This window comes from Cavia porcellus, unplaced genomic scaffold, assembly GCF_034190915.1.
Source record: "Cavia porcellus strain 051 isolate PalLab524CR breed Dunkin Hartley unplaced genomic scaffold, mCavPor4.1 scaffold_1, whole genome shotgun sequence".
Lineage (NCBI taxonomy): Eukaryota > Metazoa > Chordata > Mammalia > Rodentia > Caviidae > Cavia > Cavia porcellus.
Window position 1 is genome coordinate 39,161,821 of NW_026947484.1, and position 72,089 is coordinate 39,233,909.

Here is a 72,089-nt window from a genome sequence, read left to right on the forward strand (position 1 = left end):
GGAACAGATAAAAATCAGTGCAGAAGCTAGAACTCACGCCACTGGAAGCCCCAATTTGAATTTCCTGCTGCTGCTGCTGCTGCTGCGTCCAAATCTGCAGGGCAGGGAGAGAGACACGCAAAAGCTCTGAGAATGGGAATCTGCGAATGGAGTTGAGAGCAGATTTAGCAGATTTAGCAGATTAGCAGGGAGACTTACATCAACTGGTGGTGAGTGAGTGGAACGGGGACCCTTTCATAGAGTAGGAGGCTCCAGCAAAGGACATACTGGGACCGGGCAGACTTGCCAGAACAGGGTGCTGCAGTGACATTAGTCGCATATTCCTCTCTCAAGTGGGATTGGTGGGGAGTGCCTACCCTGTGTGATGCTGCTGACTAAGACCCAGTAGGCTAGCCCAATCCAGGTCCCAGCGCCTAGAGGTGCACCCTAGTGGTGAAGCCTTCGGTAGGTTGACCTGGAGGGGCGGGCCCAGCAGAGGCTGCCCAGGTCTGTGTCTCCCTAGTACACTGCAGTGGGTGAGAACACCTAGCTGGCACAATTCAAACAAACTATAACTGACAAAGAGAAAAAAATTGCACCTCCTACATTTGATTGTATGGAAGGAACAAAAAGTATGGGAAGAGGAAGCAATAAGAAAAGGTCCTCAGTCCCCAATCCTGAGAACACTGATCCAGGAAAGGGAAATGCAAAGGAAGATAGAAAACATGCAATATCAGACATGGCACCAATAGACAAAAAGCAATATCTCCAGAGCCTCAGACGAGTATAAAAATGAAGTATTTAACAAATAAAGCAAGATATAAGTAGAATAGTTAGAGAAATGCTAAGCACCACCCAATAAAAAACAGATGGTGGAATGGAAGAATAGAAAAAAAAGGGGAGAATTGTTTGATGGAGAAAATAGAGAAAACATACAATACATGAAGCAGGTTCAAAGAGATTACCAGGAAACTAAAAACTCTATTGAAAGCTGGCATAACAGTTTGAAAGAAACTAAGGATAGATTATCTGAATTGGAGGGCAGATTTGTAATATGAGAGCATGAAATGAAAAACTTCTTAAAAATAACAAGAAAACAAACAGCAATAATACAAAGGCTAGAAGATGATAAGATTGAAATATCCTATAACTTAAGAATTAAGAAAATAAAAGAAGAAGTAGGGACACAAACAAATGGACTACAAAAGCTATTCACAGAAATAATCCAAGAGAATTTCCCTAATTTAGCAAAAGGTAAAAATACTCAGATGTATGAGGCATACAGGTCCCCAGCCACTTACAACCCAAACAGAGCTATACCTAGGCATATAATAATCAAAATTCCAGAAATCCGATATAAGAACAGAATAGTAAAAGCCGTCAGAGACAAGAAACAGATCACTTACAAGGGAACACCCACCAGAATTACAGCAGACTTCTTGGAACAAACCATCAAATCATGAAGAGCGTGGGGGGAAATAATTCAGCTTTGAAAGATAATAACCTCCATCCAAGATTGATATATCCTGCACAACTGTCTCTAGAAATTGATGGAAAAACAAGGTGCTTCTGGGATAAAGAGGAACTAGGGGAATTTGCAATCACCAGTTCAACTCTACAGAGAATACTGCAGGATATTCTAAAAAAAGGAAAATACCAAGACTTCAGAAACAGTGGCAGAGAGGCCACAATGAATGGAGCAGAAAGCAAAATGAAGAAGACAAACTGACAACAAACAACAGAAAAAGAGCTCAACAGAAATGAGGCAGAGAAGACTGGATGGTAGGAACAGATATTTTGGAGAAAACAAGACATCACAATAGCTAGTGTTGATTTAGTATCATCTTGCTTTGAAGTTCCATCAGGCTTTTATTCTTCTGTCTCCATCGGTCTTAACAGGTTGTCTCTTATTGGATTTTATTATACGTGATAATATAAGCAAAAACTTTTATAGCCAAGGAGATTATACAGAAACTATTGTTCATTTTCTAATAGTTGGTCCTAAATACCCTGTAATACTGTCATTCTCTTGAATGGTTTTACATTGTTTTGATATGTTTGATGCTACAGTATACGAAGTTATACTCAAATATTTCAAGGAAAGAGACACTATGGTAACTACTTTTATTTCAGGATATCTTGTGGTGAAACACTATTTTGCTTAAATGGTTATGTTTTGACCTGCGCTGTTTTGTTGTTATGCCCTCTTTTATCTTAGTTTCCTTTTTTTAAATTATTTACTTTTTTATTTTTATCATGTTAAGGGAAAATTTTTTTTTTAAAAATAGCAGGATATATTATAGTAACCCACTTTGATTTCCTATTAACTTGATTTGAAACTCTATATAGCCCTCACCGTCTTGCTTTAACTGATTTTCCTCTATTCTGCTTTGCTTGATAGTACCAAATTCAAAAGTATAGGCAAAACTGTAAAGACAATAAGATTCATTATGACGCCCATTCCAGGTGACTATTATCTTCTTTTAAAGTCCTGTAATGTCTCCATTGTTTTGGTTTTATTTTTTACTGTTATGTTAAATTTTATTATAACTGATGATACAGGCAATTCTTTTAAGAAAGCAAGAGGCAGTATGGTATTCATTGTTGATCACCTAGTATTTTGTTTTTATATCATCTATTATGTCCATACTTTTGATTTGACTGACTCTGTTCTGTTATGTCACATTTGGTTTTACTCTTAAAAAAATAATAAGAACTGTAGGAGTAATAAAACCCAAAATGTGTAATTGTCATTGTACAAAAGAAAGGAGAGAAAGTGCTCTAAAGAAAATAACTGCATATATATTTAAGTGTATAGATAGATAACCATATTAGTGAGTTTTGTTGGATCATTGAACAAAACTGTTTCCAGTCTCACTGTTTTAAAGTCCACTTTATATGCTTTAATTTTGTAATTTGAACAACTATTTCTAAGATAACAATATGTAATCTATTAACTGGTGATTTCCTACTGTTTATTTTTTCTGAAATTCTGTATAACTTGTACCTTTTTTCTGTTTTTTTTTCTTTTCTCCTTAAATAAAAAAATGCAAAAAAAAGCAGCATAAATGCAAAAAAAAGCAGTAATAACGGCACACCATTTAATCCTAAAGCTAAACTCATCTAAGATAAGATTTTGAGGTTCCATATGTCTTATATTAAGCAGAAATATTCCCCCTTCTCAAAGTTTCCCACATCTTAATTCCTAGTATTCGTTAATGTTGCATTACATTACATAGACAAATATTATGTCTTAGTGACTTTTTACTCATCACTGAGACAAAATACCCAATGCCTAACATAAAAGAAGGAAAGGTTTATTTATTACAATTTTGGAGGGTTCAGTCCATACTCAGATGGCTCCTAGGCAGCGTGTCACAGCAGGGCAGCCATTCATGGCCACTGAAAACAACAGGCAGGAACTTTCTTCCCGCCATTACATGGTATGCTGGCTCCAGCCCTAGGCAGGTGAAACATTCACACCATCAATCTGAGCACTAGACAATGAACCAATCACAAATGCTAGATTTAGTCAAGTACATAATTCATGAGGCTTCGGGGCCTCTGACATTAACTATGACACCACAGTTGCAGAAGGAATTGAAGATCACTAATAAACTAAATTTAAAATAAGGAAACTATGCTGAATTATCAAGGCAGAGAAAATTCAATAACAGGTATTGAAAGTAAAAGAGGAAACATAGGTAAGCTTATAGAAAAAGAAATAAACTCACAGTTGTTGTTTTTGAAATAGCATAGGAGGAGAAAGGCTATGAGAAAAGGAATGCAAGAAACCCCTGAACAGTAGAATAAGGACAAAGACACTATTCCAGCCTCCTGAAAAAACACAAGCCAGCACCTTGATTTTACACCTCCGAAAACTATGTTGGGTCTCTGACCTACAGAACTGCAACATTATAGATTTTTGTTGTTATTGTTTTCAAATACTATACTTTTTGTAATTTCTTGTAGCAAAAATAAAAAAGTAATACATATCTGTATAAGAAAAGTAAAAAAAAAAGTATGGCAACCCATATTCAGCCTTTAGTGTAAATTTAAACTGATTCATAAAAATAAGAAAAATAATACAATCTAATTAAAGGAACTATGGAGAAAACTTACATATGTTTAAAAATCAGCCATACATAACTTCATATATAAAGTGTTCATGCTAACATTTAAGTAGGGCTATCAACTTAACTATTTAAATTCAACTGTATACATATCCAAGCCAAAAAAAAAAAAAGTCCATGAAAACTGAAAGCCCTTTTGCATATATAGCCTAAAAACTGATGTTCTACAACGAATAAGAGAGAAAGCCTGACTCGACACAACCGGCTCAATCTCCTGCCCTACCCCACTCTTTCTGTAAGCCATCCTTAAGGAGCCACTTTAGTGCTCAGCCTTCAGTAGGGAGCTGAGCCTCATCCTGCAAGCAAAATACAGTGAGGGATTTTGTTCTAAAAGGCGGTGATGTGCACAAAACTACAGAGCATCTTGTGTTCCCGTAAGACATCAAATTCTCAGCAAGTAAGTCTTTTAAGTTTGAGACAAAAGTCTCAAATGGAAAAGTGAAATACTCTGCACTTCTTCCCTGTATGTGTTTTGTTTCTTTTCCTTCTCTTTAGCTTCCTGTGAAAAACACAATCGTGACTGCAGACAAACTCCACTGACATGGGGATGCTGCCAGCAGGCTGAAGATAATCAGCTCTGCCTGGAGCCCAGCTTGTGGACCACTGAGGGAGAGAGATTCCATGCAGAAGCCTGCACAGTGCCTTCAGCTCACATTCAATAGAGCATGGAGTCAGAAGTGGGAGAAATGTTGCTACATTCATTCTGAGTATATTCAGTCACAAATTGATACTTAGAAAAAAAAAGAAAAGGAAAACCTCACGATAGGAGGAAAGATGGCTGTCATATGTACATGAGGGAGCCTTTGCACTGCATTAGACATTCCACTCTAAATTCATTTTACATGAAAAATGCTTTAGCATACACCTTGTAGAATTCTACTTTGTTTCACTTTTATCAGACTTGATGCCTGATGGTCACATTTTCAAGAGCAGTGAAGAGCCACTCAGTTGTCAAGTGGCTCACTCTGCTCATCCACTCTGGCGAGACACGCTGGAATGGTTTGCTTAACACTAGAGTAAAAGACTCCAAAGGAGTGTTTTGCTTTTCAAGGAGGAAAAAGAAGCTTTTCCTTTTATAAGAAAACTATAAGAAAAAAAAATACTTTAAGTATATAAGTACTTCAAGTGAGAACAAAATACTTCATATAAAAACAAAAATACTTTATTCTTAGAAGACAACAAGAAATAATGGCTCCATGTTGGATTTTCCATTCCATACCATTTACGAGTCCATCCACATAGGGCCCTGAAGGCCAATTCCAATTACATGCAGAAAACGTCTAACCTTGCAAACTCTGTTAACTCAGCAGCCTTCCTAAGTGGCCCCAGAGGTTCACCAATCTATGCATCTTCATATCAAAGCTTATATCAACACAGCAGTTATTACTCTGTACCATGGGGGGCAATTTCTTGTTATTTGAAAATTCTCTTTCAGGTGACTAGGGAACCAACACCATGTTGACACATGCATATAGAATGCATATAACAGAAATGGCTCAACCTGAGCCTGCAGTTTAGAGGTACATTATTAAACAAGGAAGGTTTAGCCTTCATGATCCACTGAAACTAAATGTGTATTAGGCATCTTTTTTTTTACTAGTGTACTTAGACAAACATAAAATCTTTAAACTTCTGAAAAATACCACAAATAACTAGTTATGAGCAAAACTCACTGTCAATGAACTATAAAAATTAATCATTACATAAGATAAAATATATTACTCCACAGTAAATAATTATCTAAAGATACAACCAAAGGTCCAAACAGTTCTTTATGTTTATTTTTAGTATATTTGCTTTCATTATTCTGTGTTAGTAAGGAAAGCTATTAGATTTCAGTTTTTAATTCAAAGTAAATTTCAGTCAAAATTTACATCGGTTCCAAATAAAAAATATGTAAAATTAAAATGATACACTCATCATTATAAAAAAAAAAACAGGCATGTAGACAGATAAGGAAAATAATCAGTGAAATTCTCTTTTTTCTGTTTTTAGATAAGTTGTTTTATGAAGTAATGATAGAAAGTATCTAATGCTTGTTTTATAATTATGAATATGAGAAATATATAAACAAATAAACAGCTACAATATTACCTTCCCAGCTTTGCGATCAGAGTACCAAATGTTTCTGGACTGATGATACATGAGTTTTGGCTTCCAAAATACTTTTATCTTCTTTCTATGGAAAATTAAAAAAAACTGACTCAGTACATTAAATTTCTGATAACGTATGTGCACAATGAGTTTGTTTTTCATTTTATTTTTGTGTTAGGAACATGTCATGGATTGGAGGTTGCCTTAGTGCTTACACTAAGTTACCACATACAGCAAAAAAGTAGCTTGCCCAGACAGAAGATTCCAGAACCACTGTAGCAGGAGGAAGCACAGCACTCATCATAAAGTCCTCATTATTTTGGAATTCTTGTTGGCCTTTGTGATGTGCCTATAATCTCAGCACTCCGGGAGGTTGAGGCTAGAGGATCACAAATTCAATAGCAGCCTGAATAACTCAGTGATTTGTAGAGATCTTGCCTCAAAACAAAACAAAACAGAACAAAACAAACAAAACAAAACAAAAAAAGAGCCAGGGATGTAGCTCTGTGTGAAGATCCTGTGTTCTATCCCAGTAATACAGAAAATAAATAAGTGCAGACATGGGGAGAGAGGCCAGACTCTTTAAGGACTCGAAGATTTCTGCTCACCTACTGTAGATGGAAGAAGTAATCAATCCAGTTATGCTAGTGCTAGAGCTTTATACTCATTAGTTCTAAGTACTACCTTATTTTATTCCAAGACAAAGGTAAAAACAAGTCTTATTTTTTATATTCTTATGGCTGTCCTGGACTACTGTATCTTGCCAAGTGTATTTCCAGCATGGATATTGGTTTTGTTTTATTTTACTTTTGCTTTAACTTTTCTTGATTCATCACATGGAGACATTTTTGATGAGAGTCTTTTAGTTAAAATGTATTCACTTTTTGGTTTTTTTACTAGTTTGAGATAAATAAGTATCCCTTCTTTAATCATAAGAGTGATATATTTAGAGTATTTAAAAACTATGAAAAGATCTTCCAATCAGCTCACACAGCTATGGAGTTTAAGGAGTTTCCTGAAAGAACAAATATGCGAAAATGTTAACGGAAAACAACATGTGAGGAAAACACAGCTTGGATAAGCAGAAAAGATATAAAACATATCATCAGAGCACATCTTATCACAGTTTGACTTTGTTTTGATTCTCCTTGGCCTACATTACATACAACTAACCAGAGAAAGATTTGATCAGGTAGCAGGAGGATTGGGGGCTTCCTGGGAACCCTAGATCGGGTGTGAAAGGGTGATAGTTCTGTGGGACTCACATGTGTCATAGAAAACTGAAATGAGTCTAGATATTGGTATGTAATAGACCAACTTAAAAAAACTCACTTTAAATGATTTTAACATCTTTCTAAAACATTAAAAATGACGTATTATTGAAAGGTTCTATGAGCCACATGGAGACAAACTATGTTAGTTTTCCATTGCTGTAACAAAAGGTTGACATAATGCACTTATAAAGAGGAAAGCTTTATTTTGTTTCAGTTTTGGAGGTATCCTACTGATCTCTTGCCCCCTGTGAAGTTTTGAATCTAAGGTGACACAGCAGATCATGGTGAGCGGTGAGTACTATAACAAAGCTATTCACTGAGCAGTAGGTAGGAAAAGAAAGAGTGAAAGATAAAAAGGTGTGAAGTCCAAATTGCCCTCAGTAATCAGAACACTGACTTCATTCCATCTCTTTAAATTTCCACTATTTCTCAGTAGTGCCACACTGGACACTTAGGCTTTAATACACAAGATTTTGCCAACTTTCCAGATCCAAACTGTAACATCAGTACTCAATAGATTTAAATACTCTAAAAAGGCTCTTCATATTTTAATAGATGCTTCCTACTTCCCCATTATTTTCTAATAGTTTACATACATCCATCACAATTTTCTTCAAAGTTGAATCACTTATCCTACCTACTGAAATAAATAAAAATATACTTTCTCTTATATCTATGAGGTTTAATGACATTTAGTTAGGAAAACATTTGCTCATATTAAATAGATACATGTGACTATATATTTATGTTTGGAAATATAGATGATCCTCATTTAATGACCTACTTCTTTAACAACTCTTTGGGCTTATCCCTGCTGCTCCAAGTTATCATCTCAAATTTTTTGTACAATTCACTACACCTTGATACAACCTCAGTGTCTTGTGTACAGTGTGCCTTCCTTTCACTATACTGTAACTTTTACAGTATGTACTGCACCATACAGTACTATTGTTTTTTGTTCTGTAATATATTACGTGACTGCATGTAAGCGTTATGAAAATAAAAGCAAAGTCATTAAGCTGGAGTTTCCTTTGACCACTTTTTTGTTCTAAATATTGTATGTAATGTGTATAATTTCTCATTTAGTGACTAACTCAATTAACAACTTAGTCATTGGAACAAAATTCAGTCATTAAATAAGGAGTGACTGTAGCCTATTGAATTTTCAGCACATTAACTAAGCACATTGTGAAATAAACACAGTATTCATGAAAATACAAATATCTTCAAAACATATTATTTCTATAACGTCTGATACTGGAGAAAAATAAGCTACCTGATATTTTTTTGTATACACAAGCAAATAACCTCATATGAGGTTGCTTTTATTCTTACCTCCATATCCAAAAGAGCACATAGTGTGCCTGTTTTGATGCATACAGAAGTTATCTGGAGCACAGTTTCATGATCCCATACCCACTGATCACATATGATGCAGGGAAAATGGCTATGTCACAGGGCTAGCAAGCTTTACCTTGTTCTCTTTTCATTGGGCTCACTCCTAAGGACTCTTTGCTTCCAACTGTTCCTCAGGTGATAAAACCAGTAAATTGGAGGTAAATAAATTCTCAGATATAAACAGATCCTTAGAAGTGACATTGCCTTTGAAACTTTTTGACATATGGAAATGTCCTATCACATGGATACCACTTAGACTAATCAGTTGAGGCACATACTTTCTTCAGGGTTATATATAAACTTCCACACCACAGAAAACATTTGAACAATTAATTATCACTGTTATTCTTGGCTTAGCTATTGCTTTATGCATTTAATTTTTGTCTTACACTCCTGAATAGTAAGCTCTGTTACTGCATACTTGTAAGTCTTTCTATCCTCCAAGGTATTTACTGCAGAGGGAGACAGACAAGTGGTTCTATTAATACCAGTTTCACTGTTAAAGATACTTGGGATTTCTAATGATTTCTATAGAATCAAACATTTTTGTGATTTTATGATATCTTTTTTAGCATTATTTAGCCATTGATATTTTGCAATGACTTGAAGAAACTCCTTCATTAATGAGTCAAAACTACATACTCAAAGCATAGCTTCCAGCAAGCTGTATATACTCTGTGATCAATGTAGTTTTACAGAATTTATAGAACCTGCTAAGCTGCCAGAAAAGAAAATGTGAGCAAATGCAGGAGATGCTTTACTGATTTGATAAATATCATATCTGGATTGCATAAGTATTGCAATCCTGATTATTGATGAGCAGGCTTTATTTTTATACTATATTATTTCTATATTACACAATATCTGAAATTTTCTGAAAAATGTCAGCCCTGTTTTTTCTGACATGTGAAAGGTCAAATATCTCCTGAACTCAGCTGATGTGATGATTTGCTGGTGGTTACTTTATTTTATTATAAAGTTTATTGAAAATATGTGTTCTTAAGAAAAAAACAAATCAATTTCTTTTAAATATTTTGTTGATTTGGTGTTTAATGGAGAGATTCTTCATTTAATGACTTATCTATTTAATGACTATTCAGACTTATGATCTGCTGGTTGGGCTTATGACCCATCTTTTTTTGTACAGTGCTGAATATCTTGTTTATAAAGCTTCCAAGTCTTTTTTGTACAGTATACTTATTTATTAGTACTCTAATTTTTGCTGAATGTACAGTACAATACTATAGTTTTATGTTCTGTTATACATTATCATAGTGCAAGTAAGGATTATGCAAATAAATGCAAAGTCATCAAGTTGCAGTTTCCTTTGACCAGTTTACTTATTATGAATATTAGAATGCACGTACTACAATATAATTCCTTATTTAATGACCAATTCATTTAGCAACATAGGTGCAAGACCCAAATTTGACTATTAAACAGTGACTGTATAAACATTTACATATTCTAATGTTGGATATAAAATATTATATTGGATACACAGAGACACTCTAAATTCATATCTGCATTACTTAAGTAGCAAATCTGTATTTAATAAATATTTAAAATCAAATATATTTGAAGAGAAAAATACTTTGAAAAATGATAGCTGACTTGTTCAGAAAAAGGCTTGGGCATTTTGTGCTCAAAAAGAGGAAATAAAGACAGAATAAGAAAAGATGGTTGAGTAATGGCCAAGTATTTGTTTTTTCCAAAATGAGTTAAATGCTTATTCTTTGAAGGAAGCTTGAAATATAATATTATGACTTTCATCCAACAAACTAAGCAGAGATTTCTATCATTTTTATAGATCTCTGACCAAGGCCATACAGAACTTCTTTACATTAATAGTATAAATAAACAAGTATTTCTTGTCTTGGTTAGCATCTACCATTGCTCATTCTTTAATAATAAGAGCTATGGTAGATATAAAACAACCAACTCATGTTGACAAACTGTAGACTGTTTCAAATGAGACTCTAAAGAATTGTGCAGGTTTCTCTTTGATTAATGTTGTCACAAAAATAGTTAGCATTTCCATAGGATACTCGCGTGCCTAAGAAGAATGTAAAAATTGAATAAGTAAATTTACATCTTCAATTATCAAAGAAAGAAGAAAATATTTCAGCTGCAGCCATAGAAGGGAACAAAGAACTTTCTATGAAAAATCAATATATGTATTTTTATATTCAGTCCCAGTTTGTTTTTCAAAATGAATGTAGATCAAAAGAATTTTGATCTACTAAAGTTTGACAAATGAATCAAGAGAATTATATTAAACTCCAATAAGACTTTATTTTGAGATATGTAAGAGCAGTGTATTGGAGGAAGTTGGAGTGAGTAGGTAAGGACTGAAGGAAATAAGAATAGCATTCCTTATGATATCCCTGCATGTATTACTACTTTAGATCTATCCATTGACCCACTGAAGGGCAGGGAAAATGACTGACAATGAATTTGTCCCTAGGAATGAAAACATAGGGCATGTTTCAACGTTTTCACTATTTACTCAGTTGGAATTTACCCACAAGGAACACAAGACTGCTTTTCTACAGGATACACAGCTTCTGTCCTTAAAAAGCGATGCCGATATATGCCTAAACTCAAAAGGTACCTCCTGCCCACTCCTATAGGTAGAGAAAAGGGAGTTTTATGTAAATTAGACTAAAGTGTTAACTCAAATGTTGCAGTGCGCCTTGACTTTTCTCACATTGTGGGCAAAGTTGTTAAAATGCATGATTATTTTATCTGCATCCTTGGTAGAATAGGACATTTTCAAAATGGTTATTATCTGATTTTAAAGTTATCATTGGAAAGATTTTTATTTATGGACATTATTTTTCACATTTTGGATGTCCATAGTATCAAAAACAGCCAGGAATCTTGACTATTAGATCCAAAGACATTTGTGAAACCCTAAAGATTCTGCATAATTGAGCCCAATTCAACCAGTAGAAGCACCAGAAAACTAAAGCATGATTTAAAAATGTGATTGAAATTTGTGCCATAAGAAGCTTGGCATGGTCAGATGCCCTAAAGACAGTGTATGAATGGAAAGTAGGAACTCATATGGTGAAGTATTAATTAATGAATCCCACTGAACTTTCTATTGCTCCTGTAGAGTGATCATAGAGTATTGTAAAGCATAGAGTGATCATAGAGTATTGTAGAATAACAAAGCCATCATAGGTATGAAAAACTTTGGAAGTTAACAGAAGAATAGTATGCTAATAGGCAGCAGGCTGCATAATAATTCAAAAGTATTGATGGGGGCTGTGCTAAGTACTGCTCAACATTAACCTTGTGCGAGTACGAGTACAAGATGCTTTCCCTAGTATTCAAAGATGCTTATGTATTGATCACACAAATTCTTCCTATAAAAGATATGCCTCCCCACAGCAGCCATGTCTTTCAACTTAACTGATATTTACTGACAAATGGAGCAGATTCTGAGCCTGTGAAACCATTCTTTATTTCTCTTTTAGTATTTTTGATTTTAGAATTTCCCTCTGGTACCATTATAAAGTTTGAATTTTTGCCTGTATTGTTGAAAGCACAAAGAATTTAAATTATAAACCTGGAGTTCAGTACTAGGGAAATCATTGTCCTATATCTTTATCTGTCATATAGTTTCTTAAAATTTTCCAACTAGTTACAAATAGGTGTGATTATCGAATGCTATTTTTTGATCCCCTTTCTACCCCAACATGTGCTATATGGGTGCAAACTTTAAGAAATATATAAGAAAGAACAAATCTTGCATTAAAGAGAATATTTTGCTCTTAGAGTACACTACTTAACCTGAAGCTTTTTCTTTTATGTATGGAGAACGCTTTGAATCTTCTCTTTCAGATTCCTGTTTCCAGCCATGAGTTTGATTTATACTTAACAATATACAGTCCTTATAATTTGGCTTTTATGTGTTGACCAAGTCAAAGGTATGAAATGCCTTAGGCTTATTAATATTTTATCTCACAGGCCATTGCAGTGCATTGACACAGATCCCCAGGTGAATATCTATTTTTATGAGTCATCAACAGTTTTTAATGCGTAAGTTGAATGCACCAACATATTAAAAAAATGGCCATAGGCCTCAGCAATCACAGGAGACCTGTAAGGCTTTAATAAAGGCACAATCATGAAGCGTACATGAATGCGCCTGAGGATAGCTCAAACAAATCTGATGACCTCAGCAAATGCCAGCCCCAAGAGGCTTGGCAAGTTAATGGTTACTAGCAGATTTTAGCTAAAGAGTAGCACTTAGCAGTCTCAAAAAGCTTCTGTAACCAGACTATTGTTGTTTAATTATCAGTTATACAGCTTTCTGTCTCTTAATTCAACTACAGAAGAAATACTAGCTACCATTAAGTTTTCATAAACATAAGCTAAAAGCAGTTGCTGCTTTTTAAATTTTAAGACATTTTAGTTCTAAAGATATAACAGAATAGTTAAGAAGTCTTGGTTGTTAATGATTTATCCCATGCCACTTTAGGTATCTCCAGGTGGGTTGTCTGCAACATCGATTTGACTTTAAGCCATGGAGCAATTTTTGAGCATGTACCTTAACTATAAGCTCAAGATTTAAATAAAACTTAAATAAATGAACAGGAAATCTTAAACCATGCAAGTATTTTAAAGGAATAGAGACATTTCATATAGCCTAAAGGAAAATTCAAAGTGATTTCTGAAATTAATGCTGTAACAGACAGCAAATAAGAGAAATATAGAGAGGAGCCAGGAAGTTTAACACATTGGCTACAGACATGAATTCAATGTAATTAGGAATCCTTATCTCAAGAAATTAAAAACAGATAAGATTCAGCATCAACAATTTTTATCACAGATCCCCTGAAGTCCAAATCTAGAATGTTATGTTACTGATACAGGTCAGTAAGCAAAGAAACAATAAATAATTATTTGCACATTCTTCTAATATATATGTTATATATATATATATATATATATATATATTAGTTATAAATACATATAACATAGACTAATTATGAGAGTATATAAATATTACTAGTTAGAATTCATGGGTGTGTGTCCATGTAAAGATAAAAGGCAAAATAAGAGCTTAAATTACTACTCAAGGAAGTCTTCCTGAAATGTATGAAATAACAATCAAAGGAAATGAAATGTGAGAGGTCTACCACACTGCTGCCAAAAAATAAGAAGTAGCAGAAGAAATGCAGCTTTGAAAAAGAATGTGAAAGCATTTTATATATTGCTGTGATATAATGAAGGCAGAAAAAACAAAGTATGCCAGAATATTTATAGTAGAAAAATACATAATTTTCTATGCCTAATAAATATCTTTGGGATACTATATGAGAAATATATGACAAGACAGGGAAAGAGGATGCTTGAAGAAAAATAAAGAGGATGACTCTTCCTCTTTTATTTGGATAGGAATAATTTTACTTACATATGAACAGAGTTTATTCAAAATCATACACTATGAAAACTATATGCCTATTCTATGAAGGAGCAAATTTTTAAACAGAAAACCAACATGCAAAAATCAGATTGTTTGAATATACTACTAATAAGCTTTGCTCAAAATTAATTAAGAAAATATTTCTATTTATAATATATCAAAAGTAATTAAATACGTATGAAGAAATTTTACCAAAAAGTGAAGGACGTTGGGCTGGTGATTTAACTCAGCAACATAAACGCCTGCCTGGCAAACATGAGATCATGAGTTCGATCCCTGGTACACCCACTGCCCCAAAAAAAGAGAAAGAACGAAAGAAAAATCTGTACACTGTGTTTTCCCGGCTGCCACCTGCCTACCCCCAAACTCGTTCCCTGCCATTACCTCCCGCCAGACCACTCTCCCCTCCCCCTATGCCTGATTCTTTCAGCAGTCCTGGTCCCAATGGGTCACAGTTACTTCCGGCTATGTGATCATCTCCCTCTCTGCCTTCCAGGACCCATAACTCTGCCAGCAGCTCTAATCCCTCTGTGTCGCAGTTATCTCCCACTGTGTGATCGACTTCCCCTCCATCTCCCAGGACCCATAACTCTCCCAGTGGCTCTAATCCCTCAGTTAGTGCTTCCTCACAGTCTCCGACTTCTTCTCCTGAGAATTCTCTATCCTCTACAGCATTCTCACCGCCCGCCCACCATACTAGGTCTCAGTCGCTATGTCCTTCCAGCAGGCCGCGTGACTGTTCCAGCTTGTGCCGGAATGGTCGCCATGTTGCAACCCTCTACCACGTGGCATGGTGCTGCCATGTTCAGGAGGGTCACATGGCGATAGGGCACCGCCATATTTGGGGCCATGTGACAGAGCACCGCCATATTTGGGGCCACGTGACAGGGCACCACCATGTTCCCAGGACCCTCACTAGGCGCCCCTTTGTGGCTCCTCTTGTGGACTGCAACAGCCGCCCTGTTGCAGTGCACATGACACTTCATTGTGCTGCCGACAGCAATCCTCTCGCTGCAAGGCACACAGTGAGACGCCATCTGCCTGTGTTTCCCAGGGTGACTGGCAGCAGCTCTATAGACACTCTACAGATGATTTTGCTCACACACATCTACCGGACAGATGGCTGCCCAATGGCCCTCTGCTCCAGAAACTTCTCCTCAGTTTCTGCTACCACATAGGGAGCAAGCTGGCCCTGAGGAACTTGTTAACATTCATGTGCCTTTTTGCCTTTATTTAATTTTTTATTAAAAATAAAAGACAAGATGAAATAAAAATGAATAAAAGAAAATAACAAAGATCAGAAAACACAATCCCTTAAAACTGTCAATATCATTTTTCATATAGATTAACATTAGATTCTTTCATTCCCATTAAAATAAAAAAAACTCAGAATAGCCTAAACAACTTTGATAAAGGAATGAAATTAGAGCTCCAGCACTCCCCAGTCCCATGACTTATCACAAAGTTACACTAATCATGACAAAGTTGTTTAGTTGTTCTGAGATATTTATTAAGGGTACAATCATTTCTCTTCTTAATCACTTTTGAGTCTTTACTAGAAGTCTCATTTCTGTTATGTGCTAATCTATTTGGGGGCTTTATAATGGTACTTTGGTGGTTTGTCTGTCTTGATATCAATGCTGCTTTTTCATGATTGATGTTAAAATTGTTTTAAAGGTAGCTGTAAATGAGATTATTTTCATTAAAGAAAATGAGAGTTAGCTAAACCTAATGAGCAGCCATACTAATAATTCTGGAAATAGTATGATACTGAAAAGTCAAGCTGAGTTCTAAATATTTCTAACAAGTAAATCAAGAAGAGTTTAGATAGAATTGCTCAAAGATAAAAGATGCAAGCAAGTCCTTCCTTTTATGTGCTTTTTTCCTTTTGCTTCATTTCCAGAAGGTGTTTTTTGTTGTTGTTGTTTTACCCTGTTTTGTTTTTTAGATTGTGGTCCAGCTGCATTGGAATATAAGGATTTCTGAGTCCACAGGACCTTATGATTCCCTTTTCCATTTTTAAAAACTGAACCTGGATCATCATCTTTGACAGCCCGGACATCTGTTTGGGGTTTATCAGTTTGGCCATCTTGAATTTCATCTAGGATGGTACTTGCAATTTTTATTATCCTCTTCAGTAAAACAATGGTTCTGTTTTAATAGCATGGATTATGTAACAAAAGGAGTCACAAAATCTTAACGCCAAACTGCTTGCTTCTAAGCACATTTAAATTCCAAATTGTGTGAATGTTTTAGCTATCCAGGCAAGAAAATATTTCTTAAAATTCTGACTCTGGAGATATACACTAATATTAACTTTCTATATAAATATCAATAACCAGGTCTCCTAATTATGTATTTTACATTCTGTGAGTAACTATGTTACAAAACTCTTGCATGATTTATGAAGAATAATGGCTTCATAATTTTGCCTTGCCTTAGCATGTTTTATTCTCCTGCTAGTTTATATAGCTGTTTTGTTTAAATTAATTATTTGTTTAAAATAATTATTTTACATATTTATGTGTTTTAGTAGGAAGTAAGAGACATATTTGGCTTTTTCACTACACTTGTTGATTAAGCCAATATAGATAACTATAAAAAATTTAAAACAATGTGAAGAAAGCATTTGATATGTGCAGCATTTGTGTATTCAGACTACCATTCTATCCAGGAAAGTAATAGGAAAATAATACATACTTACTACAGAAAATATTTAAACTTAATAAATATTCCTAAGAATGTCTGACATTAAACACTGCAGAATTTAAACTTATTTTATATTTCTGATAATCATTGTCCAAATCCCTGATCAGGTGGTATTTCTCATATCTATTAACCACAACCTCTGCTACTTAATGACAGCTGACACACTTACCTGGACAGAACTTCATAAACCAAACAAAGAGAAAACTAAAGAAGTTAAATATCATCAAGATTTGTTATGTGTTCAAAAATAAATACTTTCTATATTTTTGTAACTATCTGGGAAACCCTAATAAATACTGATGTATAATTTTATGGTTTATTTTTCATATGTTTTGGTTACATAAATATAATTTTACTTTTACCATATCATATAACTTTATCTCAAATGTATTTATATTTTCCTATTGATTTCTAAATCTCTTCTCCAATAAAAATTCTTTCTATCCATTTCCCCTTTTTTCTAAATGCTTTGATATGTTATAATTATGAATAGATTAAAAAGATTTAATTCATAAAATATGTAATTCTTTATTGAATCTTGTTCCAAAAGAAGTTTTACCATACAAATATGAATAGATATTAGCACTTGTTCAAAAGAAAGTATAATCTCTATTTTCTTAGATTTGAGAGAGGTGGAGTTTAGGTACCCACTCTACCACTGGCCGACTGATGCCTGGCCATCTCAGACACTGATCTTTCTCTGAATTTGTGATGGCTTCCAACTTATTGGAGTCTTATCTGCATAAAAAATTTATACCTTTTTCATTTCTCTTATTTGTTACTAAACTAAGGAAAGCATAGCTAATCTGTGACATTAGCTTTATTTCTTAACAAAAAGTATCTTTTCACACATATTGAAAAGAGACACTGACATAAAACAGTCAACTCACTGCAAAAGAATTTGCAATGCACAATGCTTTCCTATGATGTGATAATTAAATTTTCTTCTTATATATGTTTCCCTCAAAACATTAAATATTCCTAGATACATTACATTTTACCTGTATATTTTGTCAGACATGTTCTGCTAACAAAAATGTTCATTTTTATGAAAATGAATACAAATTTAATGCATTTTTCATTGAATTGCATAGCATATATTATTCTATGTATGTATCTGTGAGAACCTTTTGAAAAGTTAGAGAATTAGAGATCAATTCTCCGAAACATAAATTAGACAGTGGAGTTACTTTTAGTGAAAACAGTAAACCAAGAAGTTAGCATTTTATAGGCATCAATCATAGTATGAAGGGAAATGTAACCTTTCTTGTGAAGCAATTACAGTTTCTCAAATCTAATAATCCATAATAAAAGAAAAAGAGGAATTACTTTAAAGCAATCTGTACTCCACAAATGCAAAAGGCAGAATATGTGCACAGATCTGGTGTTAGAAAGCAAGGTGAAGCATCATGCATTACTATACCTATAGTATAATTTAATAGTTTACTCTGATTTTTACAGGTGCTTCTTTTCATTTGTAAACCCATAAGGAAGAATCAAACTATAAACTATGTTAGGGGAATTTTTAAAACAAACATTAAGCCTGGGATGCACTTCAAGATGAACTCAAACAAGTCCTTCAGCAAAAGCAGTATAACACACATTCTCTCATTCATAACTTATAAGAAACACGAGTTTCCATGCAAGAACCCAGACTCCCTAAGTCCTTGTTACAGACCGAACTGTAAACCATGAATCTACCTGTGATATGGACAAATTCTCAATCAACAAAAATGAATACAAATAAAAGCATATTGCGAACTAAAATTACTGTGAAGACTGCTCTGAGGACCATGAATGAGTCAGGATACTCTGAGTTCCTCATTTTCCTTCTGCATTGCTGATCCCCATTTCTTCCTTATCTTCCTCAAAATTTTGTGAATATATCTTCTGACTCTGATATCAGTTGAATCTACTCACTTTTCAGTTATTTAATCTCCTGGTTTTCTCAAGCTTCACCTTACTAACTACATCTATGCAGCAGTAAATTTAAATTCCCATGCTCTCTTCTGTTCCCAGTCACAAAATCAGGCTTATATTTAAATGGTCTTATGGCATCTTCTATCCATCTCAAACTTACCATTTTATTCTTATTGTTTTTTTTAATTTTTTAGTTATTTTGAAGTTAGTAAAATACAACAGAACAAGACAGAACATAGCCAATTCAGACCGCGTAGTGAAATTGGTACAGAACTTCACAGCAGGTTACTGGGATAACAGTAATAGGTACCACAGTATATCTCATTATCTTTCCAATAGTTGTTCTTTCCTTCAGGTATAGCAAAATAAAACAAAATACAAAACATTATAGAATTTTTCAAAACAGAATATTGAATAGAGCGATATCATTAATCAGAACAAAGCAAAACAGTAGTAAAAATATTTGCCTTCAGAGAGATGGTAGAAGGATATCTTTCTTATTTGCTATATTGTGTATGATCAAGCTCCGAAGAGATGCTCAGATCTCTGGCTCCCATTTTGTTAATGTGTGTGTGTGTGGGGGGGGGATTGATGCTCAGCCTGTGTGCTGGTAGGCTTACTACCACTTAGCAAGGAGGCGAGCTGGTTACTTGGTTTCCCACTATCCTAAGTTCCAACATGGCGTGAATGTCAGGAGACGCTGGTGATTCTCCCCCTGGTAGGCCCACAGCCTGCCACACCACAGCCGCTTACAAGGGAGGCAAGCTGGTTGCTTGATTTCCCAGTGCCCTCAAACATATCATTTTAAAAACAGAACAATTACAGAGAAGATGCAAGAAGGAAAGAATAAGAGAGGGAAAAGAAGTAAAAGAAAGAATGAAAAAAGAAAGAAAAAAATTCCTATGTCCATGGATTGAAAAGAAAACATTGTTTTAATGACCAATCAATGCAAAGCAATAAATTCAACACAATTCCCTTAACATAACATACTGAAGACTTTCTTCTAATACATATAAAAACAAGGTTAAAATTAAAATGGAATTACAAAAGTGCCAGAATAGCTACAGAGAATCTGAGCAAAAAATGAAATACACACACACACACACACACACACACACACACACACCAAAAAAATGCTGTGGGCATCCTACTACCTGTATTCAAAAGACTACAAAACTACAGTGATTAATACAGTGCATCATCATAAAATAAATACATAGACTAATGGAAAAGAACAGAGAACTCAAGAATTAATTCATGCTCATATGGACAACTGATCTTTGACAATGCTGTCACAATGTAGAGTGAAGAAGAAATTCCCTATATGATGCTGTAAAACTTGGTTACATGAATGTAGAATGAAACAAGGTCCTTTCCTGTTACGATATACAAAAATTTACTCAAAGTTAACTATGTTATTCTTAGATCTAAAACTATGAAATTACCACAATAAAATCCAGTGGAGACACTTCAACTTTTGCTGCAGGCAATGATTCTTTTAGATATGAACCTAAAAACATAGGCAATAAAATAATAATAGACAAATGGGATTAGATAAAACAGTAAAGATTCTGTAATATGAATGAGCCAATTAACAAAAACTATAGACAACCTAGAGAATGAGTAGAACTGTATCTATCAAAGAGATAACATCCAAAATATATAAAGAATTCAAAAGCATGAACACCAAAAAATTAATTTAAAATGGGCTAAAGAATTACTAACACTTCTTAAAATGTCATAAAAGAGTTAACAAATATATGAGAACACTCAATTTTATTAATTACCAGAGATAGGAAAATCAAAACTGCAGTGAAACATCATCTCATCCTAGCAAAAGAAAGAAATTCTGACATGAATACCAAGAAGAAGGAGCACTTATACACTGATAGCAATAACGTGAATTAGGAGAGCTATACCAGTGAAAAAGAAGTCTGGAAATTTCTCTAAACACTAAAACTAGAACTACCACATGATCTAACGGTATCACTGTAGCATATATATCCAAAGGAGATAAGATCATTACACCAAAAAAATACTTGTACTGCCCGGTTTATTGAAGCACTACTCACAGAGGCTGCAATATGGAAACACAGATGTCCTTCAATTGATGAATGGATAAAGAAAACCTGGTACATTCACCCAATAGAATATATTCTGCCACAGAAAAGAATGAAATCTCAATTGCAGCCACGTGGATAGAAAGGAAGGTCATTACTTAGGTGAAACAAGCCAGACACTGAAAATTAAATATTAGAAGTTCTCATTCATTTGTGGAACCCAAGAAGTCAACCCTGTAGAAGAACAGAATGCAATATAGGCTGGGAAGAGAGTGAAGGGATTAGGAAGAAAAAGAAATCCCTACAAGTGCAGTAAATACAGAGTTACTGTGGAGGAATCATTTCTGGTCATATGACAGAAGGAAAGTTTTGAATCTTTCTTCTCCCATACCCAGCCAGAGAGAGACATGGCTGTCCAGTGGATGTCCCCACTTTGTTTCTGCTTAGTGTCCCTGGTCCCCAAAGATGGACAACAACAATTGGAGTCTATGTTTTCCCACCTCCAAAGGATTTGCCACACAGTCACTCACAGGCCACTGATAGGAAACACTGCTTGGCTGTTGGCTGTGGAACCTTCCCCAGCTCCTTCTGCTGCAGACACTGAAGAGGTGTGGGGAAGGAACAACAAGGTTAGGAGAGGAAGGAGCTGAACCCATCAATAACATTTACAATCTGCGCAAATCCCAGTATCTATCACGAACACATCAAGTCTTTCTCAATATTCCCTCATTTCAACACTGCCATTGCTGTACAGATGGCAGTTGTCAGTCAAATAGATTGCTTGCCACCATGACAAGAGGCCTGCTGTGGACACTCTATTCTTACTCAAACCAATCACAGGACTGCTTTTGGACCAATCAGGAGGCCTACATTTGAACCAATCAGAGGTTTACACTTGAAAACAATAAGAAAACTATAGCCATAGTACTATCTAAGCCACACTAAGATTTGTCTCTAGTTCTCTCTGGTGAACCGATCAACTCTGCTTCCATATAGATCCTAATGTTAAAGCAAGGCCTCACTCTGGAGGGCCTCTTATCTGCTTGTGATTTATTTCTTAGGTAGCATGGCCTTGCAAGGTCCTGCACTTCTGCATAGGAGTCATATCCTGAGTACTGAAGACAAAGAAGCCACTTTTAAAGAAAGAGTAGAAAACACCAGGAAATGCCAACCTTGAAGAGATCCAGAGACCAGCAGCCAACAAAGGTCACCAGCAGAGAGCAGCATTTGAGAGAGTCTCTTGGCGTTGTTTGGCACACCTGGCTTTGAGTGCAGTAGCTGGCAGCAGCAAAGGCCAGCACCAAGCTCACTCTCCTGGCAGCAAGCAGCATGAGCCTTTGTCAAATGCTGGCAGCAAACAGTGGCAGAGAGCCTCGCATGGCAGACAACCAATGCTGGCCCAATCCAGCCTTTAATGGTAGTGGCTGGCAGATTCAAAGACTATCAGCCAATCCTGTCAGTCATTGGCATTCAGCATTAACTAATGTCAACTGGTGACATCAAGACTGCTAGCAGAGGACCAGGGATATAGCTCAGTGGCACAAGCTCAAGGTCCTGAGTTCAACTCCTGTACAAAAAAAAAAAAAAAAAAAAAAGGAATATCAGGACTGTACTTTGTCAGTTCAAGATATCTGTCTTAACTGAGCAAAAGAACTTTCAACTGACTGACAGTTTTTTTTAGCTCAGTGGGGTAACTGTTTTTGATTAAAAAATAAGAAAAGGAACAAAACAGCCACTGATCCTGGTCTCAAACCTAAACTTACAGACTCGGATATTATTTCTTGTTTGCCTCATTTGATTATTTTAGATATATATTTATGAAGGAGTTTGAATATCAAGAGTGGAGTTAATATGCTTCCAGAGCAATCTAGAAGCTTCTTTCCCTCTCATGCAAAGTTGAATCTTTCAGCAATATTTTATCAGCTCATAATTTAAAATACAATTAAATTTTTGTTCTTGTTATCTTCATAATTGCCAGTTCAAGTGAACTGTCTCTCAGCTGGGGAAATACATTTTAAATCCCACCATGACTCCTGTTTCCCTTTTGTCTTACAATTCCGATATTTTTACTGCACTTCCGCACATATCCTTTATGTCAGATTTACTACTCTACTCAAAAATATCAACTTAAATTAGAATTTTTACAATATCTGCTAATGTCCTAATCTGTCTGAGAACTGGAACTCCTAATGCAAGTTACCTTTGAAGACTCAGTGTTTCTTGTTCCTACCATACTGGTTTTCTTGATGTAGTTTATTGATAGTTTAAAGGTTTAGTGTTTAATTCTTTTTTTTTTTTTTGGTGAAAATGTGTTCTTCCAGGAAACTGTGTGGTGTGTACTTTTGTGTGTCCTTTATGGCTTTATTTAAACACTATTTTCAGTGGCAAAATTATCCTTCAGTTCAGCCTATGCTTTTCTGTATTATTTTCATGCATAGAAAATTGAGAACCTAATTTTCTGTATTTTTTTCTCCACTTGAATAAGTCTATTTCCCTCCATTACAGAAATAAGATTCATGAAGATGGGAGATTTTTGGTTCTTTGTTGCAACCTTGCTCCTAGAGTACTAAAAGGGAATTTTTAATATTTAGTAAATACTGATTAAACACATTAATCAAATTATTTAAGTGAATTAGTTCTAAAAGAATGAAATATTATATATTGTCGAATATGTTAAGAATTAAACTCTGTAAACTGAGTGCCCAAAATTATATAATCATGCTCATCATGTAATTATTGAAACATTTTAAGTAAATTTTAATTAAATGATTGATCATATTTTAGTGACATGTAGTAGCAGAATCATAGTTCTGTTACAAATAGTATGAGAATATGCATGTTGTTCAGTTATTTATACATGTATTTATACATACACATATGTACCTATGTATAACTAACATATTCCCCATGGTTTTACAATTTATAAATATAATACAATTTGTGTGCCTTAATTGTACTTAACTATGATTACAAACACACATATATGTACAAGTATACATATAGAGAGAGACAGACAAAGAGAACTGAGCCAAAGAAAGAGAGGAATAAGGGGGAAAAAAGACCAAAGTCCTTCGATTTTGTATAATTAATGTTAAAAGTTATTATATTTGAGAAATAGACATAGATATTTTACAATTTGTCTCTAAGGAATTTCATCTGTTTCAACATGAAAATAAAACATAAACATATTTCAACATAAAAAACCATTATTTACATGTTTGATTTGTTATATATATCAGATTATGCTATAAATTGTTCTTAGCTATATAATTTATTTATTAATATTGACTCTGTTGACGGAAAATATGTGACATATTTTAGCACTTTACCAAAAGCAGATATATTCTTCGTCTCAGCACTTCCTTAGGAATGCCACTCAGTTTCTATTTTTGATATGTTGATGGACATTTTGTGTGAAATATTGCATTTCTCTATGGGCATCAGATCACAGAACACTTTAGTTTTCTAGCTACAGTGAAAATGTCCCCTAAAATTTAAATCGCACGCATGGTGAAGAAAAATGACTTAGGTCAAAATTAGAAACACAGTAAACAAATTACAAAAAAAAAAAAAATCCAAGAAACTGACTTTGAAATATGTATAGATGTTTTATTTTTTTAAATCTACTTTACACTATTTCTACTCAAATATATTTTATTATTTTGTATGCTTGTCTTCAAATAAATACATTGTACAGCATGCAAGTACTGCACAGCCTTTTAGTTTCTCCAGTAATGGCTGAGGCTAAGGGATTATTTATGCCCTTGGCAATATCAGGTTTTTCTGCAGTAACATCTCATTTTGCCCTTTAATGTTGTTGCTTTTGTTCATATGGAATTTATTATAGACTGTTTTATTACTGATTCACTTTCAGATGTTTCCTACTTGTCTGTTTTTATAAATCGAAGAGTTTTGGTCTTGTTTTAGCTTTCTTTTTTATATTTTAATTAGTAATAAATATTTTCCCATTATACAACAATATATCAAGACAAATTTCTTCTACAAGGAGTAGTACAATGATATTTCATCTAATCATCTACAAAATAGTATTTTAAGACTGAGGTGGAGAAAAGTTTTTCCCAATGTGTTCGTTTTTTTTTGGAAAAATCTTTAGCCATATTAATTTTCACTGCACCCTGGGAACCCATGATCTCATTCAATCCATTTAACAAGTGACTAACACAAAAATGACAGGAAAAATGACCTGCCAGAAATCACGGGAACCATGGGTAAATAATCTCACCTCCATATAATGATACGGTGACAAGAAAATCCAAATGTGAAGGAAAGTATTTCATTAGTAGTTGAAAGTGGGTCAATATAAAGGTCACAAATCCAATTTTATCTGACTTTAAACACAAATTGTCCTAAGATCTCTTTGGAATACTGTAACTGAAAAATGTGTCCAATCAAAACCAAGTGTCAATCTCAACAAGCAGTGTCAAAGCACATGACATTGGGGCTTAACCTAGAATTTGGAGATTTTTGTTTGTTTGTTTTAATGCATGTTTCAACTGAGATGTTTTGTATTATCTAATATGATTTTTTAATTACAAACCTGGTATACAAACATAATTAGATATGAAAGAAGTAACATCGTTTATGAATTACTTGATGTAGTAACTCTCCCTTAAATTATTTAGCATACCTATTAATGATCAGAAGTATATGTGCTTTTTTGTAAAAATTTTGATTAGACCCATACTTACTATAGATGTTACAGAGAAGACAGATATTAGAAAAGGTATGGGGAGGAATAAAGACAATAAACTAGCTAAATTGGTGCAATTGCAAAAATTGAATGCACTGTTGGAATTCAATGTTCTTACAATGTCAAGTTTCCATTTTTCATCAGATAAAATGGTAATCAAGAAAATTTCAAAGAATAGCAAATGCTAATGTCACAGTGGTGAAAAAGCAACCCTCCTACACTATTTGTAGAAATATAAACTAGCACAAAGATTAAGGAAATCAGCATGGAGATTTCTCAAAGAATTAAATTAGAAATTCCATTTAACTTAGCTATTCCTCTCATGGCTATCTTCACCAAAAAGGAAATGATTTCTTACTAAGAAATTGTGACATTCTTACTAGAGTAAATTGTGACATTCTTTTACTTGACAAAAAGCCAACTAGGAAATATAAAAAGCACCATAATCATAACTTTCAAAATGTGCTTTGGTGTTTTAGTTTGCCTTATAAACTCATTCTATGCTACAGCCCTAAAAATGCACTGTAATGTTGTTAAAGTTGAATAACTACATTAGTAATAATGTTAATAGTTAATTTACTGTTACATAATGGCTATTTCAATAAGAAATACTTCTGAGTGTATTTTACATAATTCACCATTTAGGAAAAGGTTTCTCAAACTCATTCTTTGAATGAAGATCATATGTTGTAAGATAATTCTGCCTGTTCTTTAGGAGAATATTGAGTCAAAAACTGGATATATTTTTTGTGATTGAATAGTATATTTTCATTTGATTCTTTGTTTAATATCCCTCATTAATTGGTTGGGAATGATGAGCACTGTGGGAATAGATACCATCTCAGCTTAGGTAAACTGGTGATAGCATTTTCCTGTCTCCTCCCCTCTTTCTGTTTTCGGTTACAATCGGGCTTAAGAGGACCAGTGGGAGTTTGGAAGGTTGAAAAGGACTGGCATTTGATGCTCTCTGTAGATCACTGCAGTGAGATACAGGGACAGTTACAGGACAGCTTGGTTCCACTTGGAGCCTACTCTCTTCTCTGCTGTGTTCTGTGACTGCCAACCACTCTTGGCCCTGTTAAGCGGCCACAGGCTCCCAGCTGGACCTTTTGTTGTACACACACACAGGCAGTGTCCACAGAAAACAACAGCTTCCTCTCCACTTCCTCAGCTGCATTTGGCTTTGAAACCTGGACATGGTTGATCTGGGAATAACTAAACACCTCTGCCGGTTCTCCAAATTGTTGTCTGCACCTTCTGTCTCCATCTGACACCATGGAAACAGTTTTAATTCCTGTAACACAGAACACAGTTCCATAAAACTGTTACTTTGCTTTCCGGAGTGAATCTCAGTTAACAACAAAAGGTAGTTTACTATGATGACTTTTTCATTGTCACTGTAGCCTCAATGTCAATCAAATTGAAGAGTTATATAAAATTTACTAACAAAACAAGTTACTGTTTTAGATTTGTATTTTATTAATAGTAAAAAATGCAAAGGACTGGGTAAAATTATCTTAAATTCATGATAAAGATAGAACTAGCAAAACAGATTAAAGTGTCAATAGTATATTTTTTACTTCAAAAACAAAATTAAGTGTAGAATCAAATTTACTAGGAAATTAAATGTAAATGACAGTAAAATATAAAATTATAACCTATAGAAAATAGTATAAGTCCACAAATAATATCACTTGGATATCTTTCCTAAATGATACCAAGTTCCTGTTTTAAAAGTACATCATTTCTAAACTATAAGAGATAATACACTATTACTCGGCTTTGTAAGAAAGTAAGTACGCTGAATCAATGTGACGATTGCTTTCCCTACTTGAATTTACCTATCAAAATCACTGACCTTGGCAATGCCCAAGAGCATGAAAGGGAATCAATGACTTTCAACAACATCCTCATTGATAGACAGTGTTGCTTATTATTAGGAAAGTATTAGAGAACTCATACCTAAGATTACATTTAGCATTATATTTTGAGTGCCCAAATTGGTTAATGTGGATAAACCTGGAGTTCATGAATCTGGGCAGAGCTGCATGAAGGACAGCAATTACTGTCCTGTTCTTCTTCTATGTGTGAGACACCGGGGATGTAAAGAGACCGAAAAGGGATTTATTCTGACGTCAATACTCAGCATATATTGTTAAACAATGAGCTGTGGTTCTGAAATCAAAACACAGCCCAAAACAGAGAAAGTAGGAACAGGTAATCTACAGACTCCCAGAAAGCAGAGATATTTTTGTCTATCTTACTTTTAGACTGAATTATATGGAAACTTACTTGATTGATGTGATGCTGATTTGAAAACTTAATCACATCTGATAATTAAGCATGCATTTTTCATAGTTTAAAGTCTGGAAATATGTACATAAATTACAAATAAAGTTAGGCACTGTCACTTCTAGCAAATATCAATTTTTTGGAATTTTTATGACTATTTTTCAATGACTTAGGAAATAATTTAATTAAGACTAACACACAGACTGCATATATTTTCCTGAAATCTGAATTAATGATTAAAGTCAAGTCAGCTTAGTAGAAAAGAGTTTAACTAAAATCAATGCAACATAAAATTACTGCTCCTTTGTTACATGTCATATTATTTTGTGTCTTGTCCTTAATCCCAATTTGTGTTCTTTATTTTCACTTTATTAATGTTTGTTAACTATATAAAGTATTGATTTCACTACTGCATATCTCTCGTTCCTCATTTCCTTGCATTGCAATTTCGTACATTGTTTTTGTATGTTTTCCATCAATCCTCTTCCTGTTTTAAGTGCTATTTTCGTGTGTCTCAAAAATCACTTTGTGTCTGCACACTGAATCATTTACATGTTTTTGCATTAAGTTTTCATTTGTATCTAGTTGATTTTAATTTATTTATGTTCATGACTCCTTCAGATTTTTCATATTTATCTAAATATTGTTTTCATTCACGACCTAAATGATTTGATTTCCTTTATTTTCATTTATATTTGAGAGCATACCTGAAATAATCATTTTAAATGTACCGTTAGAACAATGTTTATGGGGTATTGATTTTTCTTCTTACTACTCGAATGTTTCCATGTGTTATAGATGCTTTATTTGCAAACATTTCATTCATTTTTGAATAATCAATATGTCTCTTTGGCTCTGTCTCTGTGTCTCTCTCTGTATCTGTCTCTGTGTGTCTCTCTTTGTCTCTCTCTCTCTCTCCCTGTCCCTCCTTTCTTCCTCCCTCTCTTGTACTTTCTACATACCTTCCAGTGTAACTTTCTACCCATACTTAATTTCAGTTTAAATTTTAATCCATTCTTGATTTTTTTCACTTTCTTTGATAGGCACATAGCATTGTCTGATAAAATCAGATTTTACATGCGTATTTCTTAGTCTCACATGTGAGACTATTAGGTCTCAAATTATGCTTGATTTAGGTCTAGTTAAAAGACTGTGCTTTTACATCCAACCTTTTTAATATTTTCAGCCTCATTTCATAGCTGGTCTGGGTTACACTGCCTTGTAGTGCCAGATCTCAGTTTCTGAATATGCCTCTTTCGTAGAGTTCCCAAAGCAATTTCCTTGGCATGTGCTTAGAAAAACTTGCTCTAGGTTCCTGAACTCCACGTGCATGTGGCCAACTCCTGGCTCACTGCTTTCTGAGCCCCTTCTGTGCCTGGTGTGTAATGGAATGTACCGGGTGTGCTACTGGATTTCCTAGCACTGGGGAGAGTTTTTGAGTTGAAAATTCAGTGTACAATGTTGATTCACAAGTCTTCATTCACTCGTATTTTTTACTTAGCAATAAATTTTATTTGGGAAAAGTAAAGTTAGGAAATTTCAAGTGACCAGGTAGGAATGACGGATTTAAAATTCGAACTTACCTAAGTCAGATTCTAAAGATTGATTTTCTTTCTATTATTCCAAGCTTGTCTTCTCAGAAACTACATGCATTTTTATTATCTCTCAAATAAAAGCATAGGAAAGGTATTTGGTGTCAGAATTGAAAGATTTTCTTAAATAATCCCCTTCAGTCTTCCGTCATATGCTTATCTTCTAAGTTCTGCTAAGGACCAAATAGACCTAGTGAAAATCACAGCTTGGATGTATTTCCATGTGCTCTCCTCAACCTCACCCCAAATTGGACATACATTTCACACATTTTACATGCAACTCACATAGAACTTTACAAATTTAAAAGAAAGGAATATTTTTATTTTGTTTATTTTCACAAGCATGTTCAGATGCTAGGAAGATAACAACACCTACTAAAATATTTTATAGTTAAAACTAATTCATTAATTTATTTTTCCAAGTAACAATCTAATCACTTCTCTCTCTCTCTCTCTCTCTCTCTATATATATATATATATATATATATATATATATATATGCATTATATATACTATATAATATCAAAATATATTATATATTAATATATTATTGTATATAAATATCATGTGTATTGCATAAATGTCTCTTCCATAGGTGAAAATATATACCATCAAGAAATTAATGTAGCATCACAAGAGAAATTAGTGAATGTTTTTTGCATTTTTCTTATGACACATTTTTATATAAAAATGTCTCATTCTTAAAAAAATGATTAGTGCCTCTTTCAAGTGATGGTAAATGAGTATGTATTTCAACAATACAATTTGCAAGCAGGATATATTTCAAGCAAACACACACACACACACACACACACACACACACACACACACACGCACATACATCCGTCACCTTGTAAGACCTTCTTTTTTCAATGTAGATAGCTTTCAACATTTAGACCTGAAAATTATTGATTTCTCAAATGTCAAATTTAGTATTACTTAGAGAAATAGATACTTTAAAAGTAAGTGGAACAAAACTTTTACTATGATACTCTTTCTTAGATTTTTACTTCCCTGGACATTAAACAGTATTTATTTTCCCAGCACAGAAATACTTTATATAGATTATAAATTTTGTTTCTTTTGGGTTGATGATTTTATACTGGTTATATATAGAAAGAAATCTGATTTATACATACTATATCTGATTTATATACACTATATATATATATAGAAAGAGAGAGAGAGAGAGAGAGAGAGAGAGAGAGAGAGAGAGAGAGAGAGAGGGAGGGATATGGTTGCCAAAATCTATGCATAAGGAAAACAAAAACTTGTGTAAAGATTTTAATATTAAATTTATTGGGACCTCATGAGATCAATACAAGCTACTTTCACCCTCTACAATTACAAGAGGTGCTCCAAGTGGGGGTCATTATCCTCCAGACATTTATTAGTATGGAGAAGTGCTGGACTGTGTATATATTTTTGCAGACTCCATATATATGTACGTGCGTGTGTGTGTCTTACTGGGTTTGCACTCAGGGCTTTTACACTGAGGTAAATCTATATACATTTTTATTTTTTATTTTGATAGGGAGTCTCACTAAGTCATTCTGTTGCCCAGTTTGGGCTGAAACTTGTGACCCTACTCAGTTTCCTACTATCTGGGGAATACGACCACATATCCATTTTGTATTCTATATTCGTGTACACACAATAGGTACTAATAAAGTACCAGTATGATGATATAAATAATAACCTCAAATTCCTTAAGATAAAATTTTGCCTTTGATGTATAATCATTTTGTTTTACATGCAAATATCTACTTTAAGATAAAATTATTCCTACAATTAAATTCAGTTAAATACAAGTTAAAATGATTTAGAAGTTAATTTCTATCTTCCATGGTGCATTGATTCATTAGCTTGGTGATGGAGCAGGTTTCCTTTTACTTTGCTGACTGGCTTTCAAATTTGGCTTTATCTTCACCATATCTTCCCTCATCACAAAATAGTTTTTACAGTTTCAAGTGCAAAATGAAAACAGGCTTTTTATTCAAAATAATATATTTGCAGTTAATTCAAAGTTTGCTCTCAATCTTTCCCCTCCCATTACTCTTCCCTCCAATCATTCCTCAATCTTTGTACTTTTGGTTAAAACTCAGATGGTTATCTACTCTAAAGCTAATCATTAATAAAAGGAAAGATTTGATTTCAGTTTTTAGAATCTAGCATCAAGTCTAAGAAAAAGGAACAGACAAACTCAAAATCAAGGCTTGTTCACAGGAAAGATGTGAAAGCAAGAGAGTTTGGTAAATCATCAATAGTACTAAACTTGGAGTGAAAGCTGACTTTATTATTTTTAATCACAAATCAGATCTTCTCACTCTACCTCATCTAGTGGTCCTTTATTATCATCCAGAGAAACTGAAAGCCTTGAATAAGCATAATTCAAAACCACTGAAATAAATAACTAAAGAATTTCATTTCAGCTCAAGACCTTAGAAAAATAGGGGAGAGCAAGAAGGAGAGAGAGAGAGAGACAAAGAGACAGAGAGACAGAGACAGCCAGAGAGAGAGAGAGAGAGAGAGAGAGAGAGAGAGAGAGAGAGAGCCCCAGTGAGTGTGTTGACAGCTGTAGCGAATTGTTAAAAAATCTGTAGTTTAAAGCAAGGAAATAGATCACTCACAGTTGCATAAGACAGAAGTCTGAAATCAGTTCCATTAGCCTGATATCAAATGTGCAGATACAACCCTGGCAAAAGGCTGTCAGAGTTCTATCTGCTGGTCTTCTATCCATCCTTTATTGTACTGTTTTTCTTTTTCTTACTCAAATGATAGATACGATATGAGATTTAAGCTTCTCTTTCTGATTAGCATCACTCAACATTTTATGTTCCAGGTGCAACCAGTTTCCTACAAATGTCTTAAATGTATAAATCTTTGTAAGTCTCTTGAAAATAAGAAGCAGTCTAAGAAAATATGGGTCAGACAAGAGGGAAGGGGAAGAGGAAATAAGTAGAAAAAAGAAAACTCATGTACAGGAACCTAATAAACTCAATGAATATAAGTATTACATGTTATAAACTTGAGACAAGTTTAATGATATCAACAAGAATGAAAATGGGGAAGGGATTTAGAAGAGAGGAGAGAGAAGCAGGACGGAAGGGGAGGAGGATTGAAAAAAAAAAAGAATCGTGCTATATTTTGTACATGCACCCACTCCCAAAGATGGCTGAAGACTGCATGTACAGCAAATGTACTAATAAACTTCGCAAAAAAACAAAATAAATAAATAAAAAGGCTCTAGCAGAAAAACATGCTCTTTGCTCCTTTATCCGGGGATCTGTTCGATCACTGAAGCCTCTTCTCCTCCCTGGCCTGTGGCTTCTTCTCTTTCATTCTTTCAACTTTCTTTTCTTTCTTTCTGATGAGAAAATACCTGATTACAGTAGGATGTACCCAGACAATTCAGAATCATCTTCCCATCTCAAGATCTCTATGTTAATTATATCCACAAAGCCATTCTTTTCTTTAAAGGTAGACTCTAACATTTCCAGAGATGAGGACCTAGTAGCATTAGGTGGCCTGCTTTCTGCCCACTACTGTGACGTGGACTGAAGACACACAGCAAAGTCATGGTAGCAAACAACTAAAATAGTCTTACTTCGACACATGGAGAAAAACCAGAAATATTGTTGCAAGACACAGTTGAAGACTTCTCCGTTCCATGATAGGGTTCACTTAACAAGGAAATATATTTTGGGTAAAGGAAATGTCATTAATCAGGCTACCAATCAACTAATGCTTCTTCTGTAAATCAATTTTCAATTCTCTGCTATTAAATTTGAATGGAGAAGGATGAAGAATATTAATAAGTGAAATCCTCTATGTTTTAAAAATTAAAATGCATAATTTATTTTTAGTTTATATTTATAAAAAGTTCTTACACTACATTTAGTTTAATTAATTAATTAATTAATTTAGTTGGACATCATGAGATTAATACAAGTGGCCCCTATGATTAAAAGAAATGCTCAAAGTGGTGGCTTCCAGTTATTAACTTCCAGACAATTATTGGCATGAAAACTGCTACTTGGGTAACCTTGGTTGTTGAAATTTCTGCACATGCATTTTCAATTTTTTCTCTAAGGGCCGGTGGTATGAGTTTTCAGTGACATATGACATCCTTTAGGACCACCCCACAGGAGGACAAAAACATCTATTTCAAAAACATCGTACTATTTTTTCCTGAAGTCTGTATATATTTTATGCCACTCTTTTCCTTTCTCTCTTTAGCTATCATTTATTTATCATCCAGCTATTTAATTTATCTATATGAGAATTTAGACCACAATACAACTTTATTTTGATCTCCATCAGTGTTTAAAATGTATTTAATGCTGTAATATAGCTGATTTTGATTTTAGGCTACTGTAAGACTAAGTTTCTGATAAGTCACAGATGCTAAAAAATACTTTTAATAACAAGAGATATGCCAAAATTCAGCAATGAGAGCACCCAATTATATGCATGTTTACATCTCGGTGTTAAAAACTTTTTTAGGATGAACTGTTCCTCTTTCATTCTCTCTGGCTTCTTTTGCCTGTTCCATTTGAGAAGAAACAAGACTGAAGCAGCTTTGCTTTTTTCTGATACTCAACTCTGCTACATTCAGTAGAGCTAATATTTTCCCATACAGGGCAGGTGGAAATGGTGACTAAATAGAGTTAGGAGTTAAGCCAATGCTGAGAAATCTCTGGGTTTAGTGAATGGCTAAATCTGTGCCTTTTAAATGGTCTGAACAAGATTGTGCTACTTCAGTGACGACCATATTTTGGTTCTGTAATGTTTTCTTCCTAGATCTCCTCTTTACAGCATTCCTTTCAGGAATGTCTGCATCTTTATTCTACGGTGTAACTTTATCATGTGTCATTCACTACATATTTGTTGCAAAAAACGCAGCCTCTTTTGTCAAAGATTGACTCACCAGATTAGGGAGTCACAATTTTTAAAAGTCCACAGCATTCTCCCAGCTAACAGAAAATCCACTGGAAATATTCACCACTTTGACAAACTTGGGAAGTTATCTGAGTGTGTTCCTAAAGCAATAGATTCTATAGCATCTCTTTTCTAACAGAATTTTTGAGAGAATGGATTAAGGGGTACAGAGTAACCTCCAGCCATGAGTTCACTGTAGCTTTCTAAAATGTGGTTCAGGCTTCAGTTTTACCCAAGTCCTGATCACTAGAGAACCAGCTTTACAGAACCATTTCACAAAATTCTTCCCAAATTTTTATTTATGTTGTATAATTTTGGAGAAGCTGTTATAATTTAAAAATGGTAGACTACTTTTTCTTACATGGTGAATATACAGATTACTTGCACAGTAATTCTGGTATCTAAGTCTATCTCACTGACATACCAATTGGCACTGAGAAAGAATTAAGTGCCTTTTAATGTTCCATTATAAACATTTAAAATACAGGAAATTGGTATATTTGTGTATAAAATGGAAATTGTTGAAAGTGCCACATTTTTAATGGACAGTATAAATGCAAATTGAAAAGGAGATTTCTTTGGATCTTATTTTTAACTTTTCTAAAGGAAGAGTGTGATATTCAGATTAAACAGAGACTGGCGCTGTCACATCAAATTACTCCACAGAGAGAAAATTAAAGCCTGAGCATTCCAAGTAAAAGGCACATTACAGCTTTTCAAACACCTAATTTCTCTCTGTGGTGTGGGAAATATAATGACAGGTAGCACTTCTGTAACTTAAGTGGTCCTTAAACATCATCTCTTTTTAAATAGCATAAACTGCTCTGCAGTTTTTAATTTCTCAATCTTCATGGAAGGATAAGAGCAGAGCAATCATGCACATAATATCATGATACTCTTACCTTCCAAAGCAATGGCAATTTGTGATTCTAGTAGCACAGAATGCATTTAGTAGCATCACATTTTTCTAAGTTTTTTTCTGACTAGATAACAATATCTAAAAAATATTTATTCTTATATTAACTTTTGCCATTAGACAATATAACATAAGGAATTTATTGTTTTTTGCCTTTCTTAAAAAAGGAAGAAAGATGAAAGAATAGTACTATTAAATAAAATTCAGTGACAGTTATTTTTACTAAGCATCCTACTTCTCATGGAAGAATATCTTGTATTGCAGATGTACAAATAATCAATCTACCATACGCTATCTTCTATATAAGCAAGCTATTGTCTCTAACACAGTAACCAGTCCTCATGAGCAAATGATAGTGACAGTATATTTGTATGTAAGTCTCACTCTATAGATTTCATCCTGATTAAATTTAGGGATCTTGATTTTTATGATCTTTTAATTTTTATAAAGTGATTTCTGTTGTTTGCAGAGTGATATATGATGACCAGCTCCTTCACTTTGGGTCTCCAAATATTTGGTTTTGCTATGTAAATTCTCCCCTGATTTCCAAAGTTCCAATACAAACACATAAAAATATTAAGCATCTAGGAAGTACTAATGCTGTATCAGGAATACTAATAAATATTAGTATCAAACAAACTGTCAGTTTTGTAGGTCAAAATAACAAATAGGAGCACTGTTTAATGTCTCAAAGTGATAAAATTGTTTAGTGTAATGTCTATTTATATTTATTGTCTTACTCAATATTTAATCAGAATCTTCCTCCTAGAATTATATTACAAATTGATGGATAGAATTGGATTTCTTATTCTCTTACAAGAGAATAATAAATGAATGCATAGCAGTTAAAGGCAAGATGACATACTTCAGAGATATATGAACAATAAGAGCACAGTTTTCAAATAAAGAGACATCTTTAATTGTGACTCCAAAGAGACTTGGAAATTAAGAATGCAAATAAATAAGATGGCATCTGAATGTATTTCAGTAGATGAGGATGAGAGAGGAAAACTTTAGAGCGAGCACAACATAGGCAAAGAAATTTTCAGTGTTTAGCCAATACAATGGGAGCTCAGTGAATGATTAGAGACCACATCAGAGGAAGATTATGAAAAACAAGGAAAAAGGATGATACAAAGTTTTAAAATTATTGTGATGATTGGGACTCTTGACAAGTATTCTGCTTAATTCCTAATACTATGATTTTAAATTGAAGTTCATCATGTAATATGCTTAGGGACCTACTGTCAAGTGAGAAAGGTTCGAATAGTTTTTGATGGATTTTTGACCTCTCTAAAAGCTGTTTCTAATTAAACACATTGCTATGTCACGGTAAATATATAAATAATCTGTGATGCAGTCTCACTCAGCCAGTAGGCTTTCTGGGTACAGAAACTGATAGATTAAATTACCAATGTAACACAGTACACCTTACCCTGACAGATAAAGGAATATCATACATAGCAATTGATTTTATAAAGATGGTTGTGATGAATATTCTAAAGATTTAAATGAAAAATTCAAAGAAATATTTAATAGCCAAACAGTTTATTAAGTTTTGTTTATACTGTCTTACAAAAAAGAAAATATCCATGTGGCTAATAATGGGATACATGTTAAGTAAGTTATATGTATTTTGATATTTAGTCAAAACACAGTTTTTACTTAGGCTTTATGTATATTGATACATTTGACTCTGCAGCATCTATATGTCATCTTTGAGAGATTTGGAGTTAAACTGCCAACTAACCTCATGTTTGAATAAAAGAATAGTTTGTTTTTAGCTTTCTTTTATGCACTTTCTCCTTCATGTTTAAATTTTGAATGGCCCAGAAGAAAATATTAATTACTTTAGCACAAGTAAAATAAAACAAAATATTTTTAAACTGGGCAACAGATAAAATAGATGTCATATAACATTTAATGAGGAACTGATCCATTTTAATATACAGTCAACAAATAATTTGTAGCTAGTTTATGTTAAATACTATATTGGCATTAAGAATAAATTCCTGGAGGGAATTTCTGGATTCCCTCAGTTTAAAAAATCAGAGATTTGGTTAGCTTAACATTCTTTCACCACACAAATACATAAAAATGAATTGAGACACATTCCGCGAAAAAAGTACTGAATAAAAACTACAAAGCCTGGCTTATTTTGGAGTGCTAGGGAAGTCTTTATCCAAGGAAATCCAAAGGATGAGCATAACCCAGTGACTATTTGATAGATAACCAATCCAACAAGAGGACAAACACATACATATCTTAGAGAGAAAGTAATATTTAGTATATTTTAAGAAATATAAGTAGGGACACAGATAACAGGAAAATATTTAAGTGAACAAAGCGTTAAACCTTAACTCTTGGTGATAAGCTCATGTATTTGTAATGTGGAAGGGATGCAGGTGTATGAAATAAGTCTGGGAGTCAGAAATATGAAATGACTGAAATTCAGGAGTAGTTGTAATTGCCCAGTATCTACTGCACTATGAAGATACTAGGTCATGATGGACTTTAACATGTAAAGAATCAAGACCAGTTTAATTTTAATTTCTTACTTTTAAGTATTTAGTCCTATTTAAAGAATCATGTGTGGTTCACCTTGGCTTAGCTGATTCTGCACCTAAGTCCCTCTGGCCAGGAGATATCAGAAGTAAACAAAACACTCTAACTTGGGGAATGTGTAGGCAACATATACGTATGTGTGTGTGTGTGTATGTGTGTGTGTGTGTGTGTGTGTGTGTGTGTGTGTGTGTGTATATCATGGATATATATATATATATATATCATGTATATATATATATATATATATATATATATATATATCATGTATATATATACAAGATAACTACTTCTAATCACTGTAAGTGCATCAAAAAGAACAGTTTGTGCGCTCATTGTTTGATCATTTTTTCATGCATAAATTTTGTAATCTGAACAACTACTACTAAGATAACAATATTCAATATATTAAATACTAATTTCCTATTTTTTTGGAATTCTGTATCATTTCTATCCTTTTTTGTTTTGTTTTGAAAATAAAAAAAGAGTAAGTCAGCAGCTCTCTGACTTGATTTTCCCTACACTGATCTTTTAAAACAGAGTTTGGTGGCATTGTGGGAGGAGAAGCCAGATTAGGAGAAAAAAGAGACCTTGAAATTACTAAAACAAAAATATCTGGTTGAAAAATAGGATAGATGAACATACTGACCATTAAAACAGATAGACAACTGGAAATTTCAAGAGCCTATGGGGCAGAAGAGAAGGGTTTGAAATCATAGGCCAGGCTGTCGTCAGTCATGGAACTTCTCTGAGTCGTATGCAGTGATGAGGATTCCCTGTTCATATGGGGAAACTAGCTCTTGAAAGGAAGAAAGCATTTAGTGCACTGTAACTGGAGTCAGAAGGGAGAACATGCCATCAGAGAAAGGTGAATTTGGAGATTTGATGTCACAGACATGACAAAGTCCCTAAGTGATAGCATTTATTCTTTTCTATGAACAACAAAGAATGACTCATGCTGAGAATTAGGTAAGGAGATGATAACTCTAGGGCTAAAGGTAGGAAACATAACTTTTTCAGACTGAGAAAGGGAGAATAAAAAATGACTACTTATCAGTATCAGAAACCCAGCTGAGTTTCATGAGCATAGAGTAATGTCAGCTCGTGATTCTGGAGGTCCGTAGCATCAGTGACCATAGTTATAATAATTCCAAATGACAATGGCAAAAACATTCTGTTGATGGTCCATAAGGCCTGAATTCCAGACTACACGATTGCTAAGTACATATTTTCTGACCTTCTTTCTCAGGATATATTGATAAAATACAACTTTAGGTATTCTCAGTATAAAAATAGGTTACCCTTCTCTTCCAATATCTGCTTCACTGTGAAGAAAGAGCTAAGGTCAGCATGATACCATGTGGCTTCTCTGGAGTATAAAGCAGCACAAACATTGATCATAGGAAAAAGATTTGCAACAAATTATTAGAAGTGGTTTTATGAATGAAGCTAAATATAGTAACTATTTACCTCCATATTTTGTTAATCTTCTTCTTAAAATTTATCAGGCATACTTGATAAATATGGCCCCATCTATTATCAAAATCTGTGCCTATATATTGAAACTAAGAATGCTTTGCTAGGTTAAGAGATTATTTGCTCTTCTAGAACTGTGACTAAGAATGGCAACTGTTCAAATTAAGTCAAAATTAAGATATTGAAAAAATGAGTCAGTTACACTAGGGCTGTGGATTTTTCTGCGTTTAGTATCATATAATTACACATCTCCTTTTTCCTACCCATAGATTTATTGTAAATGCAATCATTGAAACACATGTATCAGAGCAGTGCTGCTTCTGTTCCTACTTTTATTTGTTCTTTTATCTTCCTTTCCTTTTGTAGGAGGTGGGAATTTTTGTTTCTCTATTTGTTTGGTAGGAACATTTCCTTTCGTAGTGTTTCTTTATACTTTCTTTATACTTTAGACATGTTTCTTTACACTTTCTATTATTATTGTTGTTGCCACCCGAGAGGAAGGAAGCTTTTCATATTTTCCTACACTGCAGTTAGACACTAGAACGTTTTACTTTAAATCTGTAACAGGTACTCTGGATTGTTTCCATTGTTTGCCTTGGGAGCCACCCTGGTGACTGGTGGGGCAGCTTCTGAATGCACCTGGGTGTGTCCTGGAGTCCTGACCTAGACAGTGGTGTTTGTGCCCTTGATCTTGCCTGTCTGCTCCTGTGCCCTGCTCTAGCAACCATGAATTAAGCTTAATTCATCTGTGTGATCTTTCTTCCTTGGAGCCCTGAAAACAGGAGCTAAATCAATTCTCTGCTTTCATTTGTGGGTATTTGGTGTTTCGTCTGAGAAACAGGAAAACTAACACAGGATCTTTGTCAAATTACATGAGGTTTTCTGTATATTGGAATTGTATGTATATTGTGTCCTCTATCATGATTTTGATATATATATATATATATATATATATATATATATATATATAATTTACATATACATTTGTTTTTTAAAGTTTACTGTTCATTATTATCACATGGTTTTACATAGGCCAGGAGAAAATGTCCATGAATATGTCCTCTTGAAAAGTAGACTGGTTTGTGAACTGTTTTGTCAGTTTTATTTTTTCTAAAAATACAGATATTTTTGTTCAGTTTACTTTTATTAAAGTTTGAGGCCACGTTATCTCTAGTAAGACGCCGTCCCACTCTCTTCTCAGACCCTTTATCCAGTTGAAGAATTCATGATTTTGATTATTGCCGCCTCTATAAACACTAGTCTTCAATTTCTATAGTTAATTTTAGAATAATGTTATTGCCTTTGATTGGATGTTGTTTTTATTAAAATGTGCTCACTAAGTTACTTCTTCCCATTTTCTACTGCTGTTCTTTTTTAGGTCCCATTATAATTATGTTAGATATTTCTACACTTCTGGTTTGTATTTTCTACATGCTTCATTTGAGTATTTTTTTGAGTCTTTTATCCAACTTATGATAGATTATATAGTATAAAACACATGTTTAAAATCTAAAGGAATGGGCTGGGGACATAGCTCAGTGGCACAATGTTCTGCTTGGCAAGCATGAGGTCATGAGTTCAATCTCCAATACAAAAAAAAAAAAAAAAAAAAAAAAAAAAAAAAAAAAAAAAACCTAAAGGAATATATACAACAATATCATTAATAGGTGAATGACTTAAGGTTGTAGATATAATGCAAAATCAAAACACGTTTTTATTTGTCTATTAATAACATAATGTACAATTTAAAATTTTATTTGTCTAGGAAAATAAACTAAAAATCATCAAATACCTACAAATAGTATGGTCACCAATGTACAAAATTTCTACTGTGTTCAAACAAGGAAACTCTATATTTTCCTTATGTCAGAAATATTTTTGTCCTGGAACAAGAATTATGTTGCAAATTCTGTATTTTTACCCATAGTAGTACATTCCGAATTAAACTATTTTGTTGAATCGTGAAACAGGAGTGATAACAGGTTTAAGTATTTCATTTTCATAATATTCTTCTGCTCACTGTCTAAGTATGTATTGCTCCCAAGGAAAGGTCCTGACAGAGCAAAAAAGCTTCAGATAGAAAGAGTTCTTAAGGATGCTAGCACCAACTGTACTCAGATTTTCAAAATGTCATACCTTTCTGGCTGCCTGTGGCTGCTTATCCATTTTTCTGTTTGTTTGATTATCTACTAAGCTATCTATTTAATCTAGTAAAAAAAATTTGAAAAATACAGAATTTCTGTCAATTTAAGTATTTCTCTTCATTCCTAGCAATAACACAATCATGGTTACTCTCTAGTCCTATGTTTATATGATTACAATGTGCACAGATTTATAGAAAACTCTTAGGGTCACATTTAATTTTTTTCCCCAGAGCTGTATAATCTTTTCCAAGTCTGTTTAACCATGATTAAGTTGCTCATTTCTAGTTATAATAATATTAACCTTGTTATATGACTTAGTATCTCTAGCTTGTCTTTTAATGGACAAGAAATGTACTACAAAATACAAGTGTGGTTTAAATTATACAATTTTATTCTATAAAACTCCTATGAATGCTAAAATTCACAATCATATTTCATTATCGACATATAACCTAATTTTAATTAATCAGTAAAATATCTATGTACATCAAGTTTTCTCAGACTTTGTATTAAGAATAATATGATCTTATACAGTTTGTTGAACATTTGGGGTATTTAGTGACACTGAGCATCTACTAATTAGCTGTTAAAAGTGTCTGTTGCTTAGCATGTCAGCTTGCCCAAATACCCAAAAGGTGGCAAAATCTTCTCTTGTTGAAAATTGTCATAATAGATGAAATGTTAACAAAAAGAGTTATCAACATCCTTAGTTGATAGTGGTAGTAAACACTTTTTAAAGCTTTCTAAAATTAAGCGAGTGAATAACTCTAACATTTGGGTTCCAAATACCAAAGAATAATTAGCTGTAAGATTGTAGCTTCCCCATAATGATGGTGAGGTATTTTCTCAAACATCTTTGACAATTGAAAACAATTTTTCACGATTAATATTGATTCTTAGTTTATAATCACAAAAGTTAAGGAACTCAAAGAGTGAATTTAGTACTTTTTGCAATTTCAATAATATGTCCTAGAAAGATGCCCATATATAATGAAAGGAGAACTGTAAATCATAAAGTTTTCTTGAAATAATATAGATACTAAAACCTATTATTGTATTTACAGACAAAACAGGTATTAACAGTTTATGAAAACTCAATAAATACAAAAAACAACCATCTTCTGACTACAGTTATAATTAAGTTACAAGTACTGAAGCCAACTACCCAGATGTAACCATTCTGAAAGTGCCCATTTAAGTCACGGATATAAATTCCCTGAAACTTATTAACTGTCAGTCATCCACCTAGGAACTCTATAGATTTCTGGATCTTTTACTTTCAATTTCATTATTACCAAGAAACTATTGATCAATTATCATGCAGCATTAAAACAGGCAGAGTTATAACAATGCTACCAAACAGGTATTCTTGTAAGGCGGTGGGACTAATGTTGGCTCAGACATTCTGCCCATTATAAGGTCGGAGACAAATGAACAAGATATAACTAGAATCTGGTAGTTATATTTCTTGAAGTTAGAACATTTGTCCAATAAATAGTTCAAGAAAACATGGAAATTAAAAAGGACTTTTTAAAGCCATACATCAGATCAGTTTTTTTTTTATTTATTTAAAGAAAAGGAAACGAAAAAAAAAAATACATGGAAATAAAAAAAAAAGGTAGAAATAATACAAAATTACAGATAAACAAAAGGTAAGAAATTGCCGGTTGATACGTTACAAGTTGTCATCTTCGAAATAGCTGTTCAGGTTGTAGAATTAGAGTATTTAGAATGACATTCAAAATATCCAGAGAGATGAAGAGACACAGAGTCTAGATTTGCAGAACCTAAAAAAAGATATTTGATTTTCACTTTTGATTTAAATTGATGACTCCTATTTGAATAAATAACTGATTATTTTCTGAAAACTAAGTACAGACTACTCTTTTCTTCTCAAGGAGGTTAGGAGCTACTTTTGTGAATCATAAATCTGGATAATTGTTCACATGATGAATAACATCTGAAATATATGTATTACTTTATATTTTTCAAGGTGCATTATCCATATAATCATCTTAATACCAGGAGTTTTCTTCAATGCTCTATTCTATAAAGAAAATAACATTGATAGCTTATAAGTGAGTCTCCAATTAAAGCTATTAATTCTTACATGATTTGCTAATAACTATAAAATTACAGTACCTATAGAACTTAACATATGAAAGGAGAATGAATTTCCCAGGAGTCAAATTATGTTTTTAGAATGGTACAAAATCAACAATCTGTATTCTTTTTCAATCCATGGAAATCTGATTTATTCATTTTTACATGGTGATTACAAAATTAACCTATAAATATTTCTTGAAAGCAACTGATATCTATAAGTTTTTCAGGAATATAACTAATGAATCTTAGACCAGCTGGAAACACAGCAGCAAAATTAAGCAAAAAAAGTGATCCACAGTGCCTCCCATGAGGTATAAAACATGGGCTTACACTTTCATTATGCCAAATAAGACAGAAATGATATTTTATTAGAGAATTTCAAAATAAAACAACTTTATTAAGATGTGGTACACATTTGTAGTTCTATATCTCTGTATCCTCCCTATAATGATTTTAAACGAATGTTTCAGTGAGAAATATCTTTTACTGTTATCTTATTTAGAATGCCTTACAGAAGTTTTACAATAGTAAAGTAATTGGTATTAAAGGAATAAATTTATAAAAAAATCTCAAAATGATACTTTAATTTAATAAATCTGTGACTCCAGAAGTTATAACTTTAACATTAAAAAGCACTTTCACTTGCTTTTATAATTAACCATTTTCTTTAAAGATTTTATCATCATTTGAAGACTTTAATTAAGACTTCAATAAATGAAAGTATCAATGATAAATCAGATAAAAATGTGTATAAATGATCAAAAATTGAGTGAGACAATTACCTAGAGATGTCATTAATATTCATTCTAGTAGTGATAAAAATACATCTACAATAAAATATTCACTGAGAACTGGAATTTGAAACATTAATCTGATAAACCTACCTAAAATAAGGAAAAAGAAACAGATATGTAAAATGGGATGTCCGGTGTCAGCCAGTGCATATACAAAAAACTGTTGTAATAAATCAGTTTAAGAATTATGGGCTATTTTAATAGTCAAATTGGCTCTTATCTAAAAACCATAAAACTGTAAAGACACATAAATGGATTTTATGTGATTCCTTATTTCAGCAACTAATTATTTAAAAAATAACATCTTCCTGTTTAAAGTTATTCATCATTCCCAAACAAATCATTGAAGTACTCTAAAATTTGTGGAGAACATGAAACCATTTTATTGTTTATATGTATTTTTTATGACAAACAATACTAGAACACAGAAGAAAGTAATAGCATTAGTACTAAAATGGTAGCTATCTTAAATTAGTTTTCTTTCTTATACTCACTATATAGATCTAGTATTATTAAAGCAGTCTTTCTACTGTAGAGGTAATACTATAATTATAACACCAACTGTAAACATGATTCCTTGGTTCATAAATAAAATGAAATTAATTAATTTGTAAGAATAATTTTTCCATTATCACCACCACTACCACATTTATATTTACAATTCCTAGTCATTCTCTTGTTTAGTACTCATCTTTATTGTGGTATATATGTAAAATTTAAGAATTAGAGATTTGTGATATTTAATTATTTTAATAAAGCAATGTTTAATTAGTGATGAAAACTGAATCATTTTAGTCTGATAAATTATACCTTTAGCTTGGATAAGTAATCACTCTGAAGCTTTAAAATATATATGTCTAATTCAAAACAGTTTTTTTTCTAACATTTTCTATAATTAGGACAAATTCTACAAGGACTGAACTGATAGCCCCTTGCAGTCAAATTTTCTTCACTAAAGATTTCCATGTAATTTTTCCTCCAGAGGCACATTAGAATAAAACTTGTTCATTCTTTTGGATAGCATTCATGCCAAAACTTTTCTTTGGGAAATTGTGTTGGAGTCAAGTTGACTCAACGAGGATTGTGCCCATTATAATTGTAGTTTTAAGAGCTCATTTGTGAAGTGTATGACCTCTTTTGCTGCAACCATGTCTGAGGTCCATTTTGACAGGAATTCACCATGAGCTACAATTCTTTAATAGTTATAATTGGTAATAAGAAGAGTTATCCTGCCAAACCACTACAAACACTACATGTACCCAAAGACACACACACACACACACACACACACACACCAAGAGAGAGAGAGAGAGACAGAGAGAGAGAGAGAGAGAGAGAGAGAGAGAGAAAGAGAGAGAGAGTTATGTGTGCACACAAAAAAAGCCTAGTGGATTCAGAGCATCAGTAATAGATGAAATTTGACCAGGTTAACCTGCTAGCATGTTTTGATTTCTTAAACTCTGACCTTATGTAACTCCAGTATAACCTTCTGATTCACAGAGAAAAATTTTATATCAAATTTTATGTATAAGTTAATACAAATACCTGTAAAAAAACACAAATCATCCTAAAATGATTTATTATTCAGTGTTGCAGCATGGCACTGTGGACTTTAAACAAAGGTCTTTCTTAATTCGTGGTTTGGAGGTTCAAATTCAAGGTGTTGCCACCAGCTCTGTTTTCAGCTGCATCTCATTGCAGCAGAGAGCACCAGGGAGATAGTGTGTGGGAACAATCAACTGATTCCTCCTTGAACAAGAGCAGAGGAAAGGAGGCTGGTGTCCCAAATCCCTTCCAAGGCACCACCCCCAATGACATGAGGGCTTCCTAATAGGCCCCATCTCCCAGGTGTTTCACCATTTCTCCACAGTATTATTTTGGGGAACAAGACTTCCCAGTCTCCCTCTGTATCTTGACGGAAGCATCCTGCACATCTAAACTGACAATGTGGACAATGCCAAGATCTACTGTGAGCGCTCTCAGCAAACAGTTGCACTGTTTTTGAGCATTCCTCATGTGAGCCAGAATCTCATGGTAGCCCAAAGTATTTTCTTGATACAATTGCTACTTGGAATATCTTTTAAACAAATTTGGATTCCCTAATCAGCAAGCCTGTAGAAGGAGAAGTGCCTGCAAGATTTATTCAGTTTCCCTACCAATCTCCATTAACAAGAAGCTGTCCAATCACCTCCCCTACCCACAATACCATTACTTTCACTCACAAATGAGCTGCTTCATTACTTCTTCTTGGGTCAGGCTGTAGATTTTCCAAAACTTTCTATTCTATACTTTTTTTGGTAACTGAGAATCTGCTACAAATGGGCAATAACACTCATTCCACATTCTAAATGCTCTTCTGGGTTGAAATCTTTGACTGAGAAACTATCTCATAACCTTTTGTATGACTTTCTAAAAAGTCCTAGAACATGGACTCAGTGAGGAAAGGTTCTTTGCACTGGGGGAAAATAAGTGTGTTTTAGTCCAGTTCCCAATCAGATGGGTAATTTCCATCTGAAACCTCATCAACATGTCTTTATTATCCACATTTCTATCAAGAATCTGGTCTTGAGTGCTCTCTCCAGAATCATCCATAATGCTCCTTTAATAGCACTGTAGACATTCTGCAATCTGCTCTTCCAAACTCTTCCAGATTTTACCCATAAACTTATTTCAGAAGTTTTTCTACATCTTTAGATATAGTAAGGACCCCACTCTATCAATTTGCTATTTAGTCAATATGTAATCACCACAAAGAAATACCTCCATCAGCTAATATTATAAAAAGAATATTATAAAAAGAAAAGGTTTATTCAGCTCACAGTTCCAGGTGAGGTCATGGGATAGCACAGTGTAGTGCTCAGCTACATCATTTCATGGTGGTTACCAACTGCAAGAACACCCATGAGGACTATGTGTGCTCATGGGTTAAACAGCACCCCAGAGAAAGAAACTGAGTTTCTAAGTTCCTACTGAGATCATGTCTCCAAGGAGGATATTAGAATTACCCACCAGTCTCTATTTCACCAAATGCCACTCCTTAATTCCTTCCACCTGAGAACCAACATTGTAGGCACAGTCAACACCTGGAGGACAAAATTAAATCATATTCAAATCATATCAAATGTATATTGGTATTTTGTATTAATATCTACAATGTTTTATACTTAATTAACCAAAATTACATAGAATTTGCTTGTACATGATGCTTTGAAATATGGATGATTGTGAAGTGGTTACATGAGACAGGCATGCATTATCTCACATTCTGAGTCAGTACCTATGGTTAAAACACCTAAAAGCTACTCTCTTAGGAATTATCAAGGATAATGTTTATATTAGCTGTAATTACCAAATTTTAAAATAGAGCTTACATAGCTTACATCCTCCTACATAGCTAAAACAGTTTACCCTTAGATTAGCTCTTCCCCCTTCCCCTAGCCTTAAACAACTTTCTTTCACTTAAACAGATTTTAAAATGTCCATTTAAGCAATGACTAAGTCTCCAACTTAAACATACTTTTCTGAAATTTCTTCTGTAATATTCCTGGGCTACTGGGTCGGCTATCTGGAAAGTTATTAAAGATCTCCAATTTGCTAGGCCTTGATCTCTTTAAAGCAGATGTACTTAACCTTGGGAAACTTTAACATTACTTAAAACTTTACATTATTTGTAGTCTTGTGTTATTGCCTGAGATGTGGCTTTTAAACTGATTTCTCTAGCTATGATATCAATCCTCATATTCTTTTTGAAACTATCCAGAAGTTTTTGACACTTTGAGGCATGCTTAATACTAAGCATGATTTTATTAAAATGTATTTTCAAAGGGAGAATTTCTCAGGTTATCTGATTAATCAGTATTGGATTTTATGTGGATTCTATATGGAACTGAAGGATTAGTTGTTTTGTTGACTGCACCACCTAATCAAATATTACTTATTTCTCTAATATCTTCTTGGTCATTATAAATTCAGGAATATCTTTCATTATAGTTTGTCTCATCAAGATTTTGCTTAGAAATTCAATTGATTCTTCCTTTTTGTCAAATGGGATTTTAAGTATTTCAGCCACTCCCACCAGCCCTTCCTCAAACAAGTATAATTTTAAAGTTTTATGAGTTTTGATTTCAATTCTCCTCTTACAATGTACATAAAATTATATATAGTCCACATTATCAAACATCCTTTAAAATAACTCAAATTTCTTTGGGAAATACTTACAAAATAATTATAATTTGTGCTTTATTTTCTAAAACTAAGTCAACTTTTTATGTTAATACTTCCATATTTTATCTTGGCAACTATACTATTCTATAGCAAGACTTGGAGGGAGTATTGCATTTTATCTCCAGATATTAACATCAGCCTTGTTTTATGGTCTCAGTAATTATAACACTAATGATTTTTAGCAATAATTTTAATTCTTCAGTTTTGTAAAAGTATATTATTTTTTGGGCCAATAGGAAAAGATGATCAGGAGATAATATAAGTGGAGGGGTCATAATTCACAATTCACTACCCCACTACCTACTTACTTTTCTTTCTTAATCATTGTATCTATTTCAGCATAAAAGCTATAACAGCAATAACAGAAACTCTCCTCACACATAGGTTACATAAGAAAATAATTAAACAGTGCTTATGTCTTTGGATAACATGAATTGTCACATATCCCTTAGTTTGTTCATATACCACATCATGTTCTTTTTATTCTTCTGTATTTCTACTACTAAGGAAATTAAATTGAAAACAAAAAGGTAAGTATAAATCATGTCCTTTTCTACTCACATGAGAAACAATTTCTTTATATGATTCCATGCTTGCATAGGCTCATTTTAGGACTAATCTGTTAATATCTATAGGAAACTCCTCATATTGCTTAATGAATTTCTTTTTTACTAGGTCTCGACAATTTTATTCCTAATTCTATTGCATGAAGCAAGAGAGTTAAAAGCAATTCTGTCTGATGCAGTATTTCACAGGTTTAGAGACAACGGTTAGTAATTATTAGAAATGAAACTGGAAAATTCATTGAGAGTTGAGATTTTCATTCAAATGGTGTATTAGTTCAGCCTAGTAAATTTTAATGATTTTTTTCAATTTGAGGATGTTTCCTGTTCCCAATTCTGCAGTTTATGTTATTCAAAACTACTAGAAGTTTGAAAAGCTTGCATTTGTTATGTGGAGCTATGTAAAGTATTTTACATACAGAAAATATCAACGGTATTTTTCTGATCTTTGTTTCTGTGATATACATATACCATTAACTGAGATAGTATTTAAAATTTAAAAATTCAATCATGCAAATTACAGTTATGTTTGTCAACCAATGTATATTTTAAATCATTTATCTTTTAACATTGTGAAATAATGTGGATAGGCCTGATAGAGCAGTTTTAGATTTTTTTACTCACCCCAAATAATGGAAAGGCTCAGATATATAAATACATTGGCTATTCAGGGCCATTGTCTAATGCACAATGAATTTAAAAGAAAAACATGACTAATGATTTAATTATTTCATTTGAAGGTTTGAAAAAATATATGTGATAAGAGATTTCTTGTTTATAATATTTTACTTCTGCAATAAAATTTTAACTATACTTTTTTTGCAAATTTGAAACTAACAGTAAAAAGTACAGATATTTATAGAGTGGCAGGTGACATTTTGATACAATTATATATAATTTAAAATGCATAAAGCCCTATATTCAATTCTAGCCCTGAACAAATTGTATATCATTTCTTCTAGAAAGTTTGAATTCTACCATTTATTATTGATATCAATACTTACTCTACTAAATAATAGTAGAGCTTCATACTGTTATCTAACCATAATTTAGTACCCATTGATAGATTTCCCATTCTTTCACTCATAAATTTAGCAACGTTACATAATCACTGTTCAATGGTTGATTTTTATGAGATAAACATTTTTAGATTCCATATATGAATGAAATCCTGCTACTTAGCTTTCTGAGAATATCTTATTTCAATTAACATAATGTTTTCTAGTGCCATGCAGCTATTGCAAATGGGAGAATTTCATCTCCATTATGGTTAATGATACTCTATTATATAAACCTACTGAATATTTTTTGTGCATGCATCATTTGATATTTGATGGGTATTTAGGTTGTTTCCTTTTCTTCGCTGTTGTAAATAACATGGGATACCTATTTGACATGGATTGCTCTCTTATGGTATTTTAATATTTAAACAAAACATTAATACTGTTTCCCATTACTGTAACAATTTACATGCCCACCAACAATGTGTAAGGATTTTCTTTTCTCCACACTTTCCCAAGAATGCTTTCTATCATTTTTAAAGTAATCATTTTAATTAGAATGAGATCCTATCTTTGTGTAGTTTTTATTTACATCTCCTTTGATTAGTATTTTCAAACATTTTATATACATTTGTAATTTGTATATATTCTGGAAATTGTCTATTTAGATCTAGTTTTCACTTTTATTTCTATTTTTAGTGAACTGTATTGATACATTTTATATATACATAAGATTCACATTCATTGACTTATGTACTATCGAGTTGTTTGAAATATTTGTGTATTTTAAATCAATCCTTTCTTGGATGTATACTTTGCAAATATTTTTCCTCTCTGAATATTATCTATTTATTGTTTTTTGTTTTTGTTTTTGTTTTTGTTTTTATCGGTACCGGGAATCGAACTCATGACTGCCTGCTTTCAAGACAGGCACTAATGCCGCTGAGCTAAATCCCCAGCCCCTTATTTACTGTTTTAATAATTTTTACTTGGCAGAGTCAAGCAAACATACACATTTAAAAAACAAACTATTCCTGTAGTATCCCTTTAATGCCTTTATGAGATCAAGTTAATCTTTGTTAACACTCTATTATTTCTATATTTTGTATGTAATGATACTAGCATAATTTGGTATATAGAAGCAATTTTCTATTGATGTGCACAAATATATGCAATTATATTCATTTCATGAGTGGCTTGATTAGAAAATAATTTTTTAAAATGTTGTCCATTAATGTATTAGTTTGATATGGTAACATAAAAAAGACAAAAAACATAGATCGCTCAGATGACAAAATGTTTTCTAAAGTCTGGAGAGTGGAACTCTTAGCACAATTCGTGCGCAGTTTCTTCTCAGATTTTCTTCCTTTGCCCGGAGACAGCACCCTTGTCTTTGTGTCCTCACATAATCGTGTGTGTGTGTGTGTGTGTGTGTGTGTGTGTGTGTGTGTGTACGCACGCGTGTGCACGCTTCTGTGTCTCCCTGGTGTCACTTACTTTTACTAAAGGAAAGCTGGTAATACTGGATTACGGCCCTGCCTTTATCAACTCACTTATTCTTTTAATTCATTAATTTTGGTACATTTGAGTTACATACAATAATCACATTGATCACAGGGAATTTGTTCCTGTACACAATATATATTAATTCTTTTCTTCCCGTTCCCTTCCCCTCCCTTCAACCCCTCTTCCCCTCCTTATTTACAAAAGAATTGCTTCCATTTTGCTTTCTTTTCTAATTTTAGTCCTTATTTACATTTTCAGTTTCTTACACCAGAAAACAATGTTGTATTTTACAAATATGTGTATCATTTACTTCATCTAAGAGCATGGTCTCAAGGTGCATCCATTTATCTAGAAATGTCTCAAATCTATCTTTTCTTAAGGCTGAGTAGTTCTCCTTGTATAAAAACAATCTTATTTATCCATCATTTCATGGGGATTTGGGCTGACCAAAATTTTACTATTACAAACTGTGCTGCTGTAAACATGAGTGTGCATAAATCACTGTGGTATGCTGTTTCAATTCTTTCAGGAAGATAACAAGAAGGGGAATAGCTGGTCCATATGGAACCCCTAGTTTTAGTGTTCTGTTTTGTGATTTTAAGGAATCACCACATTGATTTCCACAGTGGTTTCACCAGTCTACACTCCCACCAACAATGGAGAAGATTCCTTTTTCCCCAAGTTCCTCCAGCATTTGTTATTGGTTGATTTCTTGATAATAGCTGTTCTTTCTGGGGTAAGATGAAATTTTAATATTGTTTTAATATGTACCTCTTGACCAAGTGATATGAAACATTTTTCATACATTTATTTGCTGTTTCCACTTCACCTCAGAAGTGTCTATACATTTGTGATATCCATTTTTGGTTTGAGTCTATAAAATTTTGAAGGGTTTGATTCTTTTGACTTTTTATTACGGGGGGTGGACTACTAGGAAATGAAGTTAGGGCCTTGTGGTTGGCCAACAGGTGCTTTTCCACTGAGTTACATTCCTAGGTCCTTTGAGTCCTTTATTTATTCTAGATATGAGTCTTTAGAGGAATACCTGGCAAATATTTTTCCCATTCTGTAGTTTTTTCTTCACTCTGTTGATGATTTATTTTGCCATGCCAAAGCTTTTAAATACAATGAGATCTCTGCTATTGAATCTTACACAATGACATAGTTTATAGCAATGAAACTAAATTATATCAGTCAGACTAAACTAAATGAATCAGGAAACAAACATTCTAGTGGCATTCAGCAACAAAATTTACTGTGCTCACACTCTGTTGTAGCTTAGCTCTGACCTGCTTTCTCACCTTTGCACTCTGGAAATTAATGTACATAGGCCCCCCTACATGATCCATCAAGCCTTTCATGAAAGAGAAAAGAAACTAAAAAGACATAACATTGGCACTCAACCCTTTCTCTACATTTCATTAACCAAAACAATTTCCTTGGGCAACTGTGAGAGTAACAGGATGGAAAATAATTCACCCACTGAAAAAGAAGAGGCAAATATTGGGTACTACACCACAAAAGGAAATAAATTAATTTTATTTATCAACATGGATAATTCTCACATTGAAAAGTGAGAAAAATTATTTGACAATAAAATGTGTAGTATAATATGGTAATGACATGAAGTAAAATGAATATTTTGAAGACATTTATCTAAATTTAGAAAAAAGATACGCAGAAGTGACCATTTAAAATTAGAAATAGTGACAATTTCTAAAGAGAGAGATAAAAATGTGTTTGGTGAAGTGTCACACTGGTATGTGTGGTATGTTTTCTGAGTTTTCTTCGTGTTTGAAAAGACTCAATATATGTGATGTGACCACAAGAAACAAGTGTGTGAGCTCTGTGTGCCAACTTTATCCTCTGCAGCACATCATACATAGTGATATCATGTTTTACAACATAAATATGTTTTTCTCAATTAAATTTAATTGCACATATTTGTAAATAAGACATTTGTAAATATTTGATGCAAGAATAGTGAGGATTTTGTTATTTTCTTCCTTTATTCATGGTTTTACTACTACCTTTGTATTCAAGTAACTCTGATATGAAAAAGTACATGACACCACAGCTTAGAATTTCTGACAATTGGGGCTGGGGATTTAGCTCAGCGGCATAAGCACCTGCCTTGCAAGCAGGCAGTCGTGAGTTCGATCCTTGGTACCGATAAAAACGAAAAAGACCAAAAAAAAAAAAAAAAAGAATTTCTGACAATTGTAACCTTCTATTCCATTCATGTATTATCCCCAGCTTTATACAGTTCAAGAAGTTCAAAACATTCTTGCTTTTACACAAACTATGCCAAAAGGAGATGTATTATTAGAATGAAATAGATTATCTTTCACCTCTAGTACCTTTTTCTGTATATTGCAAGTTATCTATAATGTGCAATGATTAGTTTTTATAAAGAAAAAGGAAACATCCATTTGAATTTTTTGTATTGTGTTGTCCAGGGATATTATTTTTATTTAGTTGATATTGAAGTACTTGAATCCTCATTGCCAAAGTTCTCCTCTGTGATAATTGACTTAATAGCGCTCATGAACAACAATGTGCGTTGTCAAGCATTTCCTTTCATAAACATTGCAAACATCTACTTCTGATCATTGCATCATTATTTTTTCCAACTATATAGCTCTGGCTTTTACATATAGGCATGATTAAAGGCAAAAATTTAGAAAGTTTCAGACATTTCCAAGAGTATTATCAAAATAGATATTGATCTGACCGGCGCAGCCCCAATGAAACAGGAGACAGGAGACGCTCTTGTGGATGACAGTTAACTGCTGGTTTATTTACGTGGGCTCTGGTTTATATTTGGCCGTGACCAATCACAGGCTGCCACGAGGAAGCAGGGCGGGAATGGGACGCAGGCTCTGGCTACTATATCCAGCTGTGGCCAATCAGGAGTTGCCACAGAGTATGGAGTGAGCACGAAGCGCGCATGGGTTGGCTAGTTTAAAGAGGGATGTAGCACATTGCGGAAGCTGGCGTGGTCCTTAGTCCCAGGTGGGGTATGGTATGTTGAGCGCTTGCGCCCAACATTGATCTACAGTTGGTAAGAAATAGGAAAATCTATTGAGAACAAAGTTCATAAAACTCAGGAAATTGAATTAATCAGTAACTTATAAATTAATTTTAGACTACCATATTAAAAGACCATGAATATGTCCTGGAAATTCTATTAATATCCTATTCTTTAATTTACACAGTATCAGCCTCCTATTCTTGAAACCTGCATATTGTATCTTTCTGACTCTTTATCTCCTCAGAAGATACTTCACTCTTTAGAAACAAATCTCTTAATGAGAAGTTTCTGATCACCTATATAATTGATTTCAGATCCTCAGGCTATTTTTTTGCTTATTTGTTTTGTACCAAGAATTGAATTTAGGACCTTGTGCTTGCCTGGCAGGCAATTATAAGGATGAGCTATAACCCAGATCTCAGTCTATCTTTTCATCTCATCTTTTTCTCTCTGAAATTTAGAACCTCTTCTCATCCAAGGAAAACTATTCTTCCATTTCCTGTGATTTTGTTTTTCCTATTTAAAGTCAGATTTTTATTTCATGATTGAACTTCCTCTCAACTGGCTTTATAAAAATATCTCCGGGTATTTGATAAATTGTCTGAACAAGGCTTTTGTCATTTGTGATTAACTGGTTTTAGCTTATTAGTTTGTATTTTTTTTCATGATGATTATGTATGCTGGATATTTGAAGAGTGAAATGAAAACTTTTAGGCGTACTCGTAGTAAATAATATTGCCCATGGCTTCCCGTGCATCTGTCTCACTATGCAGTTGAAAGCTATTTTGCTTGACTCAGGTAAAAATTATGATTCAAAAAAGTTCACTTCTAGTATCTCTGAGACCACCAGTCAACATTAATAAATGCTGAGCTCCACTGGACAACTCTTCTGTTCCTGGGTTGTGTCAAATGCTGTCAGCTGACTCTGTTAATGGGTGCTCTTTGTTGCTGGTCATTATCAGTCGCTGGTCTTTAGATCTATTCAGAGCAAACAAATCCTAATTGCACTTCTCTTAACATGACCACTTTTTCACAATGCCGTCTGTAAGGAAGGTATATGTTATTTATTTTGAATTCAAAAAAATACTCGATTTGGCTTTGCAGTTTCAATTGAAAGTTTACACATGACCTTTTGACAATCGTAATGCTAATTTGATTATAAAATATTTTAAGTTTTGTTGTATTTACACACAAATAATTTTATGATTAACATAGTTTTCTTAAAAATGTAGTAGGCTATTTATATAGTCTTTTGAAAGTCCTTTGTACATATTACTACCATCTGTAAATATTGTCAGTTTTAATTCTTTTTTTCAAATATATGTACATTCCATTTATTTTTCTTTCTCTACTGTACTTCCTTGGATCACCATTGAAACACTGAACAAAAGGAACAATAGTAGATGTTTCTGTGCCATTTTCTATTTCAAAAGGGACATTTTCAATATTTCATCACTAAACATAATAGCTCTGATGAACACTTTGTAAAATCTCATTTTCAGAATAATAGGTTCACTTTGTTTCTAATTTCATAAAATTTATTGTTATAACTAATATTAATTTTATCAGCTTTCTGAGTTGTATTAATAGTCATAAAATGTTTATATTTTGTGGAAATTGTGCCTCAAATTGACTAATCTTCAAATTCAAAGAGGTCTTTCTTTGCTGGTGAAAATTCTTTTTTTTTTTTTTTACTATATATGACTGAATTTATTCTGTTAGTATATTTTTTAAATTTTGTGCTTGTACTCATGAGGAACATTGTCAAGCATTATAATGCTTTTATCAAGTTGAATGTAGACATTTACAGGAAATGCTGGTAATTGTTTTCTTTTTATTGATGTTTTTCTTCTGTTTTTTTCGAAGACAATATATAAAATGGTGTTATTTCTCTCTATTTGTTCACAAAGTTTACTTCTGAAGACAACTGAATTTGTAGGTTAGGAAATATAGTTTCGAACATGAGAAAAAATTTATTTTTCTTCAAGTATTATAATTAAAATTTTGAAATTTAAAATATGTTTAAAGCAACATATATTTACTATGCTTCATTATGCATCAATAAAATCATCATAAATACTTTATTATGTATTTGTTAAAATCTTATAGATCAATGGCACAATAGTAGAATTGCTAATATATTTAAAATGTACCAATATGGCAATTATAGTAAGGGAGGTACAGTAATAATTTCACACTAGAACATCATTAAAATATGATATATTAGTTTAAAAATACTTTTAGAAAAGTAGACTAATTTATATTTTATTATAGAGTACCAAACAAATGAGAAACATAACAATAAAATAAAAAATCAAAAATATTTTTGTTAAATTAACAATATCTGCGTAAATGATGATATGAAAAATCATTTTGGGACATTGTAGTATATGACCTAGAAATCAGAACATGACAATATTAAATAAAATCATGTCAATATTGTATATTAGATATATATGTTGTTCATCTAAAATTCTAGCTTTAAAAAATATCTTCAAGTATATGAGTGTCACACCAATTACTTTTTTAATGTCTTTTCAAGACATTACATTTTGAAATTGTAACCAGGAATGAATTACTTTTTGCAAGTAAAATAACAACCAGTGTCTTTTCCAATGAACATTTAACTACTTACATACTAAGAGCCAATAGAAGGAGATTCAGGGAGGTATCCTAAAATACACAGACAATATGTGACAGGAAATACTATCCCATAATATTTTTAAGTTTTACATATATTTTATAAAATAAATTTCACCTACCATGAAACCACTGAAATCTTTTCATGTTCTTCTTTATTATTCTATTGCAGAGAAAAAGTTACTACTTTTATTCTATCTCAACAATAAATTGCAGTACAAAGGATGAGAGAATTATTTCAACTCACTTGAAAAGTTCAGCTATTGCTGCTTTGTAAGACTGGTTAGTTGCTCTGAGAGTTATTCTCCACAGCATTTCTAACCTGACTGAAAATGAATCAATATTAACTGGTGAAAGATTATACAACTTTGAAAGAGGCAGACAAACTCTGAAATTGGTCTCTTATTACTTGAAAGAAAGTCCCAGCAGTGTGTAGGCTGTGGAATGCAGAATAAAATAACATTACCTTTGACATGTAATTGATTTTAGTTGTTGGAAGACACTAAACTAATCAATAACAGTGATAATGGCAGGAACCAGCCTGTTACGTTTGGAAGTTCACTAAAAATATTATCTGTATTTAAAGTAATGTGAAGGAGATGGGTATTAGTTCTCTACCATAAAATTCCTGCTGAAATAGCTAGGGTAGTGCACAAATCATGCTATACCAAAAGCAGTGAATGATATCAAGTTGAGTTGAGGGCAGAGAATCACAATGCCAAATATCAGACTGTTTTCGGCTACAAGCATAGAAGAGACAAATGTAATGGGTGAAATAAAGAAGTGTATTTGTTCCCACAGTAAGTCGAGTTATGTGAGAATCAATCTAGCTAAAACCAGTGGATCTGGTCTATGACTTTGCAACTTTCCTGATTATGAATTACTCTTTTCTCACCTTAAAAAGATCTCCTTTAAAAGAACAAAATACGAGAGTTCAAAACATCACACACACACACACACACACACACACACACACACACACACACACATATATATATATATATATATATATATATATATATATATATAATTGAATATAATGTCTTCTGGTGACTTTATTGTAGGACATGTAGAACTCTTTCCTCAACCTTCAGCGAAAGTGTCTGTCATCTCTTCATCTCAGAGCCAGAATAACCCAGTTTTGGTGCCAAAGGAATTTTGTAGTTAATGGACTTACTGTAGAGGAAGTTTCATGATTTCACCCTGAACTGTGAATGAAGTAAACTTTCTGTTTTCTATGGTAATTATCTGTATCATATTCATAGAACAGAGTACTCTCAATTAAAAATGGAAAATACTTTATAAGTTGGCAAACAAAAATATTATGAAATCTAATTTTCATTTGTTTTTTACAGATATGATAAAAAGTTAGAGTCAAAGACAGGCTGAAGTTTTATCTAAAAAGATAATTTCAAAAAAAAAAAAAAAAAACATAAAAGAAAAGTAAAGCTAATGTCCCGCAGAAATGTGCTCCATTTATCTGGAGTATTTTACGTGTTCTCATAAGATTATTTTCTTCATTTGGTTTATATTCCATTTAGGAAGACAAAGCATTTAATAATGAAGTGAACGCAATAACTAATGGTAAACAAAGTGAAATAAGTGTACAGCAAAATACAGAACAATAAAGCAGAGAAGTCAAACTAATTGTTGGACAATGACTGAGGACAGGGTAGAAAATTTCCAGAGGAGATGAATTAAACATAAAATTTGAAAAACAATGAAGACCAATGAATACAATAGTTTCAGAAAAACAATATAAAAAGAGAAAGACGTATGCACATCATATGTACATATACACACATTCCTCTGTCCTGTCCTCATGGAGCTAAGGAATTATTCTGCAGAGATTAAAGTAAAATAGATATGTACAATATTGATGCAAGAAAGTAAGTAGATTCTCACCTTTGAAAATTAAATGTGGAAAAATTTTTAAAAAGAGATTGTAGAGGATTGGAAAATATAAGAAACCTTAAATGGAATGATCAGGAAGCATGAAAAGTTAAAATCTGAGAAAATACCAAAGCAAATGAGAAAACAGGTCATTCAGAAACGTGAGACAAAATTAGTTTATTCAACGAGGAGAGCTTTCTGACATTTTTGATAAAAGTAAGAACCTTGAGCAGTGAAGAAAAAAGTACCAGTTGGAAGAGCAAATGGGTTATTGCAGGGGATTATTGGTCTGCCTCGGAACTCTGACATTACTGTGAGTGACATCAAACCCATTAAAAGAGGAGCTGCTTAAGAACACTGTGATCAACCTGATTTTCTATGATCACTCAGGCTACTGTAAATGAATTAGATTGAAGGAGTAAAGGCAAAAGCGTGAATGCTATTGGGCAGGTATGGAAAATGGAAGAACGTGGAGGACTGGGGCAGAGTAGTGGCAATGGAGATACTGGGAGTGTTAGGATTCTGGATATGTGTTAGAAAAAACTGAGACAATTTACTTATAAATTAGAGTAAATATAAAAAAAGTGTAAAGCAAATAAAATGGCTTTCAGATATCTCAGGAAAATGACTATTTCTAAATATGTAAAATACAATTAAAATATAATTTAAAAATATAATGATTTTTCATGTTTTATTCAATAATCTAATTTTTGACAAGTTCAACCTGTTAATAGTGAGACTACATTTAACTTTAGAAATAAATTATCTCATTGTAAGTAAAAATGGGCAGATACACTATCATTGTTTTACAAGTATATTTCCTAGCACAAAGCATGCATCATTGAGTTTTCTGCAGATGTACAATGACTGGAAATATCCACATCACAATGGATGAAGAAAAATGCGAAATACTTAAAAATGATCTATAATACTGTCAGAGAACACATATGAAAATTTTAAATATATTAAAAGAATTAAACGTTAGTATACCCTTTTGGTGAAGTGTCAAGATAGACATAGAAAAAAGTCTTTACTACAACTGAAGAATTAACATATTTTCACAGACTAAATACACATCGTCACCAGTATTCACAAGAGAAATTTTTCTTAAATAACACCTCATTTAGCTATTCTCTTTCAATGACTATCCCAATAAATAACTACCATCTTGACATCTAAAAGCATGAATAGTGTTACCACTTTAATATATTGTATGTAAATAAATTCATTCAATGTATTTTTGAGTTGTTTATTCAACAGCATGACTGACAGTTTTACCTAGAGTGATGGACAGAGTTGTCAATCTCTTCAACGTAGTTTGTGTCAGATTTTGTTTCCAAAATTGTACCTTCATTTTCAGCCCATATGATCTTCTGTAAATCCAATTTGTCTTTTTTGTATACATGTGCAGTCCGATTTCCCTCCTCTTGACTCATGTTGAGCTGAATGAATTTTTGACAATCCATAAAATGTTTAATGAACAGGGTGTGAATTGTCACATCCTACAGTAGGCCAGAAGTATTGGAAATTTGACATTGATCTCTTGAATCACTAGCTCTTCAAATGCTGTCTCAGGACTCATCTTTCTTAATACAGACCTAATGCTCAGAGAAACTGAGGCAACATATTGTTGGGAATGCAGCAATGACAACTAAACATCAAACATTCTGAAGAACTCTTCAGAATTGTTGGTATCCAACCATTCAATTTATTCCAGTTGAGCCTGAAGACAATTATCTCAACTGTGCTTGGTTCCAATGTCTGATTCATGATATCTGGAATTACGTTTCTACTTCATTCTACTATGAGTATGTATACAACAACAGACAGATGGAATATGAAACATCAGATGTTCTTATCAGATGTTCTAAAATTTATGAATGAGAATTTGGATTATTTCAAAATTACTTTCTGATAAATAATACTTTAGGGAACCATATTCCCTCTGTCTACTATTTAGTCTGTGCATTTGTGTTAGGTATATGCACAGGGATAAAATTTATAGAATACTAATTCATTAAAATTAGGGAACTGAGCCAAATATTTTCCAAACTAGATCTAAAAATAGACATTCCTACAGGGAGTATATGTATTCTGAGCACTCAAATCCTTGTGCACACGACATTTTTTATTATTTTCATTTCAGTTTTTCCATTGGGTGTAGAATATTATAACAGTGTGATTTTCATTTGCATTTCTCTGAAGTCTTATGAAGAAGATTTCTATATTTTCTGGCCATGTGAGTATCCTTTTATAAATAGTAATTCTTCAGCTCGACTTCAGTGAGCCTTCATTTTTTTCTCACTGATTCTAAGATTATTTCATTATATATTCTTGACATGTGTATTAAAAATTGATGTTTTTTTCTCTATGCTGCCTTTTTACTCTCTGTGATGTCTTGAATGGTCAAGAGATACTAATATTAATATAATCCATCTTTTTTTCTATTTAAAAATATATATTTAAACTTATGAACATGCATTAACTTCTGAAGTGTAATTGTTATGTACTCTAAGCATGCACTAATAAAACTAAAAATTAAAAATATCTGAAGTTATAAACTTAGTCTCTTCTAATGCTTTCTTACTCTACCTTCATATTTAGTTTTCCAACACATTGAAATTGTTCTGTACAATGTGAGGTAGAAATTGTTTGAATGTAAAAGGTAGAAGCTTACACTCTTCTATTGCTTACTGATAAATATACATTGAAGATACAGTTATTTCCCAACACACTGTAGTTGCTCTCTTTATCATAAACTACAATTATACTTAAAGATGTCATCTTTGCTTAACTGTATTTTTCCAATAAGAACTTAACTAATTAGCTTGGAACTATTCCTTTTGTATTATTTCTGAAAAGTAAAAACCTGACACTATAGTCTTCTAATATTTTTTAATGGTTTTCAATGCCTAGAGAAAAGTATTCTCAGTTTAAAAATTAAGCACAGACTCTATGAGAATTTCATTAGCACAGAAAAATAAGAATAAGAAGAACTGACAGTGAGAAATCTCAGTGAGATTTAAGCGTAAGTTGAGTATTAAACAGGAGATGAGGATGGAGATGTAGTTCAACAACATAAGCACTTGGCAAGTGCAGGGTTCTGAGTTTGATTCCCTGTGGGGGGGAAAAAACATTTTTTTTTTATTTTTTAGGAAAAAAATGTTCATTATTAATTTCTATTTCCCAGACTTATTTGCAAATTGATTGGCTTTGCTTCTGATAGTTTGCTTCTAATATGGAACATTGATTAATGAAACAGTACAATCTCACTGAGAATCGCAGTCTCAGTGCATTAATCGATATAAATAATCTTTCATTAATCTTGATTATTGTTTTGCAGTTTCTTAGAAAGATTTTTTTTCATCTGCACTTACTAAATATAAGTAAGACAGTTCATAGAAACCAAGACTCACATAACTCTTTCTGAAAACATTATCTTAGAAACTATTCTTAAAATTTGTGTCATCCTGCTGGAAAAAAATAAATATTCAAGATGTTTTTTCCAAATTACACATTCTCACCAGTTTAAATTTTGTGGTTTAGTAGTTTAAGTCAGGTTGAAAACCTGTGAGGCACAGAAAGTCAGTACTTTTACAATGTAATCAGATTTTAATTTGTTTTGTAATTAAAGTATTTCCTGGGTCTCTGCAATTATTTTTTTAGCACTTTGAGGGGTAAGAAATAATCACTGAGCTTAGCTAGCACATAGAAATGCTGAACACAGTGCTACTTAATAAAATCTCACCTAATTATTTAACATCATTTACTGTGCAAAGTTCACATCAAACACACGAAGCATCAGTGAAAAGCAGAGGAATAGGTGCTAGAGACAACAGGATTTAGAACAGAAACTGCAGGGTAACACTGTCATCCCTAAATCACTTAGCCAATCCTCTGGTTTCACTTCCAATTTTTTTTAACTCTACAAACACTCAGGCAGGGATAAAAAAATAAATATCAAGCACTAAATTTATAAACTTTTCAATGTGTTATTTTAATAAAGAATATATTATGGAATATTATATATGTGCTTTGCTAATAAAGAAAATGATTGTCAATTAAATTAAGTAATATGCTTATTTTTTTAAAAAAAGTAATGTGAACTGGACTAAAAAGACCAGTCTTTCTTTAAAATGAGTATTTAATGTGACTCTGCTCATTGCTTCTATTCAACTGATGTAATAATGGTTAAGGTATCTTAAGTATTAAAGCCTAACAAATATGTATTCTGTGGATCAAGATTATCATATATAGTATACAAGCATGTGCATATATTTATTAAATGCATGACACAGTTGCAAGTAGCAAACTAGAAATAATCAAAATTGTCTAACCAAACCAGAATTGAAAAATTGCATATTCATTCAATGAAAATAATACAATGGAAAGAAGTGAATTTGCTTTTACAATCAAATAGATGATCTTGACAGACAATATTTCTAAGTAACCATTTGAAGGAAACTACTATATTATTTCATTCTTAAACAGTTTAAAATCAGCCTAAAAACTGTTATGATGAATTACAGCAGTATGGTGATGGATGCTGGGTGCTGTTACTGTACTAATTTATGACGAGTAATTGTTTTGGTCTGTGTGTAGAGGTCCCCACAAAGCCTGATGTGGTCATGGTGGGTGGGTCTATTGGAGACAGCGAATGTAGAGTCTGTGATTGATTTTTGGCCCAGTGCTGGGATACTGGCTGTGAGTGCTGCACATGCCGTATGGTGAGGAGCCTGCAGGCAGTATAAGGGACTGGAAGTAGGTTCGCTTCTCTCTTACTTTAGCTGTCTTCCGCCACCATGAACTGTTGCCCTCTGCCATGCCACTCTGGTTTGAACCAGCAGATTATGGGCTGCAACCTCTAAAAACCATGAACTAAAGAAACCTCCTCATCTTTACTTTTGGGTGTTGGGTATTTTGTCTCAGCAATGATAAAAGTGGCAATAAAGTAATTGATTACAAGAGTGTTCATTTTACGAAAATTAATCCACATATACCATGTATACTTTTCTTCTAGGAAGATACTTAAACAAAATCTGTTTCCAACAAGAGTATATAGAATAAACAAACATGAAATATTATATTACATGAAGGAAATTTTAAGTTTTTAAATAAAATTCTGATTAAACATGATGCTGAATTTATTGAATTATCTTTTAGCTATTTTTCCAGATTATGTACTAATTTGTGTTCTGTGGGACTTGTAGTGGAAAGAAGTCTCTGTAGGTCTCCTTTGTTTTTGATTTGTGTGTGTGTGTGTGTGTGTGTGTGTGTGTGTGTGTGTGTGTGTGTTTTACTGGGGACTGCACTAAAGGCTTTCACATTGAGTTACAGCCTTTGTCCTTTTTTTATTAACATTGAAATGCTGTGTTGCTAAGCTACCAAACTGCCTAAATGGGGCTCAGACTGGAAATCCCCCTAACTCAGCCTCCCAGAATACTGGGATTATAAGTATGTGCTACCATGACCAGATTTTTTTTCTATTGCTTTTTAAAATTTCTTTTTTTCTATCTCTTATTTGGGTCATAATTTTTATATACTCTTAAAATATTTTTTCTTAATATCCTAATTTAAATCTCTTTTGTTTTTGCTCAGTAAGTTAGTACTTACTTACTGGGGCAACAGAAAGATTCTTCTTTAAAGAAAATTTAAAAAATAAAAATGATGATACAGAATTTCAAAACAAAATAATATGAGATTAACAATGGTTAATATATTGTGTATTGTTATCTTCAAAGTAGTTGTTCAGATTACAAAACATAGGCATGAAAAAATGATCAAACAACTCACAGAGGAAAAGCTAGGGAAAGAGCACTTATAATGATGACATCCAGAAAAATGATATACTTAGGAATCAATCTAACAAAAGATGTAAAAGATCTATATATTTTAAATTACATACTCTGAAAAAAAAGAGATTAAAGAGATATGAGAAATTGGAAAGTTATCCCTCACTCATGGATAGAAAGAGACAATGTTTTTAAAATGATCATCCTCCCAAAATTGTTATACAAATTTCATGCAATCCTGGTTAAATTCCATTAGCATACATCACACATCTAGAGAAAGCACTCATAAAATTCATCTGAAAACAGAAGAGACCTAGAATAGCAAAGGCAAACCTGGGCAACAAAGGCAAGACAGGAAGCATCACAACCCCAGACCTGAAATTATACTACAAAGTTACTATGATAAAAACACATGGTACTAGCAAAAAAACAGACCTGAGGATCAGTGGAAAAGATTAGAAGATACAGACACAACTCAGAGACACTGAGTCACCTTATAATTTGACAAAGAGGCCAAACATGTTTGTGGGAAAAAAGACAGCCTTTTTAATAAATGGTGCTAGAAAAATTGGCTTACACGTGCTGAAGACTAAAACTATACCCATGTCTATCACCATGCACTAAACAAATGTCAAAATGGATCAAAAAAATCTAAATATTAAAACAGAAATCTTAAATAAACTGGAATCAGATTCTTTTTTTGTTGTTGCACTCATGGGTTCAAGTGATCCTTCTGCTCTAGCAAGTAGCTGAGAGTAGGTGTACTCACTATTGTGTGTAACTAAAATTTTTCTTTTTACATGAGTATTGAAGAAATCAGTGTGAGGAAGCACAAGTACACAAAGGAGAAAAAGGGTCTTAAATGGCTAAGACTTGCCTTTTTCAGTGTATAAAAGTGCTGATACGAGAAGAAAACACTAATTTCATCATTTCTTCATTTATTTCATGCATAACTTTCTCTAACGATACTGGTGACAAATGAGTGTAATGTGAACGTTTAAAATGAAATATATCATAAATACTGCTGTAAGAACTTAAATCCATTAGTTTGGCTAGATAATACATTCAAAATGTTGATAGACTTAGCAACGAATTTTGTGTTTTCTTCTCATATTGAAGGATCTATGCTCATAATTTTTAATTTAAAAAGTAAAGTCCAAACTGACAAAAACTTCAAAGAAAATTCAAGACAAGTTCAGAATAAGGTCTCTGTAATTAAAGGAAGAGTGTGAAAAAGTAAAAATGTTCCTGATGGTTTTCTGCTTTGTACCCTGGACATGTTAATTTTTTAACTTTGGTTTCTGTGTCTGTAGAACAGGAGAAAGGAGGCAAATCTTTTAAATAATAGAAAAACCTAAAATCACATATGTAAAACATCACATATGAACTGAAGATTTGAAAATTCATATTCCCTCTTTTTAACACATAATTTGAATATTCATACTATTTCCTGTGTGAAAATTTCACCATTTAAACATTGTATTCGTTTGTTTGAGCAATTTCTTCCTAAGTGTATACAGTATACTATACATTGTTGCAGACACTGTAGAACATTCAGACTTAGTAGAACGAATCTATAATACACAAAGAAACAAGCCATGTCTGAATAGAGAGTAAATTACAACTTACCCATATATACACTGCTATACAGATATCTGTGTAGTTATTATAACAATTGACAAAACATCTTTTCAAAGAGAGGTTCATTATTTATGTTCACAAAATCATCACTAGAGATTAAGTGGAATAATAATATATGTGTATCCATACGTATATTTAAATGTGTGTATGTTCAGTTTGGCAAAGAAGGGAAGGATTATAAGGAAGAAGCTAAAATTAATTATGTTCAACAAATACTAATTGAGCACTAAGTAGAACTAAATGTTGCTTGAAATAGACTTTAGAGTGCTGTTAGGATTATAGACACTTAACAGGTGAACATGTTTGTGTTCTCTGAAACGAAGAGAGAATATGAACGTAGCTCTGAATGTAGCTCTCACCCACCAGTCTCCATCAGGTACAGAACAATTTGTCAATTCAAGGTAGAGCTCAGGGTATACGTCAACAGATGTTTATAGTCCAAAAATTTCCATTGCGCTAAAGAAATATCCTAATGGTATCCTCCTGCCTTTTCAGGCTGCAGAACAGAAGAAGACCAGCCTCAGAAGCAAGACCTTGGTATTTCATTTTGGTTTTGCTAATTACTGGTGAATTCACTCAATTATCTTCAAAAGTATTTGAATGAAACTGCTATCTTGAAGATAATCATAACTTGTTAATCAGTACCTCCTCTTTCATAAAACTTGGATTTGCTATATTGAGCCATACAGATGTCTTGATCATTATCACTTTTAAAAGTACAGGACAAATATTTTTTTTTCTGAACTCATCACTACCTATAACCAAATCTTATCTTTTGACCTCAATTCACCTGTTTTTTTAATATCTTCTAACAGTTGCTAAAATCTGTGTTGAAACCCAGTGTTGGCTGATTTATTCCTATTAGACTTATTACATACAGAGTATGTACATTCAGATGTGAAATCTGAGATAACTTTATTTTAAAAATATAAAACAGCTTTTCTTTTATTTTGCCTTCCTATTAATATTCAAACCAGGATATTTCCCAATTTAATACTTCTAATGAATCTATAAGTTTACTCCAGTTATTCAGAAAGAATATAGAAGAAATTAAAGATGCGTAAATCATGAAATATTTTAGACTTCTTAGCAACATCTATTGAAAACAAATCTGTTATTTGTTCCAAACATCCTCTTTAATTTCTAGGTTATCACTTACCTGACATTTGTGTATTGTGGTTAAGCTGTCATTTTATAATTCCAAAGAATGGATAATATCTATATATGTTGATTTCTATAATTCATAGATACTCTGATAGAGAACATATTTTAATAATCTGCTTTGTTTGAAAATATTATTATAGGAAAATTTCATTGATAATTTCTACTTGATATAAATGGTGAATAAAAATTGACTACTGATCTTTTATTATTTAAATCTAAAATAATAAAAACTTAAAATACTTGATGTGTTCCAATCTTCTTGAAAGTTTATTTTTACATTTACAAACAAATTTTATTACATACAATTTTATGTTTTGAAGTATATAAATATTGTGGAATGGCTAAATCTACATAATTATCATAAACTTCACCTCTAGTAGTTGTCACTATTGTGGTAAGAGGAACATATTCACTGTCTTACTGTATTTTTATAAATGCACTATGTTGCTGTTAACTATTTCTAGCATGCTTTACAATAGATATCTTGACTCATTCCACATATCTTATTGTAATGTCCAATCTATTGATCCAAATCTTAATCTCCCATCTGTTCATGTTAAAGTAACAAATTACAAAATTTTAAATTACTTGCAAGTCATATATATCATGCCCCAACCTTACTTCCAAAAGTTATTTATATCTTGGAAAAACATACTAAATTTTCTCCCACACAATATCAGGATTTTTATTCCCCTTAGAAGATATATGTTTTTCATAACTGATTTCAAGGGTTCACTTTTTTTTTTATTTTGAAGAAAATCAAACCAAACAACATAAAACAGAATAGAGTCAATCAAAACAAAGCAGTTAACATGATACAGAGCTTCAAAACAAGATAATAGGAAATCAACAATGGCTAACATACCTTGTTATTCTTGCAATAACTGTCCATGCCATCATGATAATAAAATCAACAAAATGAAACAGAATAAAACCAAACAAAACAGAACAATGAAAATGATACAATGTTTCAAAACAAGGTTAGAGGAAGCTAACAATGGCTACTGTCTTCCCTTTTTAGATGTTTCCTCCCCTTTCACTTTCACAATATCTACTGTGTGTTTTGGATTCCACTAACTCCTTCAGTTTCTTGTACTGGGGAAACAATGTGATATTCACCTATGTGACTCTGGACCATTTCACCCATGAGCATGATCTCAAGTTGCACCCATTTACCTACAAGAGCCTTAAGGTTCTCCTTCTTTATAGCTGGGTAGCTTTTCATTGTATAAAAATTCCATATCTTTCTTATTCATTCTGCAGTTTCTGGGCAGGTATCCCTGCCTTTTTCTAGTTCTCTGTAAATGGAGCATTGTTTTCTCTCCTTTGACTTTCAGTCTATGAATTTCCTTTTAATTAAAATGTGTTTCTTATATAAAGCATTATGATGAATCCTGTCTCCCAATCCATTCTACTTGTGCTCTTTATTGGTGAATTGAGGCCATCTACATTAATGGTTATAGCCTACTTGCACTGGCTCATCTCTGCCTTGCTATTTTCCTGCCATTGGCTCCGTACTTTCTCCCTCCACTCACCTGATTGCCTCATTTAGAAATTCCCTCTGTGCCACTGTTCCTGGAACCATGGTCATCTTTATCTCTCTCTAGAATATCCTTCAGTAATTCTTTGTAGGGTTAGTTTGGTGGTCATAAATTGCTTCAGTTGTTATTTGTCATGGAAGTATCCTTTTTCTCCATTAATTTTGAAAGACAGTTTTGCAGGGTGCATCACTCTGGGTGGGAAGCTGTTGTCTTTCAGGACTTGAAATACTTCAAATTCTTCTTGACTTGATGATTTCTGTTCAGAAGTCTGTTGTGATTCTGATGAGTTTTCCACTATATGTGATCCAATTTTAACATTCTGTTCTTATCTGAATTTATAGGATCTTGAATAGTATATGTCTGGGTGGAGATTTATTTTTATTATGGCTATTTGGAGTTCTATATGCCTCATTTATCTGTATGACAGGTTCTTTTCCCATGCTTGGCAAATTTTCTGTTATTACTTCTATAAATAGGCTTTTTATGTCATTGCGTTGCCCCCTGCTTTTTCCCTGATACCTATCATTATTAAATTATTTTTCTTATGTTGTCTTGCAGCTGTTGAATTGTTATTTCCTGGTTCTTTATTATTTTTAAGAGATCTTTTCTTCCAAGATCGCTAGCTACAAACCTGAAAGTTTTGAAAGACCTGAAAAGTCTGAAAGTGTGTCTTCAGTTTCAAGTGATTTTGCCAGCTTTCAATGGAGTTTTTAATTTCTCAGATATCTTTTTGAGTCTGTTTCATGCATTCTAAATCTTTCTTATATTGTTCATTCAAGATTTCCTTCATTTTGTATGCTCCTCCTTTTTTTAAATTTTTGTATTCTTTAGATATGTTCAACAATTCTTTTATTATGTTTCTCATTTTTTTCTTTTACCTGGATAGTATTTCTGATCTAATTTCATTTATATCCTTTTGAAGCTGTTGCTTTATCAGTCGCCATTACGTCAGAAACTTCAGGTGTGCAATTTTCAGTATCTTCCATGTTTACATCCCTGATGTTTCTCTGCATGCTTTGGAGGCCTAAGTCTACCTTTTACTTCTCATCTTGACATTTTCCTGGGTTCTTCCAGGTATGTCGGTTGTGGGGTCCCAGGCACTTCTCATGTTGGCTAGCTGGTTCTTCCAGCCAGTGCTGGGCACAAGCACCCAGTGGTGGACATCAGGTGTGATGTGTGGGGCTGGCTGTTGCTTTTCCAAGCCCACACTGGCTACTTGCAATAAGCATCCCCAAAGGCAGCTGATGTGCACGTGCAGAAAGGGCTGACTGCTGCTTCTCCAGACCCATTACCAGCAGAAAGCATCTCCAGTGGCAGCCTGCATTCACTTTGTTTCTTTTGTGAATTATTTCCTAAGCATATAGCATTAGTACATGTAACTATTAAGATATAGAGGTATATCTCAAAATATATTTGAAAAAGTTACAAATAATCATAAGATGAAATTATAAGCTCTTTATGTCCATGCAGGTAAGACAGGGTCAGCAAATCTACTCAGTTGAAGAGGAAAGCATTAGAATAGTTAGAGTAGAACTGAAATATATATAAAAAATTCTTTACTGTAAATGTGGTACTTATTTATCTGAAAATAATATACTATTATAACAAGTGTGGTTGACTGTGTTAGTTGAAAAACAGAGATAAGAGACAACAACTTGACACCTTTATCTATCACTCCATAGTTTTGAGCCATTCTGGCATTACAAATACTCTACCAGGAGTGATCAAAAATCCAGTGAAAGTTTTGATTGAAAACACTTATTTTAACAAAAGCGCATTAGCATTAATTACAGTCCAAATACATCTCCTCCTCTCAAACATACATATCCACCCCTTTGGCAACTTTTTGAAAGCAACTCTGGAAGTTCACTTTTGTGTCTTTGTTTTTACAGCATGGGTTCCCAATGCCCACAGTTAATTCACACTGTTCACCTTTCCTGGTCATTCCGACTTTTGGGGAGGACCTGAAAGTCATATGATATGAGACTGAGTAAGCAGGGTGGAGGATGTTGTCATCAGCCTGCCATCTCTTGAATGGCACTTGGCTGCATTCACCATTTTCTTTTTTATCACACTTCATAAAGACATTTCGGAAGGGGATTTCCAGAACTGCCCAGAGCTACTTACCCCTTGCAAAGAAGAAGTCATACATTATGGAATAACTTTTGAAATAAGGGGAATATTTTCAAAAATATTGATGACAATATGTCTTTTAGTGTAATTTCTCTTAATTTACGCTGACCACGTATTTTGATAATGCTTTGTATTTTCTTAGGAGAGATGCAGATGGCATATTTTTGTCTTCTTTTGCGAGGATATGTTCTTTTCCAAAACAGACTTCAAAATTTTCATTCATTCTTTTCAATTTTGGGTGCCAACTTATGTTTTTAGCTTTAGATTTATCAATCATTATGTATTCTGTGATTTGAAGACTGTAACAGAATGCAACCATTCCTCCTTAATTGGCAACTGAGTTGAATTTCAAAGTGCTATTGAATATTGGCATTTACACAGTGACAGGAAAACTTTTAGACACAAGACTGATAACA